General features: G+C 40.3%; 1 protein-coding gene across 1 annotated transcript; it reads left to right on the forward strand.

The window, feature by feature from the left end:
* The first annotated feature begins 20,549 nt into the window (after positions 1-20,549).
* On the forward strand, positions 20,550-41,965 carry pudp (pseudouridine 5'-phosphatase). Its single transcript, XM_023821642.2, has 4 exons — positions 20,550-20,809; positions 21,191-21,409; positions 23,521-23,750; positions 40,354-41,965. Exons 1-4 carry the CDS (start codon positions 20,734-20,736, stop codon positions 40,528-40,530), a joined length of 702 nt encoding a protein of 233 aa, XP_023677410.1. The 5' UTR covers positions 20,550-20,733; the 3' UTR covers positions 40,531-41,965.
* The last annotated feature ends 30,124 nt before the right edge of the window (positions 41,966-72,089 follow it).

Below are 72,089 nucleotides of genomic sequence, written 5' to 3' on the forward strand. Positions count from 1 at the left end.
ACGAAAATGTACATGCATATATAAAAATAGTGTTCTGTGTATAGTTTAACCAATATCGGCCATGACTGTTTGATTGTTGCTTCATTAAGACAGTTGCTTCATTAAGAAGTTTACAATGGAGTAAAACAGTTTACTAATTGAATCATCAAACAAACAAACAAACACAGACAAAGGTGAATGTGGTGGAATGTAATGCAGGAGGACAGGCTCGGGAGATGACGGCAAAGCTTGTGAACCCCACTGAGCACTTAATCCTGGGACCGGTGCCATCAGTGGCTGAAATTCTGCTCTCCAAAACATGGCGGAAAAAATAAACACAATACAATTCTAAAGGATTTGTGTGTGCCTGATAGAGTGTTCCTGGACTTCCATGAACCCTCACTGTGGGATGAAAGTACTACCACAATCAATATTGCTCTGGCAAATGGCATTAGTCTTCACTGACAGGTGTGATGTGACTTGAAAAAGGATTCATTTTAATGTATTTCTGAATGTCGAAAGAGGTGCCTGATTGGGGGTTATCAGCTCAGAAAGACTTTGTGATTAAGGGCTCCTGATAGAAAATCTGCTTATAAAGATTCGGTGCACAGAAAATAGTGCAACTAATGGATGTAATGCATAAGTCCCCTGTGTTGTGCTGCCCCATAATCTCATTCACAGTTTCACACATTAAAAAGCTAATTTAATTAGTGTGATAAAAAAAAATGAATGCACACTTCTATTTTTAACATCTGTTGATTATATGCTAATTTCCTGCAAACATGCATTTTTCCTTATAAAACATTTATTAGTGGAATATTCTGGGATGGCTGTATTGGGTGTACTTTGTGATTTGAATGTTTTCTATTATGTCTGCTTTGCTTGACATATTCTGATCAGAAGAGACCATGGCTGAGCTAAAGATAAAATGTGCAGAGTTTATACAAAATTGTTCCCCTGGTTGTCTCATTTTTTATGTGTGTGTGTTTATTCATTCATTCACCATCTATACTGCTCATGCAGGGTCACAAGGGTCCAGAGTTTATCCCAGAAATAACAGGCGCAAGGCAGAGAATAACCCAGGATGGGGCACCAACCCATCGTTGGACACTCACACTATTGACACACACAGCGTGTGTGTTTGTTGTAAGATTAAATTTAAAATATATTTCTAGACATACAAATTCCCTCAGTCAGCTTCAGTATTTATTACTATATTTATTCAGCGAGCACAGTCCATCTGTGTGCACACTAAAATACTTTAAACAGTGAATTTAATCACAGATGCTACCATGGAGACAAAAAGCATGTTCTGAAAAGGGCAGTTCAGGAACATGGTGTTTGAAAAGAGTAGCAATCAGGCATGGACTGGCCAGCAGGAAATTTGGGAATTTTGTCGGTGACAGCTGACCTTTTTTCCCCAACTCTAAAATTGTATCACCTATATTCAGATATTCCATAGTTTATTTTAGCTGCAGTTACACAGCTGGTGCAATCCATAATAGCAGTTAGTAGTTGCCATCACAAGTGAAAGTATCAAGCACTCAGGCAGTTAGTATCTAGCACTCGTTAAAAGTATCTAGCACTCGTTACCCACACATGGATAGATAGGTTATGTCAGTTTGAATTAGGCTTATCCAATTTGGCCTACTTGCAAGCAAATTCCCAGCCTTCTTGTGACAACGCATTTTGTAATAATGCCGCGTTATGCAATAACTTGACAGAATATAACAAATTGAATAATAAGAGTAATAGTAATAATAGGGGAATATATATATATATATATATATATATATATATATATATATATATATATATATATATATTCCCCTATTATTATTTATAGACTGCATAATAATTATATTATATGTAGTCTATAAATTTGTAACATTTTGTCAAGTGTGTGACAACGCATTATGTAATAACATTGCATTATGATATGAAAATTTGTTACATTTTGTCTAGTTATTACATAATGCAGCATAATTATTATATAATGCATTGTAACACTGCTTTTTGGTGCCAGTCCTCCCCTGGTAGCAATAAGGAAACCGTTCTGAAAAAAATATCCCATTGATAATCCTTGATAAATTCTTTATGTAAAAAGGAGTGATGTGGAATAAGAGTGTGTTATAAATAACATAAGTTCATGCCGCTATTAATCTGAAATACAAAGGATTACTACTGGTGCAATACCAACACTGCCCTACTGCAAACACAACATGGACAGCACTGAGTCATGAGTGTCACATCTTTTTACATGGCAGTGAGTAGGAAGCTTGACAAAATGTAACAAAATAGAGGCATAAACGTGAGGCAAGCTAGAACAATGACAGAGCTTCAGCTTTCAGCAGGACAATGAACTGAAGCAAACTGCCAGTTACACTGCAGTGGCATAACATCGGGAAAGAGAATGACCAATAATAACTTGATTAAAGCCTGTATATGATAATCCTTTGCCTGAAGATAGCTGTCCACCAACGCTGACAGAGCATTTTCTACCAGTCATCCAGTGTGAAGTGTGTGATTAATCTAACTAAGCCATTTTAAATTCTGTTAAGTGTTGTTTTATTTTTTCACCATAAATTGAGTGTTTTTATCTTATAGTGCTCTGCTAACATTGTCTTAAGACGCATATGCCAAAAAATATTCAGTGAGACAATGAGCCACGGAGAAACCAAACAATTTAAGCAGCTGTGCATGATCCATTTGTCCAGACTGAGCTGTTAATGATCTCGCATCAGTTAAATAATAATAATTGATACTTCATTGGTCCCCATGGAGAAATTCTCTTTATGACTTCCCCATCTTGATCTCTGTGGGTGAGACCAAGCTGGCCATGAAGGGCAGTCACCCACAGCAGCTCCCAGGGAGTTGGGGATTATGGGTCTTGCTCAAGGACCCACAAATGAGCCGAGGCCAGGCTTGAACCAGCAACCTCCTAATCACAGGTACAGAGACTTAGCTCAATGAGTCACACACTTCCCGAGCCTAAGGAAACTTAACTGATTCATCCACCCATTTCCTGAAATCACTTGTCCTAATCAGGGTTGCAGGGAGTCCAGAGCCTATGGGCACAAGGCAGGAAACAACCCAGGATGGGGTCCCAACCCATCACATGCTTTTGGACTTGGGGGTGGAAACAGGACCACCCATCAGAAACCCCACAATGACAACATGCAAATTTCACACACTTAGAACCCCGACACATTCTCAAACCCACATCCCAGAGGTGTGAGGCAACAGTGCTAACCACGGGACCACCATGACACCACAGGTGACTCATTAGACTAATATCTAATTTTGACATTCTACAACTGAAAGACAACAATAACTATTACAAAAAGGAAGAGGCCATTGTATACCCGATAATAAAGTTCTGGTAAAATTTTGTTGTGTACTAAACTTGAATGAATGAAGGCTCTATGTGGATGACTATCTGAGGAGGAGAATTTCGAGCTGCACTAGCATGCTCTTTGCTCTGATCAAACATGGTTCCCTTTGAGTTCTCACTTATGCCTTTGTGTTCTTGAATGTATGTATCTGTATGTATATATGTATCTATGTGTGTGTGTGTATCACTCTAGCTCTCCTGTCATAAATACTATAGTTATGTCTTATTATTTATCTTGAATCTTCACTGCAGTAAAAGTGAATATTTTAAACAAATTGCAAGTACATAATTAACATATGTTATGAAATTAGACTAATTCTACCTACTTGACAAAATTAGAATGAGCAGAGCATGCCTGTATGAATTATGGTTTCCTGTATTATGAGCAACTGCATTGGTTTAGGAAACAATGAGGAACATCCATCTTCAGAGGAAATGCCAGGAATAGTGCTTGATTACTGATTCACTTGATGATAAAATAGAATTGAGAATCAACCTGAAGTTTTCTAATCTTGTGATCTAAAATACCAGAATACAAGACATAGCCCAGAGTCCATGTTTTGACTTAAGATTAATTTGAACTTTTAAGCCATTCTAATGCACTTGGTTTATCGAATAATTAACATGACCTTCAGAACAAAATGCTTTGTGTGTTCAATAGAATTTTGCCTCTTGGATTTTACCAGCACTGTATATTATCATTAATTGTCATCTGTATTATGAATCATCAGTCGCTTCATAATGACAGCTTCTAAGATCCATCACAGGCAAAACAGTTCAGATGTCAGCTATACAGAAAGCAAGCAAATACAATATTTGGCAAGACATGTAATTTTTATATTAGCTCAAATAATAGTGTTTTACTTCTGGTATTATCCAATTTATAGTTCATCTGGTTAGGTGTTTAACAAAGACATTTTTCTATACTTGAATATCTTGCAGCACTGTAAAATGAATCCTGTATATACACATAGGCTAAACATTCTGGTTGTGATCACACGGCAACTCAAATTTGGACTGCGACATCTGGACAGTTCTGCAGGTTGCTTGGCAGTGAGAGAGTGCACAGCAAGTTCATCACCTTTTTATGGGCCAGTAAAAGCATTGCCGATATTCACCTCATCTGAAATATAATTATCCTGATGCATGTGTCCAAATATTCTGCCTGTTACCACCTATTATGAATGCTAATATTAAAAGCATATAATGACAGGAGTGCAGATGAAATTACAGGCTGTTCGATGCATAGCAGACATACAGGTTTACGCTTTTTCAGAATACACGCCACACCCATGAATGTGGGTCCTCACAATGTAATATATACATGACCAATCACACATACACAGTTTTCTCAGTGACCTGGAGCAACACATACATCAGTTCATATAATTTTATCCCGGCCATGCCGACTGTCATTGATTTTTTTTGTTTGTTTGTTTGTTGTTTTTTGGACTTGTAGAGTTGGTGTTGCCTTGACCTCTTTCTTGTACCACTCCCACAAATCCTGAAATGAAAACCCTCACTCCTTGTCCCTCTGGAGGGCTTGTGGCTCTGTTCACCTTGGTAACCAGTGTATACTTCATATAAGCCATTTTGCAAAATGACCTACATTGTGTGTAGGATGCTTGAGGAATCAAATGCTGGCTTACACTGCACCAAAAAAAAGACTTTGTCCATTAAAGTGATGCTTTGTCATGATGTCTCATGCATTCTTTGCAGCAGCCTCAACTCTATCCCTTTCCTTGACCTTACACATTTTCTCTTTTTTGTGTTAGCCCTGGTGCTGACACTGAAACAGCTATCTTTTTGTTTTTATTTTACCATGCTGTTTTCCTTTGAATCCATCCCACTTTTATCCTTAAGGTTCCTATTCTTTACCTCCCCTTCCTGCTTCACTTGGTTCTGTTTAGCTTCCCAGCTCAGCTTTCTGGCTTTCAATTCTGTCCTCCTTATGTATCACTCATGAGATCTTCAGAGTGTCCTCACACATTTGATAATCTGATCAAATCATGAACTGCTTTTTAAACACCAGGGTAATTTGTATGAATTCACATAGTTTGTCAGACAGTCCCAAATGAGTTTGCTTGTCATGGCAATCAACAAGAATTTGTCAGCTGTTGTCTTTAGTCATTGACTCTTCTCAATAATAATATCTTTGCAATGATCGTTCAGGGAAAGTGATAGGCCAAGACTCCGAAGGCCAAGAATCATTTTTCTTTTTTAATCTGTATGTCACGTTAACCACCATTTCATTTACCACCACAGATTACCATTTGCTAGTGTAGCAATTGTGAAACTTTACTGTGAGCTATTTTATTTGGATATTATTTGGATGTTAAGACACAATGTAAAAAACAAACTTATCTCATCATAATATGCTTCAGTCTTCCATTCATTTGGCTTTTCTAATCAACACAATCGCCATTTAAGGTTCAGTTATGTCAAACAAAATAATGCTGCTCGTAAAAAAGACAGTGACTGATTCTCTCAATATGGGAAAGCAAATCCTGGAATTACAATCACGTGCTAAAGAAATCAGGTAAAATTGGTTTACTTAATCTTACTCATATATTGTTAATTGATTCATTTTTCACTGCACAACACAATACGTGACTGTGTCAAAATGAGTGAATCCAAGAGTGAATCCACCATACTCCATAAAGGTAATATCAAAATATGAACTTGTACTAGTTACACTTTTATTTTATCTTAGCTTTTACTCATCCATTTTCTGTAACCACTTGTCCTATTCATGGTCACAAGGGGTCCAGAGCCTATGGGCACAAAGCAGCAGTATGGGGCACCAACCCAAAGCAGGGCACACTCACACCCCATTCACAATTTAGTAACTTCAATCAACCTCAGCAGATTTTTCTCCTACAATATTTTATTATTGTTGCTGTTGTTTGTTGCTGTTATTACTGTTATTTTATAAAATAAGAAACTACACCCTGATAGATAATTGATTCATTTTTCTCTGCACAACAAAATACGTGACTGTGTCAAAATGAAAAGCAAGGGCTATTACAGCCGCTCCGGTCACATTCTAAAAAATATTTTTATTTCTAGTGGTAACCACACAGCAGAAAAAAAGCAATTTAGTTAAAATGACTAGGTTCCAGGAAAATTCTAACTCTTGGGATATTTTGAGGTCTGTCTGAATATGTTACTTTCGCTGGCAAAGAAAAGAAATACTTAATTGAAATCCATACATGTTAAATGAAATCGTAGAGAGGCACAGGGTGGTTTCTATTCATGGAAGAAAATAATAAGATATTGGGGACTTAAATACAAAAGAATCATGTTTATATGTGATAGATGTGCTCAATGACAAGCTTGTTCACAGCCAGCCTGCGTAAGAAGCTAAGCGGAGGCTTCGCTGTTTGACACGCACTGCTTACATGTAAGTAAGAGCCCTATATTTGACATGCATAACTGTCACATATGCAGGTAAGCACCGTATGTTTGACTTGCACCACTGACACACGTTAACCTCCATCCTGGGTTTGACTAGCATGGTTGGCACACATATGAACAAGGGCCCTGTTTGCTTTTAACTTCTTGGTAAGAAATTGGAATTGTATGGGAAAATCTCTACATGGAGACATAATTTTCAAAGTGTGGGGTTCATTGAAAATGTGGAGTGCACACAAAGCTTAAAGTACATCTAGAGTCAGTCTTTAAGGCTCCTTTCAGCACATACTCTTTTGATCATTGCTATCACAAGCCAAAAATAACGTCCCTGAATCCCCTCTTCAGCATGTCCTCTAGCTGTGTTTATTCTGAAAGCGTATGCAAGTGAGGTGCATGATCTCCTTTTACTGCTGCTATAACTATGACTTGCCAATGAAATATTCATAAGATGTTATTACTGTGAAGACTGCATGCCATGCAAATATATCACTGATAGGAATAATGAATGATAATAATGATAGATACATTTCCATTATTGTTTTTAAGCTCTTGTAGCAAATTCCGCATTAATGAATTCAATAAAAAAACAGGTGTTTCAAAAAAGCAGAAATAAATGTAGAGATTCATTACAGCAACCAGATTGTGTTTCCTGCAAAGTGCAATAAACAGCTGTAGTACGATTAAATTTTACATAGTTCTCCCAGAAAGGTCAGCCAAACAGTAAAAGAGAAAACAAAAACTTCCATTTATCGTTTAAACAAATCATTTATCAGCTCAATGTGAATAAAGGGGCACATAATATATTCTCTCAGGAATATATGTTTGTGATTATGACCTGAGATGGGAATTGAAGACTTGTAAATGGAAGGCCGTAGAACTAAAATTAATGGGACATGCATTCAAAGCACTTTATATACTTTCATTTTGATAATTGTGACAGGACAGAGAGACCATTTACCAACAAAGACAGTATTCAAGAGAATGAGTATCTAAAAACAGTGTGAGTGGAGTCCACCCCAGGCAGCAAAGGAAGTTGGACAGGATGCTTGTCCATCACAGGGCACATATTCATACTGGAGACACCAATTAACCTAGTTGTTGGTCTTTGGACTGCAGAAGGGAACACAGCACTGGGAGAACATGCAAACAGCACTATACACAGAGTAAAAGAGGGATTTGAGCTCTGGAGGTGTGAGGCACAAGTGCTACCCACTGAGTCACCATATCAAAAATATAAATGGCAAAGAATTTTATGACTTTAAGGCACTATTCCTTAACAGTGTCATCATTCATTGGCCTAACTTTCCTTTGGATTGTGAGAGCAAGCTGGGGAACATGGAGCAAACCTGCACACTCTTTAAAAATAGCCAGTTTGGGTTATTATGCTAATAACTGCATCCTTATTCAGGCAACAGCCAATTCTTGCCATTTTAATTTATTCTGTCTTTTTACTACCTGAAAATCACAGTTTTGTTAGCTCAGTATTTCAAAAATATAAAAAATACATGGTCCTCCTCATCATAGGTCCATGTGTGTGTATATATATATATATAACAATCAATCAAAATCAATCAAAAAGGTCCTAATTCACAATTATCCTACCTTTTCCTTTTAAGATATATTCCTTTGGTTTTGCAGATTATCTTTTAAATTTTCCATAAACATATAATTGTACACCTCAGATCTACATAATATAAAATTTTTGATTTTATTTAAAATAAAATTTATATTTTATTTTTATTTAATGTGCTGCAATTTTCATAATTTGTCCCATGACAAAATGGGAAGAACACACAAACTCCACACAGAGAGAGCTGGGGCCCAGACGCGACCCCCAGTCCTAGAGGTATGAAGCAACCTCCATCCTACCCCTAGAGACAGATATATTGTTCAAAAACACATTTTATTCATTTTTATTTTTAGACACAGAACCACTTATTAATTATCAATACCATGCTTAGCATAGTTTTGTGAAAATCCTTGAGCTGTGTTATATGGACAGGTTATTAATGCTATTAATACTCAATTGATCAACCATTTTACGATCTCTTTTGATGCATTTATTGTAAGACCATGAAAAAGCAATAACATCATTCCTTCACAAAACTTATTTTGGCTAAAATCCAGATTACTCTGCCCTTGCTAACTGTGGTCAAGACTTTAAATTCCGCAGATTACCATTAGCATGGTAATTCTTTTAATCATAGCATTACCTAAAAAGGAAAAACTGTTTGAGGGAATGAGGGAAACAACCTTGAAGTCAAAATTGTCCACAGAATAACAAGACTCACACGATAAAATTTTTTTCCAAAAACACACTAAAAAGATGTCTGATAAGGTGAAGTGAAAGGACTTTCGTTTGAGGTTGATGTTTTCTGAAGTACAAGAAGTTAAAAATAAAAGCTTTATGAAAGCTCAGAAATAACATTTAAGCCCTTTGATTCTTATTAGCGTGGCAAAATCAAAGCATTGACTGATGCAAGTGATTTATATGGATTAACAGGATGTGTGTTTGTTTATAAGCACTGATAGTTTGCATTTTGATCATAATGCACCTCACATTTACCTTCAGTTAAAAAAAATTCTACATCTTCTGCACACTTATCCTGGACAGGATCGCAACGGCATAGGGAGCTTAGTGGACACCGGAATAAGATGCCAGTCCATAAGAGTCTTGACTTGGGTCACTCTTCATCCTGTATAAATATTTCACCTTTTTCCTTGTGGGGGTGGTGTATGGCTCTGTGGACATTGCTATCCTGGGCCACACTGTGCCTGTGATCGGAGGGCTGTTCATTCAAATCAGCAGAGTGATTCCACTATTGGGCCATTAACCCCAATTGTTCCAGGGACTGGCTGACTCTGCTTTCTCAGTTGTATGTTACTTAGGATAAAAGTATATGCGAGATAAATGTAAGTAGCAGTGCATATACAAATACTTCAAGTTACATAGAGCCACAAATTAGCCCATATGAAGAGAACAGCACACTGCAAGAAAAAGATAAAACTGAACAAACATTTAGGCATACGGTGGATTCAAGGCCCCAATGCTGGAGGAATGAAACGGTTCCACCCGCTAGAGCACCTTGCCACCTCACGCGCAACACTTTGTGAATGAGAATAACAAATTACTGCTGTCAACTACCTTTCAGATTGTAGAATGTATGTAAAGAATGGGAACGGCAATGTCATAACGTGTCTGTGAATGTGATTGCATGACTGCATTTGTTACACATAGAGTTCTCTTGGCCTTAACCAGACCTGCACCTTGACACCTGAAGAGGCTCGGAGAAGGAGACCAAAATGATTAACATGGGTACCACATAGAGAGAGAAAAAGACACTCAGATTCATTTGTTCATTCTAGTACTCAGATTCCAATTCTAATTCACAAAATAGAAAGGCTGAAGAACTTAATTGGACTTGCGAAAGGAGCAGAGCAATTATAATGTTCCTGAAGTGTGTTTGAAGCCTGGCAGACCTTTGTCCTCTAAAGTGATTTGGTGAATTCAAATCCTTCTCTCCACTTTTGCTTGGTCAATAGTCTTGTGGACTCTGTTCTGGAATGTTATGCATACGAATGATTACTAATCCTTACTTAAAATTCATGCTTTTCATCGATATACTGTATAGGTTGATAGACAAAATGTGATATTTCAAACCGTTTCAAGCAGTTGGTTGTAAAGAACAGATACAAAAAACCCAATCACCACAATACAGGCACTGTTGTTCATGATATTACATTGTATAATATTATATTGTACAGCACAATGCAGCTAACATCTCAAAAACTGTTATCCACATATACAGAACAAGAACCCCATGAATACATGTTGGCCTTTCAATGGAACCTATGAAAACTCTTTCATTTCCACAAGGCTGTTATTAGTTTTTTTTCCAGGTGGCTCTTCTTGTTGAAGTAAAGAAGACAGAGAACAAAGATTGATTTTTTTTCTTCAATCAGAAAAGGCCTTTGCCACTATTTCTTTGTTCTCTTTGACAATAGGTAGAGATGTAATATGGAATTCAAGACTTAAGCCAGGAGAACAGGTGGTAGTTTGAGATAACTTTGTAAGACTGGGACTGTATCTTTTTTTCAACTAGCTATCTATGAATGAATTGAAAGTATGGATGTTTACGGATCATTTACTACAGAGTAGTCCAGTAAGTAATATTAATTTAAAAGAGGAAAAAACTATGAAAGAACATATTTAGGGCTGTATAATGGTATACTGTCACGACGAATTACATCACAGTCTTTATTACAGCACAATGCCTATGTACAGGGATGGACATAACTGGTACGTAAATACGCATTCACCTTTAAAAACAATACGTGGGTAACACTTTATAATACTGTTCCGTAGTTAACAGGTTTTTGCCATTATTGAAGAAGTCAGTAACGCCACATTCATTACTAATGAGTTACAATTAGTTTTATTTAGGTCATTAGTAAGACTTCATTCCTTATTTAAAATGCATACATTAATTTCTTAATGTGTAGAAAAGATCAACAATATGTGGTGGAGCACATCATGTGGCAAAACAAGAGTCTCTGATTGACCATCCCTTCAGTTGGACTTCAAAGCACAATTTGAAGAACACCGGCACATGGACTGAAGTGAGGTAAATAATTAAAATGTAGGTACTGTATACATATTTTAGGCAGTAATATTTTGTAGAATAAGTTGTATGTCATACAAACAAGTAGGAAGAAACACGCATGTTATTCCAAAAGGAAAAAAATGGCAAAAACCATTGAGAACAGTAGCCTGTAAGTTCCTGTTAGTTAAAAAAAAAGCACTGTTCATTTGATGAGTAATGAACTAGTAGTTATTAGAAATAATCCATAGTTAGTACATAATTCCCAAAGAGACCAGCAATACTCAATAGTTCCTAATGAAGTAATAGCGAACTACTATAATAATTAGTTCACTATTACCTATTGAGTAATTAAGCATAAAGTACCAATTTAGGTGTTAATGAAGCACTACTCCTTTGTTGCTGCTTACTTCTTGCATATTTACCTGTTAACTACAGAACAGTATTATAAAGTGTTACCCAATACGTGCAACAACTGATTGTGGTAACAGTGTAAACGCGTACTTGTTTTCTGTGAATTTGCGCTAATATGAAAACAAAATATAATGCATTTTAATCTTTATATGCTGACTCTACTTCATTTGCGGTATAAAGGTTAAAATGCAAGGTACTTTTTGTCATAGCACGCAAATGCACATAAAACAAGCAATTGATTGTCACATGTATCTTTTGAAAGGCAAATGCATATTGCATGCCAGTTATGTCCATCCCTGTACATAGACATTGTATGTAAGACTTACTCTGGGTGGGAGGGAGAATAAAACATGGGTGACACAAAGTCGTGACAAAAGATTAGGAACACTGAGATGGAAAGGAATCTGGTTTAGCAAAACAGTGAAAGGTCTTTTTGGTGGGAACCACAGATAAGCAAAGGAGAACCAAAATTGTGTTGGGCTGTGGAGAGGACTATAATTATGTGTGGGTTCAAGTATAAGGGTCTGGCTCTGTGAATATGAGAACCAAGGGAACAAAACAGAACCCACTATATAGTTGGAAATAAGGCACAACTGCAGGGCATGAACATCCTTGTCACCTGACCTCACCATAACCTTTGATGTCTATATTTCCTCCCCTTATATCAGTTTCAAGCAAGGAGGCATGGGTGCAAGAGACTACCGCTTGAGGCGCATGGTTTATTACTGAAAATAGAGGGGAAATGCATGAAAGGACAGGTGAGTAAAGAGGCAGAAGTCCCTTCAGGGCGGTCATCCTCCAGGATTCGCACGCAGGGAACTCACATGCATGGCTGACTTGCCCTTTGCTTTACCTCCCTAGCTTCTTCCTGGAGTGCGTTTTAAGCCTTATATGGGAAGGCTGTCCTGCCCCCTCGTTGGGGCAATTATTAGTCACCAGCTGTGTCCCGTTGGTGCTCCGTGAGGACGATGGTAAGGAAACCATGGTTACCATCGGCCTGTGTGGTGCTGATGGGCCCTTGCTGATGTGTGGCAGATTTCTAACGGGCTGTCGTGTCACAGAACAGTACCATATAGCAGATTATACCACATCACAGCACAGTGTCTATTACAGTATCTCACAGAATCTGTGCCATCACCAGACACTCCTTTCATAGTTCCTGATATGCGATTCGAGACGACGGCTTGGGAGCCAACAGGTTAATCTGCATGCCTCTGAAACCTACTAATCATCTTCAGCCCATCCACGCCATTTACACGAGCGCAGTTTGTAATCAAAAATCAGGAGATGCTGCCATTAGGGTCATAATCGCTATTATTATCTTCATCATGCAAATGAGCACACTCTTAACTTCCTTTTTTGGATCTTTCAAGTGATGACAACTATCATACTGTTAATTAGAGCCGTACTAAAGAGAAAAGGCAGTTCAAGCTGCTTAACAGTGTTAACACTTAACAGAGTTATTTTTTCATCCAACACAGTCTTACTCAGCCCCCCTGGAAGCATTAAAATAAATAATTATTGAGTCTATATTCCAAACTAAATTGGTGAATACAGGCCAACATTTCAGTTTAATTGTGAAATCTCACTGACACACACACACATACACAGGTTTGTAATTATATCTTTGTGGGGACTCTACATTCATTTCTGTGGGGAAAACTGTAATCCCAACATGAAGACATTAACTCCCACCCAGCCCTAACCTTAACCATACGTAACCAAACAAAATATGAGACTTTTGCCAGTTTTAGTTTTTTGATTGCTTTCACTGATCTTTGTGGGGACCTGAAAAATATCAAAATATCAAAATAATAGGTTTTTATCATTGTGAGGAACATTTGGTCCACATACACAGTATGGCACAATATATGTACGTTTGTGTGTATGTGTGAGAGTGTGTGTGTGTGTGTATATACATAAACGCAGCCCTGAAAATGAAGAGACCACTCTGTATTTTTAAACAAATCTGCATTTTTAATCCTAGTTTAATCCTGGTTCTGCTGGCAGAAGGCTACACTGAGCAGCAGGTTGCCTCCAGGTTCAAAATTTCTAAGTCAGCAGTACACAAGAATAAGGTGAAGCAGAAGACACTATGAACGGCCAGAAACCAGCCAGGTAAAGGGCGGAAGTGACTTTCTAATGCCAGAGATGACTGTTAACTTATCCGACAGTTTCTCATGAATCGTAGGATGACATTAAGTGACCTTCAAAAGGAATGGGAAACACTAAGCATAGGTGTGAAGTGAAGGACAGTTCATATCAGGCTCTTAGAAGCAGGACTGAAGTCCCATTAAGCAAATAAGAAGCTCTTCATTAATGAGAAACAGAGAACACAAGAAGAAGTCTGAGACACACACACACAGGGGTGTCAGAAGCATTTTGAACGTGGGGGGGACACACTGGTGGAAGGTCTGGGGACCCTCCCCCAGAAATTTTTTTATGAAGTAGATGCCATTTCCTGCAAAACCCGGAGTGGTCTTTCAGTGGTATTTGTATTCTCATATCGATCAAGTGGAATGGATTCTTTCGCAAAGCAATAGAAAGAGTGCTGGGTGAACTAATATTTTATGTTAAATGTGGGGGCGTCCAAACAAATAATTATGAAATGTGTACAGCACAATGCAGCTAACATCTCAAAAACTGTTATCCACATATACAGAACAAGAACCCCATGAATACATGTTGGCCTTTCAATGGAACCTATGAAAACTCTTTCATTTCCACAAGGCTGTTATTAGTTTTTTTCCATGTGGCTCTTCTTGTTGAAGTAAAGACACGTCCCCCTTAGATTTAATGGCAGCGACGCCCATGCACACACACACACACACACACACACACACACGTAGGGTAAACATATCCTTATGGGGACCACTCATTCATTTCAATGGGAAAGATGCTAACGCTAACTATGACAACCTTAACCCCTACCCTGCCCTAACCATAACCATAAGTAACCTAACAAAATACTGTACAAGAGTTTTTGCATTTTTAGTTTTTTCATATCAGTCACCGATTTTTATGAAATAGAGTTTTCCCTTATGGGGACCAGGAAACCGATCCCCATTAGAGAAAAAAAAACGGATATTTATCACGTTATGGGGACATTGTGTCCCCATAAAGATAGGTAAACCCGCTCACACACACACACACACACACACACACACACATGGAGCCCTAAGACTCTGCATAGGCAGGGAAGGATGGATATAGTTATGTTTATTTAATATTTATTTTCATTGTCCATGTCACAATTCAGTTATTTGCCTTGCTAGAACCATAATTAACAGCTCTGCTGGTACAGATGCATATTAATTACCTGTGGCTGTGAAACGAGCATTAGGACCTTCATTCAGGTATGCTTCACCACCTTTAATAGGTTGCAGCCAATGCACCCCAGAAAAAAGTTTATGAAATGCAATTTGGATAGAAAAGAGAAAGTGATGTAATCTACGGGAAAAGCTCTGTCGTGTACTTTTATACCCCCAGAGTGCTGTGCAGGTCATTGCATAGGCAAACAATGACATTTTTACACTCAGAATTTGGTTTATTTAGGAATTAGCTTTTCCAAGCAGCCACTTATTTTTAATACTGTTGTCTAGAACTGATTAAATTGGTTTTAATTAGACTTGCTGGTTGCTGTCAGTGCTATTGAACTGAACGTCCATCCATATATTTGACTTTGGAGGACATGTTCTTTGTCTTAGGACAGAGATCTTTATCTTTAGTTTCCAGCTATTATACATATTCTATTCATTTGCAGAATAAAATATTCAGAAGTGAGCAGTACTTTTTTGAGGTAAGTATTCAGTGCATTAAAGCAGACAGTATTTTTCATAATGACTCATTTTATTTCACTGATCAATTAGTTCCTTGCAAAAGGACTTATTCTTAACTTTAATTTGGACTCCACCGAATAAGTTCAATAAGTTAAATATATCTTCTGTTCAAAGTTCTAATTGCAATAGATTTTCTCTTGTTGGATTTAAAAGCCAAGAGGTTTCTCTGTAAATGTCCTAAAGTTATATATTTTATTGTAAAAGTAGTAGTTATATTTTAAGGTGAACTCCCAATCACCAAATAAAGCGGATTCAGATACATATCGGATTATACCTCTGGCTCCGTTTTTTTCTCTCCAGTTCTCAGCACACTATTACACATTTTACAGAATTCAGAATGTAGAGGGGAGTTTTTTTTTTTTTTTTACAAAATCTGAAATATGAATGCCTCCCTATGATAGTTTTGCCTCCCTGGGCAGTTTTTACCAGGCATTTACACCAAAGAGCTTACAAAGAGCTTGTATGAACCTTGTATGAAAATACATGAAAACATTTGAATATCTTAAACACTTTTTTCATACGTTTTTTTCCAAACACATTTATAATAAGACTCAAAAAGATACATCTCGGTACATGGTCCATATAAAGTCAAATACAAGTTCATATGAATTAGCCTTAGAAAATGGAACTTTAAAGATTTTGGATCAGTCTCGAACTTAGTTATGTCACCAATACCTCAGAATATCCACAATCAAATCGTTAGTGAGATGGGTGGGCCGCAGTGCAGAAGAGCTAGTGGAGAAAATCAAAACTTGCTTATTTGAAGAAACATGCCTTGTGATGTAGAGTCATACTAGGACCACACTGTTAATCAGTACTAAGCTGTTAGCATCTGCTTCCAGAAATTAAGTTAAAGTACGATTCAGAGAAAAGTGCAAAGCCCACTGTCAGAAGATGAAGTTTTTCTCTTCAACCCCCCATAGATAAAACAGAATGGTGATTGTCAAGGAAACCTGCAGAGAACCTATTTTTTAACAATATTTAATATGTAATGGAATTACAGACACATCTTATTAGCTCCAAGACCACCACCAAAGCAGGAGATACATTGTCAGGTAGAATTTCTAAACCAAATCCAAAGTACACGCCGTGAGCTGTGCATTGACTGGCAAAAAAAGAAACTTTGTTAAACTACTCTAACATGATGCTTAGTTTCTCATTTCACAGTCCCATATCAGTTAAGGACTCCAGAATACAAGCATTGTGAGTTTTTCTCTAAAAGGAGAAAAGGGAAAATATAATGAAATTAAAATAAATGCATACACTTTGGAAGATGCTTTAAGCTCATGGTGCTGACTGTTGGCACGACCAATAAACTTTACTGAAGTTCTTTTGCACCTGTATCAGTAGCTATGAACAAGCCATCAACAAGATAAGAAGCATGAAAACACAAGCTGGCTTTTATCTTAATTACTGGTTTTAATCCATAGCAATAGGCCCACTGCACCCCCAGCACCCCTTCTTCCAGAATAAATGCACTGTAAAGTAAGGGGATATATACTGCCTGGCCAAAAAAACCTCGCCATTTGAATTTATATCAGCAAATACCTATGAGCCAATGACTGGATCATTATTACAGCCCTGCAACGTTATGCAGCAGTAAAGTCATCTGAGCACCTGAATCTACTGAATGGCCAGGTTACACCTCCATCCATCATCAATGGATTTTTTTCTTCCCTGTTGGCATGGGCATGTTCCAGGACAAGAATGCCAAGATTCATTGGGTTCGAATTGTCAAAGAGTGGTTCAGGGAGCATGAGGAATCATTTTCACGCATGACTTGGTCACCACAGAGTTGTGACCTTAACCTCATTGAAGGTCTTTGGGATGTGCTGAAGGAGGCTTTATGGAGTGGTTCAACTCACTTGTCAGTATAGGATTTTTGTGAGAAATGAATGCAAGTCTGGATGAAAATAAAGGGTGAGATGTTGCATAAGCCTGTGGAAACAATGCCATGACAAATGTGTTGCCATAATGAAAGCTAACGGCGGTCCAACGAAAAATTCAAATGTATAGTATATTGAGTTTATTGTTATTGAACCAATGAGCTACTGCAGTTAATTATGAAATATATACAGAAGTGACAGCATCCTATGTTGCCTTTGATTAAAAGATATTAAACTAATTAATGTCTACTCACTTCAGGGCCAGTCAATCCTATAGGCAATATAGGCGGCTGTTTACGGTACCAGCTTCTAAGGGGCCAGCAGATTTCACAAGTGTGAATCGTCTTGATCTTGCCCCTAAAAGTGCTTGTGCACTCTCTAGTGCCAGCACTGAACCGCGATGCAGTGTGGTGTGCCAGCTTCTGAGGGGGCGTCGACTTGCCTGCCAGTTTCGCTTGGTCTCAGAGGGGGTGCACTGGTGGTGGTGCTCGCCTAGGGCGTTACATGGGCTAGGACTGACCCTGATCTCCTAGCTTTGTTTTGCTCCTCAACACCATCTCAAGTGCTTCAGTTCTTGCATGCCTCCACTACATACTGTATCTTGCAGTCAACTGCCCATTTCCTGTCAGAGCCTAGTACAGGTAGTCAGAAGCATGGGTGTGTGCACTCTCAGTGTGCCTTGCTGACAATTGGTGCCCTTTTCAGGACTCAGGTAATGCACTGTTGCTATTATGGAGATAATGAAGCAAGAAGAGAATATACAAATGGATTTGTGACATTCATTATACTATGACCCTTGATTTTCTCTTTGCTTTAATTTAACTTAAAAAATGCATATTTTTAAACGAACTAACCTAATTTACATCTTGATATTTCTTCGTTATGCAATCAATGAAAGACAGTTACAGTTCGAACTAATTTCAAAGGCCATCATACAGCTTGTAAATGCATAAGGGCTCCCTTTAAAAGTAACTGTTGTGTTTCATTACCCTTTTTATCGGAGGGCTGTCTGTGTTACTAATGTGTGTTTCGCCACCGATCATCACAGACTGATTTGTATTTGAAGAACCGCTCTGCTCTGTTTTCCTTGCGGCAAAGTCTATTGATCTTTGTGGTTATATTTGCATTCAGTTTAACTTTTGCTAATTTAAAATGCGAGCTCCCGTATTATCTACTATGCATGAATGATTGGGGAATAGCACTGGCGTCTAATGCACATCAGTTATTCAAAATTAAAGAAAACATTTGCAAGACTAATTATATAAATGCAAAACACCCTTCTCTTTGTCAATTTTTTTTTTTTATTAAAAATGTAATTTGAACTAGTGTAAATGGTTGAAACCTGAATACCAGACAACATAAGATCAAACTGTACATGTAATTCACAGCAGCCTTACTTAGTTGTTCCAATGAAGTGGCAAAAGTCATTACTGAACAACTGGAAGTGAGAATTTTATGAAGTTGTATGAAGAGGAACAATACGGGATGAACTTTTGGTGTTTTCAGTAAAGCAACATTTTGTGATGTTTATGAGCTGTGGGCCAAAAAGCATGAAAAACAATTTTGATTAAATATTAATTTGAATAACAAAATCTCAACTGACATTCTCCCAAGTCTATTAAAAAAGAACGAAAAATCTAATAATTAGACTTCCAATGTTTTTTTAATTATTTTTAACATTAATTGGTTGAAAAGGTTTTGGTCTTTTATTTTTCCCAATGGAATATTTGACTTTTCCATTGCGCCTAAAAGCACACATCGCAGTGGTCCAGTGCCAAGAACTGCCAGGAACAGATCTTCAATTCAGACAATTAGACTAAAATCCATACACTTGTTAAATAGACCTGGTAAGTCCCCTGAAACTCTGTTCTTCCTAATGAGACACATGTTATTTATATTGATATTTAATTCAATATTAGGGATTATAGATCAAAGGTCCACTGGTCTGTCTGAAATCTATAATTAATTCTTTCTAAGACAACTGAACAGATGTGCATGTAAACAGAAACTTAGCAGCAATATAAAAGAAAAATTAGAAATGTTTACACCCATGTTAATATTTTAAATCAGTACATATACCTTTAAAGTAGGTACTCTATATCTATATACCTGTGTTATGGATTTAGTTCTCTATATTTCTGTCACATATACAATTTCACAATTAACTATTGTTCATTCGTGGCTTCTAAAATGTTTCTTTTTAAGTTTTGGTTACTACCCATCTAAGGATATGCCTATTAGTCACATAACTAGTTCTCTGTGTAGTGCTTATGGAACTGTTGTAGCTTTGATAGCCCATTATAATCTGTTCTACCAAATATCTGGCCGTGAGGGAGGGATGGTAATCTGGTTTAAACTGGAAGATCAATGACCACCAGAATGTAGGGAAATTATTGACTTTTTATGTTATGATGCTCAGTGACAATTGCAAGGGCACAAGCGCATTAAGCCAAGGAAAAAATTAGTTTCTGCAGCCTGAACTCAGATCTTCATTTTGGTGAAATAATTCTACCACATGCCAAAAGATCCCTGGTTCTCTTACATAAAGTAGGAAACTCCATCCATACATCCTCCACCCGCTTACCCTGGTCAGGGCCATGGTGGGACAGAAGCCTCTTCCAGGCTGCACAGGGCACAAAGGTTAGGGTTCACCCAGTTTAGATAAACTACAAAACCTATAATCTATAACCTATTATTTAAACCTATAATCCGCAGCCAGTGAATGAGGAAATGGTAAACAATTGATGTCGATCTAAGCAGAGGCATTAGTGCAATGACACAATCTAATAGTAATTGTAAGCAGACCAGTCACATATGGGGAAGGTACAACAGATTAACATATAGTAAGTTAGTAACCAATAGTAACCATGCATGTATGGAACGTGGAACGACCAGCACATTAGCATCTCATTCACTTCAAGATTCAGTTTTATTACGTTTGTTTTATTTGTGTTCCTTCTACTAATATACCTTACCGACGTTTTCGGTTGAATGGGTAATTTGTAGATACTCCCAGAATTCAACTACATTTCCCTTCATGCAACGGTTTCTCTTTATTTCCGTGTTGCGATCTCTGTTGTCTCTTTGCGATACGTCTGTTTTCTTTCACAGTTTTAGATAGTGCTGTGTATACTTTTAATTAAAATATATGCATATATATTAATTATACACCCAATTCGTATGCCGGACCGTGTTTTTTTCCGTAGATGCAGTCAGAGAAGATGGAGGCGAGTTTCAAGCCAGTGACACATGCCATTTTCGACATGGACGGACTGCTATTAGGTTCGTAAATGCTTAAAGAAAGCACTTCGCTATCTTAGTACAGCTCCTTTATTAGAAGGAATCATTATGGGGTGTTTAAAAATGCTCTTAAAGTCCACTTTTGGAACAAGGAGAACATCAATAATGGCTATGGGCAGTTAGTATAATTTTGCACTTTGACCTACGCTTCGCTTGATGGGGCATGGCTTGCTGTCTTTGCACTCCTACAACGCCGCCAAGGGAAAAGTTTACATTGTTTAACAAATTATTGGCGGATGATGATGATGATGGTAACGATTTTCGTCAGCAAGATAAGATTTTGCTAAATATGGGATTCAAGTGACATTAATGTATTATTAATAATAATCAGTGGGTTCATTATTGTTGTTGTTTTGATTGCAGATACAGAGAGGCTGTATACAGTTTCTTTCCAACAGATATGTGATCGGTTTGGTAAGAAGTACACTTGGGACGTAAAATCATTAGTAATGGGCAAAAAAGCACTAGATGCAGCATGCATAATCCGGGACAGCCTTGCACTTCCAATGACACCTGAAGATCTACTAGAGGAAAGTAGGAAGATACAGCAGGAACTGTTCCCTACAGCTAAGCTGATGCCAGGTGACTGTCTAGTGAGCGTGTTGTTTTCCGTCTGTCATCTTACCTGATGGGCTGTGGGCTGGTTTATATCTCCTACACCTCAAAAACTGACACCCACTGCGTCTCTCCTGCTTTGTTCTACTGATCACATTTAGTGTCAGCATAAAAGATAGCTGTATGGGTGAGTGCCTCACAATTAGTTTAGTCAAATATGGGCACTAGCAAGACGTGTGTCAACCATTTCAGCGAATCAGCAGAATAAGGTAGCTGCTTTTGGTCATTGTTGATGTAAAACTTAGCACTGTGTGCTCCTTTGAGCTTGGGCATGCAGTGTGCATCGTGTCCCAATGAATTTCACTGCAATTCCACAGGACCTGCAGTTCCAAGTAGAGGTCGACCGATATGGGTTTTTCAATAGCCGATGCTGATATTTAGGAGTCAGGGTCAGCCGATGGCCGATACATGCTGCCGATTTTTTTTGGCCGATAATTGGAAGTTTTCCCCTCTATTTGCATGATAAAATATCACACTAATAATAATAAATGATACACAAAATTTTTCAACTTGGCATTTATTGAATATTGACTTGTGTAAATTTAAATATAAACTTAACAAAAACACAATACAACTTGTAAACAATAACTTAAACTTGGCTTGGTGAAATGCTGCCATACAGGATTAGATTTTTGTTCAGCCATCAGACAGCAATTACTAAAACAGAACAAAAAATGCAAGGTTAGCATTTTTATTATAGTGCCTTTATCTTCAATTTATTCTACATTTCCAGTATTCCATGCACATTAAAACAATTACACTCTAATACATTTTGAAAGAAAAAAAAACACTAGTAACTAAGTGCATCATGGTATGATGAGTAGTGTACAAGGCCCAAAACCTTTCACTAACATGTTTATGTTATTAGCAGACAGATAGCTTACAAGCCAAATTCACAATCAGAATCTAGCGATCGCAGAAAATAAAATAACTTTGTTGTATTACACAGCCTTGTATGCAAGGACAACGTAAGCCCCTGTGACGTTGTCGATGGATAAGCCCATATAAAGGATAGACATGTTTAATGAGGAAACTAACTGCGCAAAGTCGTGCACTTTTTATCTAGACGTCTGACAAATTGATTGAATCTCCGCTCTCAAATGCAAACAAGTTGCACAGAAAGACTATTGTCAGCATCAGCTCAAGTGAATAGTAACCACGCTTTCGAACAAACAGTTTTCTCCACCATGCATTGTTCTTAGCAGCTCTGTGTCTCCGAGAATGGTGCTGTCTGTGATCGGGGCAGAGTAACGCAACTCTAACACACGCTGCAGTGTTGGGGAGAGCTGTCTGCTCCGCTCCACACACACAGAGTGAAACTCTCTGACACAAGAAAAAAAAAACAGAACTGATAACATTGGGCTGATATGGTAATAATTAAAATTTTCTTTTAAAGCAACATTTCATAGCAAACCAGTTAAACAAATGAAAGATCAGAATTTAAGCCTTACCTTTTTCTCCCAGGACTCTTCAAAAACTTCTGGCTGGGGTCCTGCACAAGGCTGCATGGGTCACGTTTTCCCCAGCAACAATAACACTGGGCTACCCGCAGATGTGCCTGTCTGTAAATCGGCGTACTACGCAAGGATATTGGCCGATACATTAAAAAATGCCAAATATCGGCCCGATATATCGGCCGGCCAATATATCGGTCGACCTCTAATCCCAACAATAACCTCAAGCCATCCAGCAACATTTGCCACTAGCTAGTAACCTACAGTTTGATCATAATTACACTTAAGTTGCTCAGAAAGACCATTGTCAGCATCAGCTCAAGTGAATGGCTATTGATTTATCAGTGAGGTTAAATGTACTTGAAATTTAATATCCTATGTGGTTTATTTAGTAATTATAGTCATTAAAAATCTGTATTTGCTATTAAAATTAAATAGTGTTAAATAGTAATGACAGTGCTATAGAGGGACCACAGGTAATAGGTTTATTACATGCAGAGATGACATGCATTCAGAAGAATTTGACACATACTGATGTGTTTTTATTGGAAATTGTGAATTCTGGAAAAAATGTGCGCACTGCTCTTTTGTAACCCCTCACATCCCTGCCATCCTCCCATCCAGGCGTGGAGAAACTTGTCCATCACCTACACAATGAAGGCGTGCCGATGGCTGTCGCCACTAGCTCTGCGCGTCTAACGTTCGACATGAAGACCAGCCAGCACAAGGACTTCTTTGGCCTGTTTCAACATGTGGTGCTGGGCGACGACGAGGACGTGAAGAACGGCAAGCCATACCCCGACCCCTTCCTTGTCTGCGCGAGTAGATTTACCCCGGCACCTTTGCCAGAGAAGGTGAGGCAGTAAATCACCTTGCCCGTCTGAATCTGTGTGTTTCAGTAAATGATTATTCTTATTTCAGTGTTTTTTGGGACAGCATGGTGAGTCAGCGGATGGCACTGTCACTTCCTACCACCAGGGTTGGGTGTTCAAACCCTCTCTGATTGTGATGATCTCCTTCTACTCGCATCCAGACTGTACCCCTTTATGCACTATAGTTTATCGATTTATTGGTTATCGGTATTGTATTGTGATACCAAAAATTTATTTCATTAACAAATTGTGATACAGAGTTTCTCAGATACAAACGGAGAAAGTTGGTAGCACCAGTCCTGCCACTGCAAAAGTTAGTCTGGAACCCCATGTAAGGAATCCGCTGTTGCCCACTGCCTGCCTACAGTTTATAAACAGTCCGGCAGAGTGAAAAATGGCGGTATTTTCGTTTTAAACTGAATGAACAGAGTGAACCTGCAGATCTAACAGCCCCAGTATGTAAACGCTGATACAAAGAGGCAATATGTCTAACCTGGTGAAGCATCGATCTCTCACCCTAACGCTCACCCTGATTTATTTACGACGTTTAAAGATCGTCATGGTAATAGATGACACATAGTGATGTAATTTATGAGTTGTTATGTTTTGTGTTTCTGTTAAAAGTCATGTTTAGCCTACATGCAAGCTCATTCATTTCTCTTTCCCCAGTGATGAAAAAGTAGGCTAAGCTAAATGATGAACAGAACAAACAAATGTAATACTAACGTTAGTGTATTATTGATCATGCTTTGCAACAGCTTAGGCTAAATTAATATCAGAATCTGAGCATTGAATGGAATTGTGCTGATCTATGCCAATTTCATTGTTAATGTTAAAAATGATTATAGGCTGTTGCTGTTGGTTTAATTTCTAATATGCCGGGTTATTTCAAAGCAGTGTAATATTTCAGTGGGAATGTTTTATAGTATTGATTTAGTATCCATTTGTATTGATATGGTGGTACCAAAACTGCCATTGGTGTTGAAGTCAATTTTGCTATTGAGCTTCTACTATGCATAAAGGAATAGGATCCTAGTCTCCCTTGTGACACTGTACTTTGATAAGCAGTTGCAAGTAGGATGGATGATTTTTCTTTGTCAACTCAAATATTACTAAGTTTTTTACTCTCTCTGTTGTAATTGTATTGATTAATCAATAGCTAGAGTTAAGCTTTTTGTCAGTTTTGTATTATGCAATCACTGTACAGGTCAGGTCAGGTCACTGTATCCACACTGGAATGAGTCTAGAAAATAACTTGCTCAGTTTTAATGACTGGATTGATGGTGTGAATCTGCTCTTTTTCTGGCCAAAGTAAAGCTGCTTCAGTGATTTCCAAGCTTTCGCTGTTCCTGGGGTAGGGTCCAGGTTCACCAGGCTCAGACTTAATTTACCCCCTGATTAACATTTTCTTTAAACAGAAAATCCAAAATCACTGCAATATGCATCATGTGTGTTGCTCAGACATGTCTGAGTTGACGCTCTTGTTATGCAGAGCAGCCTTTCTGGGTCCACAGTTCTGTGCTCGCGCATCTCACACTCCAGCTTTGATGTCTTTCTGACTCGGTAACTCGTGAGGCAGCCTCCAGAGGACTTGCCGAAATGTGGCGTGGAATAATAAACGATGGCCGGTTCCCTTGACGTGACGTGCGTTTCCGAAAGAGGGTGGCAGCTCGCGGGTGGCACCATGCGCCGCCGTATGCCGTAATGCATTCAGAATGAGCGCAATCTTCATTAATCGCGGCGAGGACACCTGAAGGGAGAGAGACCCTTCTTCCATCATGGAATCGAGCGCCCTCTCCTCTCTCAATTTCACTCCCTCACAGCATTTGCCTTCCATTAATTGTTCACAAGTAATAATCTGACCCTAATTAATGACGATCTGCTGTTTCATTTCTTCCCCATACCCTGTAAGAATTATTGGGGCTGCCTCTAAAAAAAACAGGTAAAAATGATATCCCCTTTGAAATTGTTGTGTTTTCGTGTTATTGAAGTGATTTGATTTTTTGGGTGTGATTGATAGTATTGATACTGGACAGTGATGTTTGAGTCCTAACGTGTGGAAAGACCACCATCCATTCACCAAGGCAGATGATGGCTTTTTGCAAACATTGCTCCTGCCTAGTTATGCTGTTCCCTGTTGTGTTTATATTGATATAGGTAAGTTAATTGTTTATACATGTAATTGTTTTTGTTTATGATAGTCTATTTGTCCATCCATTATCCAATTGTGTTCAGAATCACCAGGAGCCTGTCCCAGGCAGCATAGGGTGGGATACACATGTACACACAATCAAAAACTATGGGCAGCTTGGAGATTTCAGTCACCCTAACTGCATGTCTTGAGCAATTGTACCGCTATGTTTTATATTTTTATATAAAGCCTGGCTGCAGAGTTATGGGGTTACACGTGGTATAATTTTAACACTCTGTGACTTTCCCAAATGAAGTAGATATCAGGAGACATCTTAACTCTGATTGGAGCGATCAGCTAGAACTCAAATCTTATCATTACCATTCATTTTACCCAGCTTTATGGAGTGCTTTGTCGTATGTGTTAAAAGTCAAGTTACTAGTTTTCAGGAAAGACCACTATAAATCATAGCATGCAATTTTGCAGAGATGAAATCCCTAGTAAACATTTGCAGATTTATTAGCAGAATGTGTGAGGAGTGTGGAATAGGGATTATATTAACAAACATACTGCCTTCTTAAAATGTTATACTTACATCCAGAACTGACCTGTGGTCATCTGAAAACCCCCCACTCAGTGTGTTTTCTACTTTGTATTGGCTAGAATTTGCTAGAATATTCACCCTATAAACCATCAACATTTTTTTCATTTTTAATATCACTACTTACCATGTCTGTTTCTGGCTGTCTTTTGCGTATCTGTATGTTTAGCTTCTTTAATCTTTATGCTATTAGATCTCCTGCATGAACAGAGAAACCACCCCCCGCCCACCCCCGTCCTTTTCAAGTTTGATATTTCTCAGTCTCTTTTGAACGCTTACTGAATACATAGTACTATGAAAATGTAAAATGGGGGTATCTTCCTGGTCCTGTCAATTGTTGAGGTATGATGGTATTATGGTATAGCCCGGTATTTAGAAATCCCAAAGGTATTGTTTTTAATACCATCGAGTATACAGATGCTCTGCCTCTTTCGGTTAACCTGATGTGCAAATGCCACATTGAGGGGATATATTATAGTGCACAGCATTAGTGGTGACTGGAGCTTCACTAAAAAAAACTAAATCAAAGAATAATGCACGTGCGTAAATTAATGCCACAAAATCAAGATACGCTGTGAACACACCGTAAACTGTCGGAGCACGTGCAGGATATGTGAAACCTAGTTCGCATGCAGCCACACATCAGCCAGTGACAGGTGTCAATAGACGAAGGGTGATCTTTTTAACTCCTCAGCAAGGAGCTGCCTCCTCGTTTTCCTAGTGCACAACTCTACACTGATAAGCCTGTTTAAGGCTGTGGCTGATTCTGGAATTTATAGTATGCTATATGATTTTTTTTTTTCCAATTTAAAATATATACCATATACCAGGGTGAAATGTCTGGAAGGTATGACGGTATGAAAAAATAGATATCACCCAAGCCTAGTTTATACATAGACCTAATGGTATGTGAATGTTGGTGGTGTTGGGGTGGGGGCCGAGTTGATTTGTATAAAAAATAACATTACTTTATAGAGTTGTTAAACGTAAACTTGGAGGAACATGGAATCAGCAATAAACTACATCTATTTCGGCAACATTTTATAAAACAGATACTGTGTCTAAAAATATTTAAGCTTCACGACTTCAGGACAGAGAAGCCACTCTCTTTACGTTACGGCCTTTTGGTTGAGGGTGCTATGCTGCCTCCCACTAGGCAGTTGGGAAATCATAATTACAACATGAGGCATGTTCAAGCGATTAAGATGGAGCAAAATGCAGTTGATAAGAAAGCTCATTTTTTTTGCTTTGCTTTCACTCCTCCAATGCCAAACGGCATTCGTAGCTTCAAACTTTTTGTAATCCCTTGCTCAAACAGCAGGTAGCTTCATATTAAATATTAAGACAAAAACTAAATGATTTTATTCTCATGGTACACCATTTAATAACAATCTCCTCAAAATTCAAAACAATTCGGAGTTTTGCAATGATACACTATGTAAAATTTACTACTAATTTGCCTTTCACAGTGGAGCTGTCCATTGCCTCCGCTATGATTGTTGTAATGACACGCCTCCAACTCAGGAATTCGGGGCTTAAATAAAATCCCGAGTTTCCCACTGATAAATATGACCTGCTAGTGGCGTTCATGTGCTCTCATCTTGTATTTACGATCTTTCTGACATGACTTGAAGGCAGGCTTAGATTGGCAGCTGTTATTATCACTAATGGCACATTAGTGCAAACAAAAAGGGCTGCATGCACACCTTACACATTTACCACACTCCTTGCATGAAGGCAGCGGCACATATATAGGCTGATGTAGCAAATATGTTTTATTTTTTAATTTGCTACTATACTAATTATTACGCAAAATCTGTTTATTTTGAATTTGCTGTTGTTAACTGTTTTTATTTGGCAATACAATAAGAGAAAACTTACAGAATAGAAAAACAAACAAATTTTTTATACTCACCCCTCCCACCCAAAAACAAACCCTCTGGTGAACATTTTCTCATTATACAAAAATATGTAGCATGTAGAAACATAGAGAAAACTCATAATAAAAGTTGAAAAAATAAATAAATACATTCATACAGCAAGAATCAGTGGAGGTCAATTAGTTCCTTAACTTTGTCATAAGCAAGTCTCCACCTAGCAATGGTTCTAAGGGTATCTCCATGCATATAAGCTGTTGAAAGCTCCATGGAAATGATGTCCAGCAGACTAAGAGCCCATAAGTGTCTGTACATTGAGTGAGGAGGGTACCGACTAACGACAAACCAATCATTTCTTAGCTGCTGTAAAAGCAGCAAGGAGAAGGCTCTCTTGAAAAGGAGTAAATGTCCAGTTTGAAAAGTCATTAAAAAAAACAGATTGGGAGTTAATAGTACATCCCTCCCTATTAGAAAAGATATGTCAGTAGCTAGCTGGTGCCAGAAAGAAAGGAGGGCTGGGCAATCCCAAAAAAAATGCAAAAAAGACCCTAATATCCCAAGAGTTCAGAAATTACAATTTGGAGATGAGGAAATATTCATGTAAAATCGTTTCAGTGGAGTCAAATAAATTCTATGAACAAGCTTCCAATGTATCATTTGGTGGTTAGGATTCCTAGAAGACACAGAAACTGTCTCCCAAGTGCGATGAGACAGAATATCCTCTGCCTCGCATGCCACACCGCTACGACACAATTTGTTAATTTGCCGTCAGGACACCGCGTCACCTGTTACATGTACTATATAGGGACAAATATTCAACTGAAGCTATCAGGAAAATAAGATGCTTTATTTTTTATAAATAGGCTGTTGTATAATTAGTATATAATTAGTAATTGTATAATTACTCCTGTGCTACTGATATAGTGCAAATCCATATCATAGCACACAATCACACCGGTAATGACTATGACACCGGTGTGCTGCCTCCCCTTATACTCAACCCTGGAAGGGTGAGGCAATAATGTTACCCACTCTGCTACCCTACTATAAAACTAAATTACAAAACAAAGGCAGGCAAAATTATGTATATGTTTTACACATAGACTTCCAGACCTGTTCAAACCACCCACTAACTTAAGTAAAAGGTATGTGCTTGTATACATTCTGTTACATATCAAGTAATATTAATATTTATAGTGATGAAGCTATGATGATTTGCTAACATTGTTTAAGTTACTCTGTCCTCTTTCATAAAACCATGATGCAAAATAAATTGTGATTTAAAGCAATGTGTTTTAAATATGTGTATGATGTATTACTATTACCCACCAAATTAAATTAATGCTAAATTCTATGCGTTATTGTAATAAAAATGCATGGAACAAAATCCGAGTTAAGCTATTACCTCAGGCTGAAAGCATCAGGTATCTCGCCGAGTAGAGGCCTGTACCCAAAGTGTCTCTGTCTTTCACCAGGACTCTTACCTTTGTGATTTATTTCATATCCAAATGGGTGGATATCTGTCACACATATTTTTACTTGTAATTCAATATTGCTTAATTGGCATTAAGCAAGATTTCACCTTTTACAAGAGATGTTTCTGGGGGTGTAATAATCTGTAACATATGTGAATGTCGAATGCATATGTGTGGGTGATAGAGTACTTTCCACATACTCGCAAAGATACTTGGTTTTATTAAACTTCGTTGGTGATGGCAGTCCTGAGCACCAATACATTCAGACCCCAGCTTTCCATATGATTAACTGGACCAAGCTTAACTGCTCTATCACCACCCACAGACTCTTACAGCAGTCAGAGGTGGCTTTCAATATACAGCGCCCTCCACAATTATTGGCACTCCTTCTAAACATTTGTAAAAAGGGTTAGTAAGAATCCACCTTTTGGTGAAGTAGTTTCATATCACACTGAAAAAATGAGAAAAATCCAACCTTTCCTTAAAATAAATTTATTGAAAGAAAAATAAATCCTTCATAAAGAAATTATTATTTTCAACAAAAACACGTGCCACGATTATTGGCAGCCCTGCTTTTAATACTTTGTACAACCTCCCTTTGCCAGTATAACAGCACTTCTCCTTTTCATTTTATAAGGTTGGAGAATACAGAGCAGAGCATCTGAGGCCATTCCTCTTTACAGAATTTCTCCACATCATCCAGGGTCCTAAGCCCTCTCTTGTACACTCTGCTCTTCAGCTCAGCCCACAGGTTTTCAGTGGGGTTCAGGTCAGGGGACTGAGATGGCCACGGCAGAAGCTTGGCAGAGGCAGCCAAATTTTGAATTAAAATGTCCTGGTATTTCATGGAGTCCATAGTGCCATGTAGCCTAACGAGGTTTCCAAGGCCTTTGGAGGAAAAACAGCCCCACAACATCACAGAACCTCCACCATATTTTGCATTTGGGATAAGGTTCATTTCATTATAGCCATCCTTCTTTTTCCGCCAAACCCACCTTATGTTTCATCAGACCATTGAATTTGGTTCCAGTCAAAGTTGTAGTAGTGGTTTGCAAACTTCAGGTCCTTACATTTGTGGTTAACTGATAAAAAAAAAAGCTTTTTCAGGCATACCTTCCAAATAATCTGTTGGCATGAAGGGGGCGTCTGATAGTTTTTTCAGAGACGTGGTAACCTCAAGATTTTACTTGGTCTTGTAATTCACCAACAGTCATCCTTGGGGATTTTTTTGCCTCTCTTATGATCCTCCTCACTGGACGTGGGTGAAAAATAAACCTGGGTCCTCTTCCAGGCAGGTTTGTAACAATTCTAGTTGTCCACTTTTTTACTGTTTCCCCAACAGTAGAAATGGGCATTTTAAGGCAAGTAGCTATTTTTTAATACCCATTCCCTGACTTATGAAGGTCAACACACTTCTCCCTTATTTGGTTTGTATGTTCTCTTATCTTTCCCATGTTGATGGATGACTAAGGGAATTCGGGCTCTGTGTCACTTCATGTTCGTGTCCCTGTTAATCAGGAAGTCATTGATTACAGTTTGAAGGTTCCTATTCACTCCACTCAACTCAAAGATATAAAATTTACAGGGGAAATGTACTTCAGTAACATTGTGTTCATTATAATTTCCAGGAGTGCCAATAATCGTCGCACATGTGTTTTTGATAAAGATAATTATTTCTTGATGAAGGATTTTTTTCTTGGAATAAATTTATCTTAATGAAAGGTTGGATTTTTCTCAATTTTTCAGTGTGACATGAAGCTGCTTCACAAAAAGGTGGATTTTTTCTAACCCTTTTTACAGATCATTACAAGGGGTGCCAATTGTGCTAATTGTGGAGGGTGCTGCATATCAAATATAATAAAAAATTATGCATCAAAGGAAGTTAGAATTCTTGTCTTGCCTTCTGTTCATTGAGAAATACATTAAGTATGGACGGCAGTGAGTATCGATTGATTTCTCTTTTTGTTGGAAGGAACGTGCTTTAAGTATGGGAAATGTAGATCTGAACTTTAGGCTTTCCTAAATATCATCAAAGTGTACTTTATATGGACTATATATATATATATATATATATATATATATATATATATATATATATATATATATATATATATATACATACACTTACACACACACACACATGCTACAGGCCAGAAGTTTGGGCCCACCCTCTGATTTAAAAAATAAATAAAATAGACACTGCTTTTTCAAACTCTTATTACAAGAAAATTTTAGGAATACTTAAAACAAATGTAACTGACTAGTTTTGAAGTGTAATGTGGCAATTTACAATTTGCATTGTAAGGGCAATTTAATGAATGCAAGTACCCAAGTATGAGTTTCATCAAAATAACCACCCCTTGCCTTTATCACAGCAGCACAGATTCAGAATCCTTTACAACAATTTTTAGAAATAACTTGTGTCCAAACCCTCCCAGCACCTTTTCAAGCGTGCAAACAATTCTGTCTCATTTATAGTCGCTCACTTTGAACTTGTTGGTCCAACTCGTCTCACTGATGGACTTTCATCCGTCCATAAGACCTGCTGCCCGTCCTGAATACTCCAGTGTTTATGTTATTTAGCCTATTTTCTCTTTTTCTTATTAACACCATGAAGGAAAGGTTTTCTGGCAGCAACTCGACCTTGCCGTCCAGCTGCTCTCAGTCTTTGCTTGACTGTAATAAGAGAAACAGGTTTCCCTCTGTTCACATTAATCACAACCCTCAGCCCTCTGCAGTCACCTTCTGATTTCTTTTGCACATCACAAGTAAGTGCTTTTGATGTCACGTTCCTTACTCCAGACCGCTTCTGGTCACTGTTGCTTCCTGTTGAACGTTTTCTCTGTAAACAGTAGGTCACTCCATGGTTAGAGATGTTTAACTTTCTGGCTGTTTGGTGATGAGAGAACCCTCCTTTACTCAAAATTTTTATTTGAGCCCTCTGTTCAATTCTGAGCTGTGACTTTTTAACCATTACAAGCAAAAAATAACAAATAAGATATTGCATTAAGCCTCTCACAAACTGATCTGGGACAAGGCAGACAAGTGGTTGTCATATAGTTTATTAAGACACAAAGAGAGGCCAACAGCGAATCAAATTCTGACATTAGTAAATAGAATTCCAACACAAAGTGAATGTCACTGCACTAAAGACAGGCCTGATGTCATCTTCAAAACCAATAGTTTCAGCCTTTGTGGCTAAATAATGTGTTATTACAAGTTATAAAATAGTGAAAACCAGTCATTTACATTTGTTTAAAATATTTCTAATATTTTCTTGTAATAAAAGTTTGACAAAGCAGTGTATCATTTATTTTCAGAAAAATCCGAGGGTTCAGCCATTTCCTCTGAAGACTCACATCCCCATAGATCCTTGGTTCTTGGCTCTGGCTCAGTTTCAGTTTGCAGCTTTTTCCCGTGTTTGCATGGGTTCCTCCCTACAGCACGAAGACCTGCTTTGGTCAAATGTGTCTCTAAATTGCCAGAGTTGTGTGTGAGTGAGTCTGTGTGTTGTGATAGGCCTGCATCTCTTCCAGCGTTTCTCCCTCCTCATGCCCTGTATTTCCTGGCAAAGACTCCAGACTCACACTCACTCTGCACTGGATAAGCAATTTAGAAAATAGATGACTGGATGAATGTACAGAAAGGAAGAAAGTTTCAGTTTTTAAAATTGGGTAAACCGTATACAGTACTGCACAAAAGTCTTAGGCAAAGAATATCAGGTTTAAATGATCTTCATGGTGCTGTAAAACTGTTATATTATTTTGGTTGAACTGTGTTTTCCATTTTGAAACCTCTCCTAAAATCACCCCAGTAATTGCCACTACCATCTGATGCATTCATGTATTTTTTTGACCCGATTAGCCAAACGTGGTGTTCTAGTAATCAATACCTCATTGAGTGTTTAACTAATAAAATGAATGAGCTGGTGGTGACATTTAACAAATCCATGTAATGGCCGGGGTGCCCCTGAGGAGAGCTTTGGGAACTGAAGCGGTGTACTTCTTCCACAAGACAACTGTAACTTTTTGGATAGAGAAATGTCCTTGTGTTATTTTGATATGTTCTAATGTTGTTGAGTTTTTTTCTGAGCAAAGACACACTTACTACCCAGATAAATAGCTTTAAACATTTTCTTTTACTGCCTGAAACTTTTGCAAAGTTCTGTACATCTGGATCAAAATAGTATTGGTGTGAAAACAAACACTAGAGGAAAATAATTCAGTATAAGCCAGAACAGGTAAAAAAAACTTTTTAGTTCTGTGTGAGATCTAACACATTCCATTACACTGGTCTCTTTTTTTCATCCAGACTTCCAGTTGGTTCTTTAAGCCATTTTTAGGTCTGGTAAGGGGGTGACGAAGACAGTTCCAAGTATACCTGAACTAAACTATCAAGAGCAAACCACACAGTCAAGAACATCAAAAACTAATACAGGTGTGTTGGGAGCTGGGAGGGAGAAGAAACTGGGGTCTTTGAGGATCCGGTTCAGAAACTCTGGTAAAAGCCTTGCAGATCTTCATCAGACAGAGAGCTCTCTCCCTGAGCAGTTTCAGCCAAACCCTTGACATGAAGCACGTGGCATCACTCCTCACCTTATGAGCCCTGGTAGCCTATAGAAGTACATTGTCAGACAGTGGTTTCTGACTGACAATGCATGAGAAACCTCAACGTTACAGATGATAAATGTTTTTTGTGCAAATGATTTTTTGCTCAGAGATCTTTGCTTAAAATTGCAGATAAAGGGTACGTTTCTCTTTCAACCAGTTTAGGCTTCAGTGAGCATTAAAAATATATATATATATATATTCAGCATATAATCTATCACTGTCATTGGCCCGGACGGATCTCTCCTTTGCATCTTACTCATAAACCCTATGTTCCGTTGCAGCATCAGTGCTCACGCTCCCTTTGTCTAGTCTGCTCTGTTGATACGGGGCTATGTCAGCGAAATCAGTTTGCTGTCTACGCAGTGTTGAAATTCCTTAATTGATCTGTCAGGAGTAGTGTGTGCAGTTGTGCATTTGTGGGTAACAACGCCTGTCTTAGGAAGGTCTAATGAATGAACAGTGTCACAGTGTTTCCAGTGTTCATCTAGATAGATGTCCTCTGTGCAGGAATTAGCGTGTATGTTTGGGCCGGTGTGGGAGTGACGTGCACAACCCTCTGTCAGGGCAGATCCTGCATTGATGAGCATCCCCAAGACCCCCCCTATCCTGACATGGCTCAGACTGCACCCATTGGGGGCAGTATTAGTTCTGGCAATCAAAGATTGGTGTCTGGATGTCACTGAGCTACTCGTTAGACCGCATTTCAAAAAAGCCTTGCTCGATAACGAGCTGGGGATCGAGGTGTGTACCTTCGTTCAACTTTTACCAGGGTAACCAGTTTTTGTTTAAATTAAAGTAAAATAGAATCAGCCATTTCTAAGATCTGCTTTGTGTCATGGCTGTCGAATGCCATAGATTGTTAACTCAACTGTTTTTATTTTAATTCCTTTTGTCACTCAAAAAGTGCAGTGTTTAAAAGCTTATCTCTTTCATCAAAAGTTGCATTTGTGTGTGTGTGTTTTGACTGGGGGGGGTTCTCTGCTTCTCCCTGGAAATTGTATCAGGTGTCCAAATTTAGTATTCTGTGTGTTTTTCTTTCCCTTCATGCACTAATATTTGTAGCCCCAAACCAGAAGTGCATCTACACACGCATTTCCATGCCTTTCTCCTCCACCAAAAGTGCCCAGACCCTGATGCCACACTCATCCCAGACCTGCAGCCCTGCTCATAACTCCCCATCCTACCTGTCATCTACCTGTTTTGCGATTGTTAACAGGCTTTCCTGTTCACATTTTGTGGATAACAATTTAAACCAGGGATATCAAACTCAGTCACTGAAAGGGTCACATTAACCGCCACCAATAAATTTCCAGGCCAACCAATGTATTTTATTTAGCCAATAATACTATGACCCAAACTTTAGTTATTTTGTTAGATTTCTTTAGTATATGTAAATAACATTTACAAATGTGAATTCCACAGTAAACATTATTCCTGAAAATTCTCTTTTTAAATAAAACTAACCAATGATATAGAAAAGCCTCTCTAAAGATACAGAATTATAACACATGCGAACACGGGGCTGATTAATTATTATTAATCGGGGGAGGGGAGTATTGGGGGCGGACAGGAAGAGGCAAGGTATAGTGTGGGTTCGCACAGGATGATCGCCATTTCCCCGGCAGGGCTGTAACAGGACACATTTTTGCCATGTGCCATTCAGTTTCATCATTTTCAGTTCAGAATGCATAGTGAAACAAATAAATACATTTCTTAACACAAGCAGAACCTGAATTCACACAGAAAGCATTATACTAATTGTGGCTATGAGTTACAGTCATTCAGTCATGGTCAGTTTGGGAACATTTTGATTTCCTGAAAAATCAGACCAGCACTACAGAAAAAGTAGATAAGACCAAGACTGTTTGTCAGCGGTATTATATATACTTGCTGGTAAAGAACATGTTGTTTACTTCGTGTTATTATGCAGTGTTATTTTGGAATTGTTTGTTTGCATGTTTATTTTTACAATGTGCAAATAAGCATCCCTTAGGTTTTGTTATTCAGACACGTTAACATCAGACACATTGCATCTGGTTAACAATTGTTCCTAATTGTATTTGTGTTTGCATTTTTAGTAATAAGCCTACATAATTTCAGAGTTTTTTCGGCTATACCAAAATTGCACCAAACCGTGAAACCAAAACTGAGGTTTGTACCGAACCATGAATTCTGTGTACTGCCACACCCCCATTTCCAGACTATTTCTAACAGAATATCAAAAACCATTTTGCGGGCCCTGAAGAATTGTATTGTGGGCTGTAGGTGATCCACGGGCCTTGAGATTGACAAACGTGGTTTAAACGTAGCTACATTTGTTATGTGGTTTTTAGGTAGTTACAGAACCACAGAGAGGCGAAATTTAAGGTTTGAGGGGACATGTATGTGTAGTATGGGTGTGCAATTTGCAGTTATGTAGGGAACAATTCAATTAATCAGAAATGTTTAATTGCAACCATGAATCAATTGTTTTCACAACCTAAGTTCATTTTAACTTCACTGGAAAAAAAGTCACATATGACTTAATTACACAGTAATGGAATAGAAAGGGAGTAGAATCTCAGAACATTATTTTTTATTGTTGTTATTTAACAAGAAGAACAAGTCTGTGTAATTACTGCAAACTACTGAACTGCATGGGGAGAAATGAAATAAAATAAAGGATGTATTATGTGATTGGCTGCTTTCATCTAGACTAACTGGGTGGGGTGGGGGGTAGGGTTAGGGGGTTGCTCGTGCAGATTGATGTTACATCATTTTTTATTCTGTGGAAAACCGATCTGCAGGCCAGATTTAATAACGAATTACAATCATGTCACTGGCCAGCACTGAGACCTCTTATAAATGGTGAACGAACTGACGGATTCCCTTGTCCTTCACTATGGAAATTAGCTGATCAAAGCAATCCGTACTTGTGTTTTTAACTCTGACTCTGCTAACTTTGAATATCAGTAAATATTGGTTGTAAATGTTGGCCAAGATTGACACAGCAGATATCTTAATTTTGAATAAATATCCGCCAATATTGATATGTTAATATTATGTCTTGCATCTCTAAGGCTTATGTAACTTTTTTACTTAGCTAGCTAGCTACCTCAGAATCTTGATCATTGCCACCAAAAAGCATTGTAGTGCAAAGATAAAAATCTTAACCAGACAGAGTGTTCTGCGCTACAAAACAGGGGTGTAGTGCGAAGATCATAATTGTAGATTCGTAGTAGAGACATCATCATGTAGTATTTCCTTTCAAGTGGTGTAAAACTTCCCCTGGAGTTTTACATTTCGCAAATGTTTGTGCCGCCTAAAATTTTTGTACTGTGAACGCGTGAGTGCGTACCCACAGAAGCACGCATATCATTAAGTAGGATTTTTCCCCCCAAAAATCAGTCATGACCTATTCTGACAAACTTGAATGCCAACTTAATAACATTTTATCATAATACATCTTTACACCACAAATATTTTTAATTCATAATACTGTGAGGCTGAGGGGCTGGTAGATGAAGACTAATTATGTGGCTATTAGGGTGCTGAAGTTAAGATTTCTTCTGAAGATATTTCATCCTATGTGTTTTTTTTGAAAAGGACCCTGTTTACATAAAAAAAATGTAAATTATTGTGTGTTCCATTATAGCAAATTGCAAGTTCTTTTGCTCAAGGGGAATGGGGTGCCTGGAATGCACATGCTAGTCGACATGTTGACTTTGCTGCCTTGCGATAATGCTTTAACCTTGATGGTGAAACTTGCCATTGCTTATTAGCGAAATAGCATTACATTGTGTTTTATTCTTTGGAAAACAAAACATTGTACTCCTGGCCAGATTTACTAATGACTTATAAACGTGTCGCGGATCGTATAATTGAAATATGTGTCCCATTTTGATCACGATCAATTCTGCCAGTAACTAACAGTTAGCAAAAAAAAAAGTTTATCCTCCATTGATTTGGGGTGCTGGTGTAGTTTCGTATGACATTATGGTTATTTATTCTGTCCTGTTGCATGGTGGGAAAGAAACACACAAAAGTGGCCAGGAGCCACAAAAGTTCCCAGTGGAGACAGCCCAGGCATTTGGAACCAGGAACTAGGTTCCTAAACTTGGGTGGAAAAGCGCCTTACGACAGTGAGGAGCAGGCTTACAGGCTAGATTTTACGAGAGTTTTGTTTTCCTCCCCAAGTGTTATACTGATATTTCAAACTTTCTTCTTTAGTTAGATCTATAGTCTTCTTTCAGTTAAATGGAAGTTGTAGCATATAAGTGTATATTGTATCAATTATTGCTGCTGAGCAACCTGTTGTTGTTTCCACTTCTTTCTGTTCCCTGTAAAAGATACATGTATGAGCTGTCTGTTGTCAGCATGTGCATTAAGCTTTACGAATACAGATTGTTGCTTGTTGCGGTTTTATTAATGATATCATCAGCGATTAGCTTATATCAACTCAACTTTTATGACATTATTTTCGGCTTCAAGTAATCTGAGGTTGTGCATCCCCTAGAACCTGCTTTTACACATAAAAACTCCAGATATCCATTTACAATCATGAGCATTTTTCTCCACCTGGGACCGGCCTTTGAATGATGCCAGCAAATCGTCTTTGCAGCTCGAGTCTGTTTGAACACAAGGTTTGTGTGGTTTCTCTGGCAAGCTCTCCACAGTGGCTGGATCAAGTGGTGTACTCTCCACAGCAGCTGGTACACTGCGGTTTTCCACTGTGCCTCTCCTGTGATATCTACCTTCCTTAAAGTGACGTTGAGGCATCAGTCACATTCTTTTTGGACAAATATGCAGCCACATACAGTAAGTATTTACTTAGAACGGCAGGTTTAAGTGGACTGTTTTTTAATAGGCTGAATTTTGTATAGTTGAAACCAATTTCATCAGGCTTTTTAATGAATGAGTATTAAACTGTCGAACATAGTACAGTCATGTTAGTCTGTATGTGGTTTCTTTACGTTCAGGTGGTTTTATTTGAATCTTTCCCTGTACACCTTATATGCTTAGAGAATGATGATTTGATGTTCAAAGTGGGTATCAGTAGCTCAGCTAATATGAGTGTGATGCATTTGTTTTCCATCACAATACAACTATGATAATTATAGGCCATTTGCTTGGCTTCTTGGGTAATTAACAGTTTTAATTGCTCCTAGTTCAAGGGAATTTGTTAAGCCTTTCCATTATGTGCATTACCTTCCGTAGTCATTGTCTATTCTCAGCCAAAGGCTTAGTGACATCACCAAAGTCAATTAGGTCTTTCAGAGAGGGCAAGTCAAGTACATGTCTTTGTTCTGGGAATACATAGAAAGGTTTCTGAAACGGATTGATAAATGCTTCACAAATGACAATTACGCCCATGAACTGAGCCAGAAAGAACCGGAAATCAGCTTTCTCTTTTTTTCCTCCCCTCAAGAAATATACGGAATGCTGGGCATATTGTAAGAAAATTGGAGCAGAGGCTTTTCTTTAGCTCTTTAGCAGCACTTGTTCGAAATATCTCTTATCCTCAAAGAACTGTTTGAACTTCCAGGCAAGATGTGATTTCCATAATAGAGGTCCAGGAACACAGTGATAAAGAATTCAGGATGTAGAACATGCTGAAGGATTAATGGGAGGCAGAGAGACCTTCTGAACATTCTCCTTTTTCCCCAAAGTGGACTTACATGGAGAGGCTTTGATTGAGGCTTGTTCTGATGGTTCAGCTAGAGGAACGGGAAGTTGCTTTGTCCACCTTGGAGTCCTGCCTGTGGCATGGGGTACCTGTCTTTGTTCAGCCATGTTTCTGAAGCAAGGACAGGCTGAACGTTTTTGGCTGAGGAAATGGTCGCTAAATATGTTAACTCAGTGTGCCCCATGGGGCCATGAGCTAATACTGACTGTCAATCCTTTGTCCACAGTGCTTGGTGTTTGAGGACGCACCCAATGGTGTCCTGGCAGGGTTGGCGGCTGGAATGCAGGTGGTGATGGTCCCTGATGCCAACCTGGACCAGAGGCTGACGCGGGATGCCACGCTAACGCTAACCACGCTGGAGGAATTTAGGCCGGAACTCTTCGGCCTTCCAGCCTGCAGCTGAGCCGCCATCAATACACAGAGATTCAACTATCCATGCAATTCATGCTAAATTAAACCTGTAAAACTAGTCACATTCTTCTTGATGACATTGATTTGTTTTGATTTGTTTTATCCACTATTCAGGGAAGTGTCAGTCGAGGTATGTTTTATTACTCTAAATAGTGAGCTCTTTTTTCCTTGTCCGTTTTATGAAGTTATAATGTGGTGTGATGAGCCATGCCAGAACTAGTTGTTAATCATTCAGACTTGGAGCGGTAAGGTTTGTTCACTAGTCTGGAGTTCTTAAGCAGAGATTTAACGGGAAGTTCACACCCCCGGCACGTCCTGGGTTAATGTTCTCGAATGGTACTAGAAAGACGACCCACGCACCTCTGTGTTCTGTATCCAGGGGACAGTTTGCAAGGGGCCTCTACCTACACCAAAAATTGAATTTCACACCACGTTCTTACTACTGCTTTGTCCATTCATCTCAGAATTAGGGTAATCTGACACTTTCTACTCTATTTGATTTCATCATTCATTCTTTGAGTTGTTGCTGGAAGGTTTTGAAGTACATGTAGAAGTAAGAATGTCTACATGTTCAGCAGAATAGACAGGACAAATTGAGGTAAGACTGTGGCTGTCATTCACTTCTCCATTGTTTTCAACTGGAGGCAATAGGAAATTCAGGTAGACAGGTTGGTATGTGGTCTAATAGATTTCTTGGGACAAAAGAAACAACATAAAACATGACAGCCACAGGTGACTATATTCAGGTGCACCAATGGAGATCAGAAAAGAAAATATAACCTCTGAATCAGGATTATACTTGACAATAATGAATGGCATTGTTGGCTAGCTCAACTGAAGCGACCACCCACCTTGTAATGCTCACTCCCTCAAACTCCCGACGACCGTGTTTTGTGCCGTGACTCCATAATTCCGACAGTGAGTTACGGACCAGCAGTAATCTCAAAAATCCAGTTCTGACTTCACTGCTCTTTTAGTGAATGTGGAATATGAGTCCCTTAGCATTCCTTCCCCTGCCGTATCTTTTAGTGGTGTGTAAATTTTTTTTTCCTTTTCATCTTCGAGGAGAGGAGGAATGCAGGAAGCAGATGATATAAAGGGCAGGACAGGAACATTTCATAATGCTTTAAAGACCACCTGGCCTCACGAGTAAGTGTGACTGCCGCGCTGAGCGGCTGTTCCAGATAATCCTGAATGGGGATTAGCATCTCAGAATCCCCAGAAGAAGCTCTCGTCACTGGAGGCAGTGTTTAGCTTTGGCCTTTCTGGATAGTATCACTCCATCAATCTGACCATCGTGTTTTGGTAAATTCTCTATTGCAGTAAAAAGTGTTATTTTTCAGTATGATTTTGGATCTTTATTAATGGTAAAAAACAAACATGGTGTGCTTATAAAACAAATAAAATCCAAGTTATTTCATATTAAACTTTTGTTGATTTTCCTTGTCTGTTTTTTTATGGAAATTATCTAGATATTTAATATTTATTATTAAATATTTATTATAAATATATAATTAATCTGCCATATTCTTGCTCTCCAAGGTAGGCTATACTATAACCTTGTACCTTATGGTTGCTTTGGAAAGACTCCAGGATCCCCTATGACCTGCCCCATTATAAACTGAATGGATGGATGGAAGCGATATCACTTCTCTCAAGTATTATTTTTTTTTTAATTATAACCCTCCACACAGCCTGCATTGCACATATGTGGAACTGAGATTAAAATTTTGGGCAGCAATTAAAAAGAAAATGAACCTGGAAGTAAAATAGTGTATCATGATGACAAGCAATAAATGACTCTAACCAACTGCCAACTATTTTTAAAAATGCTGTTATTGATCCTCAGTGTAATCAGCGTTACCGTATGCCACTGTCTGGGAGTCCCACATCAGCCTGATTGCTTCAACGAGTTTTCACCCCCAAATTGCCGACTGGTGCAGTTTCACTGAAGCCGCTCATTTTAGAATCATTCTTCTTCTGTCACCATAGTCAGATGACATACTTCACCTGAGAGCTGTGGTTTGAGGCTCAGGGAAAGTGCCGGATGAAGGCAGCTTCTAGAATGTTACTGTCAGAGGACATCTGCGGTTGATTTTTAAAAGCTTGCTGCTGTGTCTCCCATAAGCTGACGGAGAAATGACGTTGAGGACCTCTGCAGCGGTAAATGATACACAGAGAGGCCTTGTAAAATCAGTCATCTTGTGTTCCGTCAAATCTACCTTTATACCTGAGTTTTATTTTTCTTTTATTTTTACCGACACATTATTTCTCCCCAGCCACATTTATAGAATAGTTATAATCCAAGCGATAGTGATTTCTCCTTTTTATGAACTGAGTCAATCTTAAATTTTCTAGAGAAGTTATTTCAAGCCTCTTTGTAGTGAGTACTAAAACTGAACAGTTTCCCCATTCATGTTTTATTCAGGAATTTAAATTAAAAATGAAATACATTTAGTTCATTCTTTTTCCTTAGAAATTCAGATTTAAATGACAAAATATCGATATCATAGTGTTCAAGATGAGGTGAAACTGATTAAAAAAAAGGTCCAATTATCATCTGAAAGAGAAAAATGAGAAAAAGTCAATATTTCGTGTTGAAACAGTTAATATTTGCTAATATTGTGACTGAAGGTCATGGCTATAACATGTTATTAAAGAGATTGTTTCTATAGTAACTGTAACAGAAAACCCCAGTAAATCTTCTTTTAAACAGCTTTGAAGGAAACTGCATACAGGTTTATTAAAACTCATTTTTCACTTGCTTTTTTTAAGGGCCGAGTCTTTTTAATGAAATACCGAGAGAGTGATGCACTGCGATGCTGCTGGTCAGCAAGCGGAACGTTTTAAGGGAGGCATACTGAGTAGTGTGGAGCGAAGCCATTAACGAAGACGGAGCTCTCAGGCTAACCCTTAGCAGCGGGCTGGGGACCGTCTCATCCTTCAGTGTCACACTCCCCTAATCCGTCCCGCTCATCGGCCCATTTTTTATTCCATTCTTCATGTATCTTCAGCAGATCAAATGCTGGAAGCAGACGGGTCACACCGAGGTTAAAATGACTCATGGCTTTAAAGTTCCATTATCATTTGCTAAGAATGAAGAATGTTTATTTTCCCATCCTATCTCCAAGCAAGCTGTGGCGTGGATATCTTGGCTCAATACTTCATTGGTGTCATCAGTTCCCAGTCTTTAATGGAAATACCTGTTAAAAATATTACATTTATTCATATCTGTAGAAAAGATATGCGATTAGTCTGGTCAAATGCAAATTGTCCAATGGAGCATGGCAGAGTTTTTGATGGGGTGGAAATAAGTGGAAGAATAGAAAAACAAAGAACACCCCTGCCTCACAAAAATCCACTGAATCAATTAATTTATGCAGTTACAACAGTCAGAAATGCCAAACACTTACAATTGTGCCTCAACTGTGTGTTTGGACACTTGTCTCCCAGAGAACTATCCTCCCATGAGGCACATAACTAAAGTGCAGTAGCAGATATTGATTGATATTTGGCAGGAGTTAATGTTTAGAATGTTTGTGACTAACAAACAAAGGTCACTTCACTGTGCAGTAAGCGTGTTCAGTAATGTTAACCTGGTCAAGTTTTTTTTAAATTCTAGTGCTGAAACAAAGAGCCTGGGTTATAAATCTGCTGCAATCTCACTGGATTTGATCATCCTTTTCACAATATTAATTCAGCTGTAACAGCTGTTATGAGGTTAACACAATTCTATGGAGACAAAATTTCACTCATTTTGGCATTGATTTTCAATTCATAATGGATGATTGGAATTATTTAAATGATATCTGTTAAAAAGGCACACACTGTTTAATGACTAAACCATAGTAACCCTGGAAAGAAAAACATTTAATGTCGTCTTCCCGCAACTGCAATAATGATGTATTAAGTAAGGATCAAACTATGGTTGTTGTTTAACCCTGTAATTGCAGGGATTGACTTTGGTTTATGTTTTTGGAATACTCAAATGTGATAAAAGACCGTGAATACACAAAAAGAAGAGTGGGTTAATATTATTAGTCAAGAAAGAAGAGTAATTAACCTTAAAGAAAATTTCAGGTGGGTGGTGCAGCGGTTGGCACTGTTGCCTTACCCCTCTGGGACCAGGGTTTGAGTCTCTGCCATGGCTCCATGTGTGGGGGGTTTGCATCTTCTCTTTGTGTCATTGTAGGGTTTTCACTGGGTACTCCAGTTTCCCCCAACAGTCCCTCTATTATTGCCTCTATGTGTGAGTGAATGGTTGGGGTTTTTCCCTGCCTTGCACCCATAGCCTCTGGGATGGGCTCCAGACCCCCTGTGACCCTGAATAGGACAAGCAGTTACAGAAAATGGGTGGAAAATTTCAGGCCCTGTCATTTCCACCTCCTGAAGAAGTTGCTTGTCATTCCTGACTTTGGCAGCTTTGTGCTGGGTTGATATAAATGGGTAATAGGCAGTGAAGCTGGGTCATCTACCAGCCTTCCCTACCTACAAAATTCCTATATTGAGAGATTTTAATGTACAGTAATTTCCCAGTGGAATCAGGATGACTGTAGAAACTTCATTTATCAATTTTATTTAAAGTCATTAAGAAAATTCTTACATCTAACATCACACACTGATTAGCATTAGATTCCACTGCAATAAAATGCAGTGCAGAAGTTTTACCTCTGTGTCCATGTGTTTTTTTTATCTACTGAGCATTTTATGTTCATATGTGTACAGTCATAACTAAAATGAATAAATGCTAAAATCTCAAAATACTAAAATTGAGCAACAAAAAAAGTTTTTCTGGATCTTTTCTGAGGTGTGCAAAATTTTGATAAGATGAAAAGTCTTCATTTTTTTGTTACATCACTGGAATTGAGAGAAGTCAATTCAGCATTATGGCCAAAGTGAGTTAATGTAGCTGATGTGATTTTCAACATTCACCTTGAATACGTCAGTGACCAGGAGAAGCAGAAAGACAGAAAAAAAAAAACATTTCAGAAGAACAGTTAGGTAAGGGGACTGATAAGCGTGTTCTGCAAATCTTCTCAGGATGCACACAATAGGAGGCACCTGACTGTCACCATAAGCGAGCTTTCCTGGATTCCTGACAGTTATTATAGGCCGTGATTGATGTGCTTTATTTTCGCCTGCGAAACTTCGGGAGGACACGATCTCCTTAAATGCTTTTCTACAGCTTGACACATTACTGATACAATTATTAGAATGAGGGAATCACCACGGAGGACTTCATTCACAGATGGTTATCTCTTTCTAACAGCTAAGACGGCATCTGTTTATGCTGGATGTAAAAACATCTATAGGCTTGGAGAGGGGGGAAACCTTCTTATGTATCGTATCTTGATATGTCATGCTACATTTGTCTCGAAATCATTAGTGTTTATATATTTAGTATGTATACTAATCATTTGAAGACAAGTATTGATACAGTCAAGATCACTACTGTATCACAATCACAGTGATATAAAATCAGCCTTTACCAAATTAATTATGGTGGAATTACCAACGATATCAATGCAGTTAGGCTAATAGGTGACTCCTAATTGCCTTTAATGTTTGCATGTGTATATATTTCCTTTGAAGGCAGGCATCCCTCTGGCCTGTACTCTTACCTTTGGCAGTCTCCAGACCCCCCAGGACCCTGTCTGAGATAAATTTGGAAATGGTTTTATATCGAGAACATTTAAAATTATAATAAATGATAAGCGGCAGAGCGGCTTCCCATCCAGGATGTGTCATGCCCTGTGCTTCCTGGTATAGATGTCACATGAGGCGACTTCTGAGAAGCTCTTTCTCTCTGCCACATTTTCATTTACTGAAGCAATTCAGTTGATTATGGGTGTTGGGACCTGTAACCTTCAGGTCAAAAGGCCACTTAACTAGTTATGACACAGGTGAAGTCCTGGATAAAGGCTGCATTTCCTCAAACCTATCACGTTCAGATCCCGTCCACTGTCCTTCAGCAACTGCACAATAAACTAGTCTTTGTGTCTTGGGCCAAGTGCTTTATCAGTACCATCACAGCAATTCCGATAACCCCAGATGGAAGATCTGGGTGTAAATAACAGCAGTGACATTTGCAGTAATTCTAGAATGTTTAACCAGTTCTGCTTCACCTGATCTCCTTGGGATTCATTTATGAGTACTCTGTATGATTTCACCAGTCTGTGCTAAAGATGAATTTCACTGATCTGCAACACAGGGATTTAAACCCCCTCCCCCGGAGAGGGAAGATAGGGAGATCCAGTGGTTGCTACTGGAGCCCAGATAATTATGAACTGCTGAAAAATGCACATCACACATTTAATGGAGAATGTAGGTTTTGGCGGTAAAAGGCGCCCATCGTCAAAGGGATGCTGAGTGTGATGGATGGCGAGGCTGAGGAGGGGCCGCCCGCGGAGGCAGTCTGCCCTGGTGAGACACCCCTGTTATGGTGCTGTCTGTCACCCTAGAAAGGCATGAAGAAACAAAGTGGTGTGTTAGAGTATACGGGAGAGCTTAGGCGTCCCTGCGCGTCGCAGAGACCAGCTCATTCTTCAGGAGCAGATGAAGACACAATCCATGTCCTGATGTCCGTTTCGATTTTATTCAAGCAAAACCTCAGCCTCCACAGCACAAAAAAGCATGTTTACAAAGTAATTATTTTAATATAAAATTGTCAATGAGATGCCGGATTATTTTGTAATATTTGAATGTTTTGCATGTTTATTATAGGCTGTGTTACATTGTAGGTCACACTCACGGGGTAACTCCAATTCAGCTTAGCATGTTTTTTGGACCATGGGGGGCACCCCCACAACAACAGAGAGAGAACATGCTGACTTTCCCTATAACACCAGGGCAGAGACTCGAACCCTGGTCCCCAAAGTGTGAGGTGACGATGAGAACCATTGCACCAATATGTTGCAGCTATACACAACCATGCATTAAACAATCACAGCGTGACACTCCTGTCCTTTATTTCCATGATCAGTCCCCTCTAGATAATAAAAACTGCATTTTGGTTAATGCATGGTTAATGGGCTCCTTCCCTATGTACCAGAGATGCTGGATGTCATTTGGGAACCTTCCCAACTGCTGTAATCTCTGACTAGGGTCACATACTGGTGATTGTGTTATCAGAATTGTCTTCAATGAGCTTGACACAGCTTAAGCTGTGATTACTATATTATGTTTATAACCCTTCCTTGGCCGCTCTGTTTGGTAGGAAGTGGGCCACTACCATGCTGGTTACTCATAAAAAGGTAGGAAAACTGCTATGCTTTCAGTATTGTATGGTTGATAGTAAAATGATGTATTGGTGTTAATATTAAAGAACCAAGCATTTAATATTTGTTATAAATAAATAATAAATAAATAAATGCTTATCCATGGGCGGAGCTCTCCTTATGAGTAGGATGGCAGAGCAGCTGACAGACACAGAAGATATCAAGCATTATTTGATCACTTTTGAAAGGCTGGCTGGAATTTACCAATGGCCAAAGGAGGTGTGCGCAGTCCGGCTGATACTGCTGCTGATTGGTTAAGCTTGCAGTGCTTTCATAGCTATGAGGTCTGACCAGGCAAACGACTATGATCTGGTTAAAGAAGCAGTGCTGAAGAAGTACCAGATCAGTGTGGAGACGTATCGGCAGAGGTTTCAGACAATGGATACCCCACTGGATGAATCGCCTCAAGAACTGTATACCCGTTCTGTAAATGGGTGCAGTTTGACGGCAGTAGCAAAGAGGACATAATGGAGACTGTGGTTTTGGAGCAGTATTTGCACGTGCTGTATCCAGAAGTCAGGACTTGGGTGAAGGGGCACGACCCGACTACTGCACCAGAAGCAGCAGCACGCCAGACATCAGGAGCCTACCGCTATGCTGGGCTTACCCAGGCCATCAGAGGTAAGTCTGAGGGGCCAGGGAAAGGCGGTGCTTCAAGCTGCCATACACATTGTCAAGTTAAGACTTTTAGGCCCTTTACCCTGAAGCCTAAGCTGGCTGGTACTCACCCTAAGGAGAAGGCAGAAGTGGTGTATTTTAACTGTGGTGAGTCAGGGCATATTCAACCTCTGCGTGCCCTTAAGAAGCCAAAGAGTCTATGTTATATACCGCACTCCCAGCCAGTAAAGAGAGAGCAGGTGGAGCCAGTTATTACTGTTCTTTTAAATGGAAAACCCCTCTCTGTATTAGTAGATACAGGTTGCTCGCAAACTTCAGTGAAAGAAGTTGACCCCAAAGAAGCATTGAGTGAGCAGGTGGTTGTTACTGTCTTCTGCGCGCATGGGGATATGATAACACTTCCTACTGTAGGAATGTTTATTGAGGTTAACAATCAGGTTTTTTGATGAAGGTTGGAGTGGAAAAGGAACTACCTTATCCCATCTTGTTGGGGACAGACATGCATGTTTTACCTAAGTTGGTGCAGAGTGACGACAAGGTCTCAGGTGATTCAGAGCAGTCAGGAGGTACCCTCCCCTGAATTAGGGCCTGGTCATCTGCCTTTCGCATCAGCGGATATAGATCTGAATGAATCCAGGCCTACAGGGGAGGAAAGGTATCAGACGCAGAGAGCTAGTTGGAGAGCTTGTGTCCAGTTTGAAGCAGGTGGCATTGGAGGTGGCAGCTCCAGAGTTGCCTGACCCTGAGTTTACTTTTTCTCCTGACTTGGCCATGCTACAGGGAGATGATCCCTCTTTAGCTGAGTGTTTTAGGAAGGCAGAGAAGAGTAAGGTTTAGTTCAGGCTTTTTCATTGAGGATCAACTGTTGTACAGGAAGAGGGAAGATGGTGTAGCGTTGCTGTTGCCACAGATGTGTAGACGGGAAGTGATGTGGGTAGGGCATTCTGTTCTGCGGGCTGGACATTTAGCTTTTATGAAAACACTGGCACATATTTCAAAAAGGTTTTATTAGCCAAACATGTACAGGGATGTGAAGGAGTAATGCAAGGTGTGTGCCAAATGTCAATTGACGATAGGCTGGTCCCCAGCACCTGCACCCCTGGCACCTCTGCCCATCATAGATACATCCATTGAGCGTATTGGTGTGGATATTATATGGCCTTTAGAGAGGAACCAGGAGAGGATTAGGCCACTAGATACCCTTTAAAAGATGTCACGGCTAGACAGATAGCTACCGCCACCCTACGGTTTTTCCCTCAGGTTGTTATTCCGAAGGAGGTGTTAACAGGGTCCAAACTTCATGAGACGCGCGTTAAGTCATGTGTACAAACTCTTAAGGATAAAATGGGTAAGAATCACCCCTTACCACCCTCACACTGATGGCTTAGTGGGCACTTTAACCAGATGCTGCGAAAGTTTGTGTCTGATACAGGCAAAGATTGGGACAAGTGGCTACCGTTCCTCCTCTTTGCTTACCGAGAGGCATCCCAGGCATCCACAGAGTTCTCTCCTTTCTCATCTATGATCATCAAGTTCGGGGCCCTTGGATGTCTTGAGGGAGAGTTGGGAAGATATGGATAAGCCAAGAAGAATGAATGTGGTGTCCTACATGTGAAAGATGAGGCAACAGTTGGAGAAGACCACAGCCTTAGTGCGTGAACACCTGAGTAAGTCCCGGGTAAAGCAGAAACGGTGGTATGACAATGCACTTTTGAGCCAGGTGAGGAGGTCTTGTTATTGTTGCCTATCTCTGAGGGTCCGTTCCAAGTCAGAAGGAGGATGGGACCTGTGATGTATGAGGTCTACACGCCAGCAAGGAAGCAGTCTCTTCAGACCTTCCATGTGAATATGCTAAAAAAAATGGCATGCACCACCCAAAACCACAGCATCTCTGGAGGCCACAGTACCAGCTGCCACAGTCATCCAGTCTCTCCTCACTTGAGTGGTCCAGGAAGAGGAGGATGTGGAGGAATAGTTCTTCCCGGGCATCCAGCAAGCGAGGGAGTTGGGGCATTTTTCTGTAGAAAAGAAGCAGCATCTTCGGGAAAACTTACCAGACCAGCTTTTTGTGGATAGGCCAGGACAGACAGAGCTCATCCAACAGTGGAGCATCATACATCACACCGTCACAGCTGTGCAGTCTGCTGTGGTTCGGATGGCATAATTTTGTATTTATATTTCTGTAGAATAACTTTTGATTTAATATTTAATTTGTTTGAGGCACTTTGTTTTTTTTCCAATTATTTATGGTTCTGGGATTTTTTGCACTGCACCGGAAAATTGTGCACGTCATCCCCGCCTGCACCTCCCTCTCTCCCTTCGTTCCGTAAGGCCAACCACTAACAGAGCTATTGTAATAATCATAACCAAAAAAGAAAAATTGTAATTGTTGGAATACAGTTTGTATTCAGTGCAACAACTACATATGTTTCTGCATAATATTGTAAATTGAGTTTAAATGTATACTGAGTCGTCTGTAGATGGGATGTTAATTGAAGTGAAGGTTGTTTAAGTGCGATGAAAATATCCTCTTGGTTTAAAAAAAATACTGTTTGCTGTAAAAAGGTATGGCAGGCTGCAGTCATGTCAAAACTGAGTGCACTTTATTTCTGTACAGTTTTATGAAGATTTTTCCAATAGTGATGCTTCACATTAAATGCACCTTCAAAATGCCTTTCCAGTGCATTCATAGAACATGCATTGCAACTTCATAATGCATTAATTGAACATAAGGTATACTTAAATGCTGTTTAAGATCCTAAAGTATATTAAAGCTGATATGGTACAGTATGTTAAGGTGTTAAGGTATACTTACATGCTGCTCATGAATGTTCTATGAATGCATTATGAAGCTGCACTGAATGTTCTATGAATGAATAATTAATTGCACCTTTGTAATGTATTCATGTAAAGTGTTACTAAAAATTCTGCTACTTTTCTCCCATCAATTAGCTGGAAAACTTTAGTGATAGAGGGTATTGTTTTCAAAGGTGTGACTTTTTTTTAGCCATTTCCCAATTGTTAAAGTTTCAGAGCACAGTTGGCTGAGGGCTCAAGATAAGAATCTGTCATCCTTGGGTAAATCTACATGATGTAATGTTGTACTATACATAATGTAATTGTACATTTATAGAGAAGACTCATCTAAATGACAGCCCTTAAAAGACTATTGAGTCAGGGAAACAAACCATGCTGATATTCTGAAATATTTATAAAAGTGCACAAAAGCAAAGGCAAGCGAGATCCTCTCAGGTGTGTCATGTGGCTGAGGCTTGATTCATAAACCTTAATCACATTAATAGGAAAGGGGACGGCATGGTGGGACAGTGGTCAGCACTGTTCCCTCACATCTCTGGCACCTAGGTTCATGTCTGTGCCCATGTTCCATATGCATGGAATTCTTATACTGTGGACAACTAAATGTAAATACATACATGCATACAATTTGTTGAACTAGACCTGAAATTAATTCAAAATCTAACATATATAAAGCTGACATTTAACCAATTATTATATGAGTTACATTTCATATTGTAGGTCTTTTTTGATATCAGATCTTAATGCCAACTAATGTCTTGCTAACACTTTACTTGAGGGAGCACAAATAATGTAGTAGTACAGTCTCACTTAATGCAGCAACCGCTAACTAACTGGTCATTACGTGCTGATCCCGTGTTTGCTCATCATTAATCAGTCATAAAAGGTTCATGTATTTCACGCAGTTAATGATTTGTTTTTGACTAGCAGTTATTCGTGCCCCTTCAAGTAATGTGTTACCAATGTCTTCTGCACTTTGCGACACAATATTTGGACAGCCAAATTTTGGTGAATGAATATTGAATAAGTAAGGAAAAAGAATAGGATATTAACTCCCGCTGACTCTTATAGCATAACCAACAGCTAGATATGTAACAAGTCCCGAGCACTGCCTTTTACCTGGGATGAGGTAAACTCAGTGAAGTGGGTCAGGCATGTAATGGAAGAGGGTGAAGTTTCCATAACAGAAACTGAACCGCACTTTTATTCCCGGATCCGGAGGAAATCGACTTTTAGAGATGGTGCTACTCACTGGTATTGATCAGAAACAGTGAGGTGCTTTTCACAGACACCTCTCCAGTCAGACATTATTAACAAGGGTTTTCTCGCTGAATTAGATCAAATCCTCTGTACTGTCAAGTTAACGATACCCTGTTAGAACAATCAAGTAGTACCTGGAAAGTTTAATTAGCGTAAAATAAAAGAAAGCAGAATACAGGTCACATGTCACCCTTTTGTTTATGAAATGAATATCATATCTGGTTTCTATACACCTTCAGAGTGCAAACCATACTAGGTCAAGATCCTCGGAAGGGATAACAAGCAAAATCAGATGTGTTAACGTTACTACCAGAAAAACCCAGATCTAACTCTCAGCTATTTAAAAACACAGACCAACAGAATTAGGCGAAAAAGATAGGTGTCTCTTCTACCTAATGGGACATTCACAAAGACTAACAAAATTAGGGGGGGAAATTCTTCTGTCTCTTCTAGCTAATAGTACATATGCTAACTTGCATGCTAGCTGCTCGTGGGAACAGAACAGCACAGTGAGCATTTATGGTACATCAATGCCTGCAAGAGTAAAAAAAAAAGCCCAATTTGTTATGTAGAGGACATCTTTTCCAGGATGGTATTGAATACTGAATAGTTTTTATATACCCCGACTGATCTAGCATACATTAGTTGCAGAGGAATGCTGGCCATGTGATTAATCTCCCACATCATAGACTGGACCTGACTTAATTTGCAGTTTGTTTCAGGTCTATGTACTTGCCATTTTCTTTTTCCATTGGTGAAGGTTGATATTTAGGTACATGATAGAACCGATAAAAAGATGTTTTAGGGGTGTGAGGCTCGGCGAGTCAGGACTATGCACCAGTGATCAGTAGGTCGCTGGTCCGAATCCCAGGGCCAGCAAGCCTAAGTCATCATTGGGCCCCTGAGCAAGGCCCTTAACTGCCAATTACTACTGCTAGGGTGCTGTGTGCTGGCTGACCCTTCACCTCCAAGCTGACCCTTCACCTCCACATTTCACCTGTAAATGTGTCATGGGGAGTAAGATGGGATAGGCAACAAAAAATAATCCTATGGTGATCAATGAGTATCACTGTTCCAGCTCTTCAGGGGTAGTGTTTCTGAACAAATGTAAGTCCAGGAATGCAAATCTACACGGAGCTATCATGGGACGTCCACAGCCCCCACAACCACCCCCCACCACACACACAAAGTAAATAAAACTTGACCCTTGTGGGCCCAGTAAAAATCTGTTCTTGACTGTAGATGCAGAAGACCATACGTGTGCATCTTGAAGCTCCATCTAACAGAATAATGTGTTAGAATTTAGTAGCTGCACTGTTTATTCCCACAGGCATCGACCAAAACTGATTAAAGCACATCTGCAGGATCCTTTTCCAGGATTCTCCCGCAGCCCTTCCAGCTGCCAGTTATTGTTTGAAATCAAATCACCCTAGGCAACATCACCCTAGGCAATGAACATGGGAATACTTAACAGTTTAGTTGAGCTTTCTGCAATATAGATGAACAACAGAGGAAGACCATGGACTACAATTCTCTGTGACAGCACTATCAGCAAGAACCTGTTTCTCAGCTTTTTAGTCATTTTTCACCAAGATGCAGTAGGTACTCTGCTTAATAGAAGCATGATCCCAGGTTCTGCTTCAGCAGTCTTAACCCCTCCCCCCCCCCATTTGTACCTGCTTTTGTTAAAAATGTCCTGGTGCTTGGCTCATAAGAACTGAGGCTGACTTTGTCCCTGGCATGATGCAGTAGGGGCAGCGGCAAAATGGCATATGTTGGATCGCGCTCATGAATTCAAGGGAAGGGAGCAGCAAACAAGATCTGCTCTTACTGGGCAATAAAAAAGGGAAGTTGAGAGCACTGCTACACCATCGCTACTCTGTCAGTTTGGCTCAGCAACCTGCCTCAGGCGACCCTTTTTTAGCTGCTGCTAACAGGTTCCGAACAGAGTTTTGCCTTTACAGCAGAAACTTTTGCAAAATCTTTAAATAGAAAGGTGTCCCTAACCACCTTCTTTATTCCTACACTTTTATGACCTTTTTTCAAGCATTGCAGTCTTAACAAGCAGAATGCTCCCAGGATTGCATAGTCCCACAACCTAAATCTCACTTGAGGTGTTCTGTATGGTGTAAAATGACAGCAAACTCTATAAATATTATGCCTATGTTGGCTATTGGTCGAGGAGGAACTGTAAACTGGGTTTTATTATTTTATTTCAATATTCAGCTGTGCTAAATGTCCTTTCACCCAGGTGGACCTAAAATAATTGTACAGGACTTTTAAAAAGAGGCATCACCGCACTTTTTGTTTGTAAAAAAATAAATGTATAAGATGTGGATTGATGTAAAGTCAGACCTTTGTTCACTCTTCATCAATTTAATGAAAAACAGACTGTAAGTTATTATTAAATGCTAATACTGTATGAGTTTAAGCTGGTAAAATGTGGTATTTATGGTGATGTCTGGCACTGCAGGTTAAGATGCAAACAAGGCCCAAAACCCACGATTGCTCCAGGGACATGAACTGACCACCGGGTCCACACTGCTTTTAACAAAAGAGTCTGCTTAACAAGTAAATGTACAATGGTTCCTTTAGATGAGAATTTCAAGGAATTTTCTGATTACTAGTGTGGACCTACATCTACAGCAAATTACTACATAGATGGGATATATCAATTTTAATATTTAATTTCTTATAGCTGACATTAAATGTAATATCTTTTTAAAAAGAATCAAAATAAACTAGAAAACTAGATTTGCTGTGGAATTTGCAGTGAAACCACTAACGAATATGCAAAATGCTACTGATTTCCTAATGTCCAACCAGCTGATCAGCTAACTGATATAAATGAAAGGCCTAAATTTTATACGAATTGCCTCCCATGGTCCTAACCAAGGCAGTCTTAGTGGTATAACGATAAACATCACCATTAAGCCATTTAATCTTTTAGTCCCTCAGTAAAACTGGTCAAACGTACCTGGTTCATAATCAGATTAGAGCTAAAAATGACTCTTATGGTTGCCATCAGAGGAATGTAAGGAGTCTTGCAGCCAGCTCTGGTGTGGTGGGAGACAGCTGGCTGACACAAGGAATCCGACAGACTTATCTGTACTAATGCCATGGTCACGTTTGCGCATTGGGAAGACCTTTCTGGGGGAAACTTGTGATATATGACACATATTTTTAGCTTCTTTGCTTGATCCTCAGGTTTGCATTCCTGCAGGACTAAATGCCCTTCATTTTTGGGTCTCTACAGCCCCCCCCCCCAGAGTCTGTCTGACACCCAGACCCCTTGCTCTACTTCCTGTGCCTCCACAGAGGATCTCTCTCCCAATGGACCTGGGCAGACGATCCTCGAATAGCATCTTTTTCTGAGATATTTTTTATAGGTTTCCCTACACAAAAAAACTTATGTTACAAAAATTTATGAGGCTAAACATATCACTCATGGGATGGTGAGTGAAACTGATTCTATTAGATGAGCATAGTTGAAGCTAGCAGATTTTGCCATTTTATGCAATTGAATAGAAGCCAAAATAGTTTATAATTATGACTCATACAGTACTGGCCTAAAGTTTGGACATGCCAAGCCGCTTACAAAGGAGAGTGATAGTGTCGCACCTCATTAGCTGGGCCCATGACCCAAACACAGAAGAAATGGTTTGAGAGGAGTTCGATTAGTGAGAGAAAGAAAAGTGACCAATGTGTGTTCTGCATATACGGGAACTCCCTCAGGACAGCTGGAAAAGCATCCCAGGAGGCCACCGCATGAAACTGGCATAGAGGAGAAAGTAGGTTCAGCCAATGCCTGGAGCAATTGGGGCTAAGGGCCTTGCTCAAGGGCCCAATGCTAGGATCACTCTGGCGACCCAGGGATTATAACCTGAAACCTTTTGAGTCCCAACTCACAGAGCTGCCCCTCCCGACAAATTGTAATATTATTTTTTTGTTTAATATTTTTTGGTCAGTGCAAAATTTCATAAATGCTGTATTGTACTTTTGATGTTTTTAATCATTATTATAAAATGTTGAAAATAATTCAAATAAACCTTTCTGTGGGTAGGTGTGACCAAACTTTTGAATGTAACTGTATGTCTTGTATGGTGTACTGCACTAAAATAATTCAAATGATTACACGTGATCTGTACTGGTAATGCTTCATTTACTAATTTTCTTTTTACTACAAACAACACAATTTCAACATCTAGAGATTGGCAAAGAATGGGGAAACCCCTGGATTACACTACTATGCCTATTATAAAGAATGTTCCGGAATATGAAGCCTTCACAGAGACAGCAATGTGGATAATGGTTATATTATTACTATAGTCATTCTGCTGTAGACCTAATTATCAGAGTAAGATATAAATGGGCATTAATTCCTCATGCCTTATCTTTATACCTGCCTCCCCACTTCCAAGTGTACCTCTCATGTCCTTTATGACACATCAATCTGTTTTAGCTGAAAAATTTAAAGGCAGATAAAAATATAGAGTGGAAAACATATTGTAATTATTTCTGATTCAAGGATTAGTGAGCTGGCAGTCATAACTGTCAGATAAATCTGGTTTCGGGCTGAACAGCTCTGAAAAATAGTCGACTGCCTTTTCAAGATTATTCAGGCTTTTTTTTTGTAGGATTTTGTAAGTATGCAGAAAACTCCAGGATGTATATTATCCAGTTTTTATGCTGTCCTGCAGCAAACAAAAGCACAGTGTATTAATACACCAGCAAGTATAGGAATCTTGTGGGTTTAACCCTTTGCTGGCATACTTGGAGGAAGCAGGATTTTGCTGTCTCATTGCACAGCAAAGAGAAAGATATGAATAGAATCATATAATATGGGAAAGGAGGTTTAACAAAGTAGTGGAAAGGAAAAGCTTTGTGCACTTATTTAATTTAATACAATACCAGCACCACTTATTTTATAATTTAGTCCAGGCAAAAGGTGCTCTGCAGTGATATATAAACTTGATGATTGGTGTATGAGGAGGCTAATTTCCATCATAATTTCATGTTTCTGATTATAATTTTTTGTTGATACTGTAAGTGATCGCAGCATGACAAGAAAGGAAGAAAATCAGAACAGCATAATTCTGAAATCACATAAGTGTGAGGTTCTTTTGTACTTGGGATCAAAGTTGTTTAACACAAAAAAGAATTACATGGAACATTGTTACATTTTCTCTTTCATGTGATATTATATTATATTACATTATACACTCACCTAAAGGATTATTAGGAACACCATACTAATACGGTGTTTGACCCCCTTTCACCTTCAGAACTGCCTTAATTCTACAAGGTGCTGAAGGCATTCTTTAGAAATGTTGGCCCATATTGATAGGATAGCATCTTGCAGTTGATGGAGATTTGTGGGATGCACATCCAGGGCACGAAGCTCCCGTTCCAGCACATCCCAGAGATGCTCTATTGGGTTGAGATCTGGTGACTGTGGGGGCCATTTTAGTACAGTGAACTCATTGTCATGCTCAAGAAACCAATTTGAAATGATTTGAGCTTTGTGACATGGTGCATTATCCTGCTGGAAGTAGCCATCAGAGGATGGGTACATGGTGGTCATAAAGGGATGGACATGGTCAGAAACAATGCTCAGGTAGGCTGTGGCATTTAAACGATGCCCAATTGGCACTAAGGGGCCTAAAGTGTGCCAAGAATACATCCCCCACACCATTACACCACCACCAGCAGCCTGCACAGTGATAACAAGGCATGATGGATCCATGTTCTCATTCTGTTTATGCCAAATTCTGACTCTACCATTTGAATGTCTCAACAGAAATTGAGACTCATCAGACCAGGCAACATTTTTCCAGTCTTCAACTGTCCAATTTTGGTGAGCTCATGCAAATTGTAGCCTTTTTTTCCTATTTGTAGTGGAGATGAGTGGTACCCGGTGGGGTCTTCTGCTGTTGTAGCCCATCCGCCATAAGGTTGTGCGTGTTGTGGCTTCACAAATGCTTTGCTGCATACCTCGGTTGTAACGAGTGGTTATTTCAGTCAAAGTTGCTCTTCTATCAGCTTGAATCAGTCGACCCATTCTCCTCTGACCTCTAGCATCAACAAGGCATTTTCGCCCACAGGACTGCCGCATACTGGATGTTTTTCCCTTTGCACACCATTCTTTGTAAACCCTAGAAATGGTTGTGCGTGAAAATCCCAGTAACTGAGCAGATTGTGAAATACTCAGACCAGCCCGTCTGGCACCAACAACCATGCCATGCTCAAAATTGCTTAAATCACCTTTCTTTCCCATTCTGACATTCAGTTTGGAGTTCAGGAGATTGTCTTGACCAGGACCACACCCCTAAATGCATTGAAGCAACTGCCATGTGATTGGTTGATTAGATAATTGCATTAATGAGAAATTGAACAGGTGTTCCTAATAATCCTTTAGGTGAGTGTATGTATAATATATAAAATATTATAGATATTTAGATCATAGGGTAATGCATCATACATATGAGTATGTGGACACCTCTTTTAAGTAGTGCAATTACTGTAATCCACATTTATGTAGCCTCACGCATTGCTGGCACAAGTCCATAATTAAGTAGCGGAACACTTGTTGGTACAGACGTATAGAATAGAACAGAACAGAATGGAATAGAATAAATACCTTTGTTGTCATTACATGCAACAGGTTGAATAAAATGCAGAAGAGGCTAGTGACATTCAGCTTGGTGCTATCTTTCCAACAAGTCAGTTGGCCAAAATTTCTGCCCTGTTAGATCTGCATTGGACGGCTGCAAGCAAAATGATTCTGAAATGGAAATGTTTCTAAGCAAGCAGAAGCTCATAGAAAGGGACCTGGTTACCCATCATCAATGCCAAACCTGAATGGCAGCAAATCCCACCAGCACCGTTCCAGAATCTAATGGACAACCTCTCCAGAAGAGGACAGGCTATTACAGCAATAATAGGCAGAACAACTTCATGTATAACTCCTTGGTTTTGGAATGAGATGCTGGACAAGCTGCTGTCCACATACGTTTAGCCATATACTGTATACAGTATATTGCTGTTTATAAAGTTAAGCTTCCAAATTCATAAAGTAAAATCCAACGTTTATACTCCAGTGCTCTCAATATGAACATATTTTCATCCTTGCAATCTGTGGAACTGTGCTGCAGAGATTTGTATTGGAATTTAATGTAATTCATTTGCACCTGTAGAAAATCTTACACTGTTGGAATGTAAATCAGTAATTTTAAGTAATTTCATGGCTTTTTAAAAGCACTGTTTCGAAATGATTTGTGAATTTTTTACTCATAATTTATAGCAGGAGTCAACCTGGGCTCAGCAGCCCCCAGGGGTCCATAGAAATGTATTACAAAAGTAATAATTAAAAAAAACCAAAATATTAAAATCCCCCCATCCTTAGTTACATATGTGATCTGCATTAGAAATGGGGGTCTCTAATGCTAGTCTGCTTTCATTTGGGGGTCTCCAGTGCTGGTCTGCTTTCATTTGGGGGTCTCCAGTGCTGGTCTTTTTTCATTTGGGGGTCTCCAGTGCTGGTCTGTTTTCATTTGGGGGGTCCCTGGTTTTGAAAGGTCATTCAAATTTAAAACTTTCTGACTCATCTGAAGAGCACTTTTCATTTATTAAATGTATGCAATGCCAAACAAGTGTGATATCATTATTTATTCAACTGTATGATTTATTCATGCTGTCCAGTCCCTCTTAAATGGATGATAGGGGCCTGAAGGTGGTTCGATAAGTAATTTAACCTTTAACCAAATGTCTAAAATGTCTGATATATAAATTGCACTGTTTAAGTTAAACATTTACAAATGTTTAAATTAAGTGAAGAATGTTTTTCAAGAATCTGACTTTCTATGAAGTACAGAGATATTTATATATCATGTCTTAATAACATGGTACTGTTTTAAATAGGGAATTAATAGTACTATTACTACTACTGCTCATATTTCTAGTGACAACAACATTATTGTTATAATTATTATGACAATCATTATAACTATTACAACAGCAACAACAAGCACAGGGCACTAGACGGGCACAAACTGATTAAGATGTGTATCTGTCTGAAACACTAAGATAGTGAATACAGGATCCATGTCCACATCCCCACAGGTATGAGCCTTCATTGCTAACCAGTGAATCATCATGGCTTTTTAAATCATCATCATCATCATCATCATCATCATGCTTGCATAAACATCTGCTCAGTAATACTACATTAGTACTGCATTAGAGAGCGTTTGAGATCATGCCTTCCTGTCAGATCCATATTAGGAACATTTATAAAATATCTGCAAACAGTACAGCTCATATTCTTCATGTAACTAGATAATAGATCTGACCTTCCACATTCCATTAATAGCTGATAAAAATAAAATGTCACTGGGCATTGAATCCAGTGCTAATGTAGGAAAATAACCAGCTTTTCACAAGAAAGCTACACATGAGAACTGGCAGGATTTGTGTATATAATATTCAGTTATATAAAATTGCAGTCCTTGATCAAAAATGATGTATTCTCATTTCTTAATTGAAAACACGTTCAGATAGCTCCATTGTGTTAGTTCCATCTGACTTGTATCTGTGAGAAATATGTAGTATAGGGAAAGCTACTTTTAAACAGTAGCTTTGCAAGCTGGAAGCTACTTATGATTAAAAGTAACTAAATTATGGTCAAGCTACTATTTTAATTTAGTAGTTAGCTACGCTACAAGCTACAAAGAAAAAGTAGCTACATCAAAGCTATTTCATCTGGTAATACTTAATATTTGTGCTGCAGGATACTCTTAAAGCAAATAAGTTTAAAAATATATATAGTGAAACGATGTTAAAACTTGAAATGAAAATCTATATTTTTTAGCAGCATACTGTCAAATGGCAATAAGGATTCAAAAAAGTTTCTGTAATTAGTGTATACCAAAGTATACTCCACAAGCGCTGTCTGAAAATTAGAAGGGTTATAACAAAAAACAGAGAGATTTTGATAAGCTGTCTAAGAACCAAAATGCTACTATGCATTTTAAATATCTAAAATAACTCTTTAACATCGATGCCCAGAGTATTCAAGTAAAAATCACCAATCAGAAGCACCTGTCAGTTTACCCATCTTCGTAAAGAGAGAAAAAGAGTACAGGCTGTCGTAGTCTTACAACCGTGATTGTTTCTGACTGACCTGTTGTAAGTCGGCTTTTTATTTTATATGCAAATATTTATAAATATATAAGTATATCATTTTGGTATTTCTAACCTTTTTATCACCATTTTCTTTGTTCATTATTGTTGTAACCATTTTTATTACCATTTAAGCTGCACACAAACAGATACAAACAAATACTGTACTGTGACCACTGCAAACAGCAGCCTGAGCACGAGATGAATGACTGAGTACTGCCGGGAGTTGGTGCGACAACTGTCATATACTCACGCTGAGCAGCACTCACGCTGCCAGACGTGGTGCAGTCGTGGCTGCATATTTGCAGTCTTGGAATGGTCGTCAATTGATAAGTTATAAGTCGTATAGGTTTTGCCATTTTACCATGCTACTTCATTATTTGTAAAAAAAAATTAAATTGTTATTGGAAAAGCTACAGTGTTTTCAAAGTAGCTACGCTATTGGTAAGCTACTGAAAAAATCACGTAAGTTAGCAGCACCACTCATTTTAGTTACTGTAGCTACTCCTCAACACTGGAAATACGTAGAGATTCAACTGTAACTTCAGGGTGCAAAAGAAGAGTCTTGGACTGGGTACCAACAGAAGAGTAGAGGACAAAATCCCTCACATCATCCATAGGGATAGCTATCAAAACCTTCCAGTCAATAACTCTGGAGGTACAGTAGGAAAGTGTTCACTCATTGTAGAAGCTGAGGTCAAATAGTAGCTGCAAAACAGGTCTTTTTTGTTGTGATTTTTGACAGGCTTGGGTCAGTGTTCAGGGCTTCATAAAGGGCATCCATAATCTCCCAACTAGCAGGTGCCCCTACTCAGAGATGGTTTCAGGAACCTCCGGACTATGAGGGGGTTCAAATTGGCAAGAATGTGCATCAGTCTGGATGTTTTTCCTCCCGGGGAGAACTGTAGAATAGATCGTAGTGAAGAAGAGGGCCCACTAAGTCTGCTGAGGTTTCAGTCTTTTAGGCTCTCAGATATCGTATGATCTGTCAGAACAAGAAAAGGATGATTTGCTTCAAGCTAATGTCTTAACTTGAAATACCATTTGAAGTTTTCTGTTCTACCTGTATATATCATAGTTTCTCTTGAGGGGAGGGTTGTTAGGTGTAGAAATCACAGGGAAAAGGTTTCAACGGTGTTCTGTAATGCTACAACAATCCAGCCCCCACACCCACCACTGAGGTACTCACCTCCATGAAAAAGGCAAGGGTAGAGTGTGGCTGATAGAAATGGGCATGGAAATGAATAGCTGCTTGAATTTCTGAAGTAAGCAAAGTAATCAAACATAATATTTTTCATTAAATAAAGTCAATATGTCATGGACCAGCCTGGAGAAGCTTCATGTACATCGAGAGAGGATTACACTTCATGAGATCCATGCCCCCTGAGATTCCTGTCCACAAAGGCCGCCTAGTCAGGATAGCCTTGCTCCGCATCTTAGAAGCACTGGTGGCACTCATTAGTTGCCATGCTTCTTCCCACCTGTTGCCGGTTCTCTTCAGTTATCTTCTCTATTTTAGTTTATCTGATACGCCTGACAGATGCGAGTTTTCAGACAGTTCTTAACTAAAACTTCATGAAGCCTTGCAAGAGTTGCGGGTCTGACTGCACTGAGTTCAGGCCAGTGGTGAATAGCAGATAATTTACTGTTGTCTTTATAAACTCCCTTTGTTTTAAAGACATAGCGTAGAAATCAATTAGCTTCCAGTGGAACTCATAAATTCTCTGCCTTGGCAAACAGCTTTTTTTCCTCAAAGTCTCTGCTGGACTTGGCTTACATAATGCTGGTGTGTGGCTAGATTAAGGGAGTAAATATGCAGATCATCAGTATGAAAAAAATAGACTGTGTCATGAAAAATCACATGTACTATGTCAGAAAAACACTTGAAAGACTGCAATAGAGTGAGGCATAGCAAGCAGAGATGATATAATCAGACCATAGTCATACTCACGGGTGCACATAAACATAGTTTTCCAGTTATCTCCTTGATTAATTTTGATAAGATTGTGTTCATTTCTAAATGGTGAAGATGGCAGCAGTCTAAACCTGTTCCAAAACCGCAGGAACCAAGGGAAAGTGGATCATGGAGCTTAACAGTGATCCCATTGAGAAGTAGGTTCAAAGTTCTCCACGAAACTTGAAGCAGCATGAGATGCTAATAGCAGGATAATTCCCCCAGATCAGGGAATATACCGGATTATGGCCTTTAGTTCTTGTAAGAATAACAAGTAGGTCTTACCATATGGAGGGGAAGTCCTGGTATGCAGGTCAATGGCACAATTCCATGGGTAATGAGGTAAGAGAGCAGATGCCTTAGTTTTCCTGAAGGCGTCTTTGAAATTCTGGTACTCAGGTCTGTTTGGACAGCACTGGGACTTTTAATAGAAGATACATATCAATAACCACCCAGATCTCCATGCCAATACTTCTTTGTGCTTCCAGAAAATCACCAGATTGTGCATACAGTCAGGGTGCCCTAGAACTAGGGATCCATTGGGAAGGAGAGAACTCCCCATGGGGAAGGACCGCCACCTGCAACAGAATAGGGTCAGTATAATGATTCATGCATCCCATTCCCAGGAGGGCTCTGTTCAATGCATGAAGATCAATGTACATCAAACACTGCATGAGAAAATGTTTGTCCTTATTAGAAGTATACCTTGCTGGGACCGTGATGAACACACCACAAGGTAGTAGGCTGGTACAATCCATGGCATTAGGTCCAGGCAAAGTGGAAAGAGTTGGGAAAAATAAAACTGAGAAAAAAAAAGTACCATCCTAAAGTGGAACGCCTTGATAAGATGATAAATGAGCTTCTGGTCATCTATGAAACTTAATTAGAAGGTTTTTGTGACTCACTCAAAGCAGGATCATGAGGCCATCAATATCTTTGAGGACAATAGCTGCTCTTGGTTAAAGTAGAAGGCAAATTCTGACATGCTCTGCCTTCATGCAACAAAAGAAAGGAACCTCTATAGAGATCCCAATCAAAGAGCAAATTTCCAAAATTCACTCAGTCCTTGAGACAAGCTTTTATAAAAATTTCTGTGGGCTTCGTAAGTATTGGAATTGTAACAAAAGTTGTAGGATTACATGAGGAGTGATTGAGTTATGCTTTCCAATATTGTAACACATGTAACACAAGGTCATTGGTCATCTCATCTAAAAAACAACATAGGAATGGACTTAAGTTTTGGAAATTTGATCTTCAATTAGGCCAAACCCTTAAAAAGTGGAGATGGCATGACAAGAAATGGCACATACCTTAGGATGCAGGAGCAGAACATAAATAAGGAGCTGATGCTGAGGCCAACATTGGGGGCATCAATGCTAAGAGTGCTATTGTGACTTTAGGAGAATGGAGAGGTAGTCAGTAGAGACGCTGAGAGCGTGTTTCATCAGGGTCTTCTAGGGCGAACACAGGCAAATGTCATTTTCCCTTCTTTCCCTTTTCGCTGAACAATCTGAAATAGCATTTACTCACCTCCTCCAAAGTGTTTATGCTTAGGTTACTTCAAAAGGAGTTACTACATGTTTCCTATTGTACTTCCACTCTTTGCAAACTCTAGAATAATTCTTTTTGTACTCTTCCTAAACCTACCGGCACATGCTGTATCATTTTTTGGCACTTTTTTGCCCTACCCACCATCCACTGACTGCTGGGGATGAAATATGCACAATCGCCCCTCAAATGGAGGTACAAATGCGAGAAAGATTCTCAAAGATGAACATACAACAACTTCTTCCCTAAGGCACTGGGAAGGTGAAGCCACTTGGGAGTAACTGGTTTTAGCTCACACTCACTAATTAGTGGGTGTGGCTTAGTCCAGGGTGCTTGATAGTTATGTGATGAAGCTTTAACAGGTGGGTGCTATCCATGGTTCTGAAGGAGTCACGTATAAGTCTGCCGAGGCATTTACATCAGGGTTTCTCAATCCGGTCCTCGGGGTCTACCAGACGGTCCATGTTTTTGCTCTCTCCCAATTCCCTGCCAATTGGGAGAGAGCAAAAACGTGGACCGTCTGGTGGTCCCCGAGGACTGGGTTGAGAAACCTTGATTTACATTAATTTAGACAATGCAAGATGCATCAAGGCTGATAATCCATTACAGGCATACAGCTGTCAAAGAACCAACTAGGTATAACTCTGACTAGTCTGGGCTTCCCATGAATGTCCAGTTATGTGGAAGTAGCACTGGGGCAAAAGCTATACCCAGAGGCACAGATATGGGACAGAAATGGCAAGGCAGGCAATTGCCTGGGCCCCCCAAGCTGGGCGGATTACATAGTATATTGCAATGACAAATCTGCTTTCACGCTAAAATAATGAAAGAAAGAAAAAATTACCATGTGGGGTGGGGTGCATTAGAGGGCCCCATGGAGTTTTTTGCCTAGGACCCCCCAGTGTCCCTAGAATAACCTCGGGCTATAAAGTACTGTATGTACAAACAAAGAAGCTAATGAGAAGGCCATTGAAATTCAAAGGCAGAGTGTATCACAAGAGACCAGCTGAGGAATCATAGAGAAAGACAGTGGTGTAGATATAAGAAAGGTGATCCCAAAACAGATGGGTTTTGAACGTGTGTCCCACTGGTGGTATTGTGATACCAAGAAATGCTAGTTAGCTAGTAGCGCTGAAACTAGTCAGTTAAGAGTTTCCGGTTTAGCTTAATAATGAATTCATATTAATTATATCCTATGGGAGAATATGATCGTATTGTTAATCCTCAATTGGGATAACTAACTCTGCTCATTCTTTTGCATCATTACAGCTTTATGCATTGTGTCCGATTATGTCCAAAGAGGGGAGGAAGAGAAAAGGAGACAGAGTGAAAGAGGGAGCAGGGGAAAGAGGCAGATATGTTTATGGTCTGAAGAAAAACAAACAGAGAGAAAGAGACAGAAAGTGATTCAGAATCAAAACAGGAGCCAAATGATGCAGTAACATAAATTCTAAGAAGAAATGGGCAAAAAAAATTATATACTAAGATGGCAAGAAGCAGGTAAATGCCACACCTCTATTTGAACAATGAAAGTACTTTATGAAAGCATTTTATGAAAGAAAATGCTGACTATTCTATTTTTGTTACCAGCAAATGCATGCTGACTTCCATCAGCAAAAAGCCAGACCTGTTGCATCCCCTTACCTGCCTACCAGCCTTTTATTCTCCATGACAGACTGTTTGGGCCACTGAACGTGAAAGTGATGTGCTTTATTGAGAAGAGGGGCATGTATTGAGAAAAGACGGTGGGAAATATTCAATTATCTCGACACAAGGTTTGTGTATTGCAATTTCTTGATTACCATGAATGCCAATTCCTTCCTGGCGACTCCTAGAGGAGCACCTGCAGAGCTCTTCTCCAATCAGTGGATGAATTTCTGAGGAAATGACAGAGAGCTTTATGAAGCTTGGCAAAGCAGGAAATCCTCTTTCCTGGCTGCATTACACTTTGGAATAATATATGACTAGAAAATTAGTTCCATTTTGGCCCCTCTGTACACAACAGGTGCTCAGTCTGTGTCATAAGAGGTCTTTCGAGCTCTGCTTAACTTAGTGGCGGCTGCTGATGACAATTTTTTGTGGAAAAAAATCTACACTGATTCCCCCATATATCTTCAGATCTGAACCTATATTAGTAATTATTATGACTATTCATTACACTGTAGTCCCAAACATTTTACACTGGTTGTTAATTTCAATGAAATGTGTCCTTCAGTTGTGTAACTATTAACCTGATGAACTGATGTATAGAAAGTGATGCTGACAAAAAATATATAATAATTTTCAACAAGTGCACTCTTTATTGAAATACAAGTAAAATTAATGGTGAGATTTGGTTAAAATATGAGGAGTCTACACAGGTTTAAATATGGCTTTGTTCTGTATTTCCTGTGCGACACAAATACACCAGAAAAAGCTAGAATATTGTCCTAGTGGGAAGCACATCTGTGATCTGTCTTTGTTGTCTAAGTTTTCACCCTTATTGTGTTCCTAAATGCTGGCTCCTGTCGACCCAAAAATGAAGTCACATCAATCAACAGTTTTTGTCATCGGGTTTGGCTAACTGTAGACGCTCGCCTTTGTCAAGCAAACTATCAATCCTTACTAGGGTTGCCAATTTCAATCTGCAGAAATCAGCGAGCCCCCACCTCAGTGAGTTCACATCAATAAAATTTGTGGGCACGGTGGGGATCGATCCCAGAGTCTGAAAATACGGGATAAATCGCATCCCAGATTAGTTCAATACTAGATGCAACATTTTATTTTTTCAATACAGGACAATACACAGAATGAGTGCCAGTCCTCGTATTTCCCTATAGACTGCACTATCATGTTCCATTAGAACAATAAAAAAAATGTAAACAAAAAATATGGATATTCTTCTTTATAGTATATGAACATGAATAGTTATACTTAACCTTCTTATGGTGTTAGGGTCGGCACCGACCCGTTTGTAAGTTTAAAAGGCATAAAAGCACCACATAAATTTGTGTACTGCATCAGGAACCTCTATTTAAACAAAATAAATAAAAAAATGTCACTAGGTGTTACGATCGCGGGCAAGCGAGCAGGAAAGCAGGCGATCGGAGCCAGGAAGTCAGGTACAAACGGGGATTTATTAGGGCAACAGGACCGGGGGAGCACGACAGGCAACATCAATGGTGAGTCTGGTGAAGCCAGACTCAGACGAAGACTAAATACACAAGACATGCCACGGAGAACGAGCCACAAGTGAGAACAATCAGGGCGAAAACAGGAGGTAGTGAGGTGGGCGTGGCACACATCGGGAGTGGACGGAGCGGGGCGTGACATAACCCCCCCCCAAAGGCGCGCACACCGGGCGACGGACGGGACGAGGGAACAGGACCTGAAAGACAAGAACAAAACCCTCAAGAAGACCAGGGAAACACAACCGAGAGACAAAACAGAAAGAGGGACGAGAAGAAGGACAGGACCTGACAGAGGACGGGGAAAACAGACAGACAAAGAGAAAAAGGAGACCCAGCGGGGACACCCACAGGCGACACGAAGGGGCCAGGGGTGCACGGAGGAGGAACAAAGGGACAAGGAGCAGAAACAGGCGGGACCAAAGGAAAGGGAGGAGGAAGCAGGGGAGCCCAAGGGAGCCCAAGCAGGCGACGGGCAGCAGCCGGAGGGGCCGCAGGCGAGAGGAAGGGGGGAGCAGAAGGGGACCACCTAGGGGCCAAGGGAACGGGACGAGGGAGTGACGGAGGGGACCTGGAGGGAGCAGGAGGGAACACCGGTGCAGGCAGGCCAAAGGGGGAAGCCGCTGCAGGCGGAGGCGCAGCCGGAGTCGGCGAAGGCGCCGTCCGACGCGCAGCCGGAGCAGGGGGGCCCGGAGGCGGCCGACAAGGACCCGGAGGCGGGACCGAGGACCGGCACCGAGGATCCAGGGGGGGACCCGGAGGAGACCGCCGACCCCGAGCCGGAGGACCCGCAGGCAGCCACCGAGCCACAGCCAGGGGCCGAACGGGCGAGCCAGGGGGCAGGGAGGGCGGGACCCGGGCCCGACGCCTATGTCCCCGTCCCTTGTGGGACACTGAAAGGCGGGGTCCTGGGGGGCGTCGGCTTTGCCGGGGTAAGGGCGAGGGAGTCAGGGCCGCGGGCGTGGCCGCAGGCGGGGCAGCCAGAGCCGCGGGCGTGGCCGCAGGCAGGGCCGCAGGCAGGACGGGAGAGGCGGCCTCAGGCAGGGCCACGGGCGTGTGTCCAGCAGGGGGTGCCTTGGCAGGCACCTCGGGCGTGCGACCAGCAGGGGGCGCCTCGGCGGGCGCCGCCGTCATGTGGTCAGCAGGGGCCGCCTCGGCGGGCACCTCAGGCAGATCAGGAGCCGGCAAGACAGGCGAGACGGGCAGAACAGGCAAGACGGGCTTGGGTGTGCGGCCCGCAGGAGGTGCCGCAGGCAGAGCAGGCACCTCGGCGAGCGTGGGTGCAGGCGGAGGCGGCACGTGGCCAACAGGGGGCGCCGCAGCAGGCACCACCAGCACGTGGCCAACAGGGGGCACCGCAGCAGGCACCACCAGCACGTGGCCAGCAGGGGGCGCCGCAGCAGGCACCACCAGCACGTGGCCAGCAGGGGGCGGAGCAGCAGGCACCACCAGCACGTGGCCAGCAGGGGGCGCAACCGCAGCCGCCTCAGGCAGTTCAGGCGCCGGCGAGACAGGCAAGACAGGCAGTTCAAGTGCCGGCAGGACAGGCAAGACAGGCAGTTCAGGTGCCGGCAGGACAGGCAGTTCAGGTGCCGGCAGGACAGGCAGTTCAGGTGCCGGCAAGACAGGTAGTTCAGGTGCCAGCAGGATGGGCGCCGCAGTCACGTGGCTAGCAAGGGGTGCCTCAGCGGGCACCTCCGTCGTGCGGCCGACAGGGGGCGCCTCGGCGGGCGCCGCCATCACGCGGCCAGCAGGGGGCGCCTCGGCGGGCGCTGCCATCACGCGGCCAGCAGGGGGCGCCGTCGTGGGCGCCGCCATCACGCGGCCAGTAGGGGGCGCAACCGCGGTCACCTCGGGCAGTTCAGGCGCCAGCAGGGCAGGCGAAACAGGCAGGACAGGCGGGTCAAGCAGGACAGGCGGTGCCGCGGGCAGATCGGCGGCGGCAGCAGGCAGCGCAGCCGCGGGCGGATCGGCGGCGGCAGCAAGCAGCGCAGCCGCGGGCGGATCGGCGGCGGCAGCAAGCAGCGCAGCCGCGGGCGGATCGGCGGCGGCAGCAAGCAGCGCAGCCGCGGGCGGATCGGCGGCGGCAGCGGGCAGCGCGGCAGCGGGCAGCGCAGCCGCGGGCAGATCGGCGGCGGCAGCAAGCAGCGCAGCCGCGGGCAGATCGGCGGCGGCAGCAGCCGGTGCTGCTGACAGGTCCGAAGTAGCCGGATCTGGAGCCAGCAGGTCCGGCATGGATACGCCTGGGTCTATCCCTTCAAGGACGGCATCCGCGACGTCCTCCAAGGTGGGGAGAAGGGAGCACGCTCCCAAGAAGAGCGTCGCCGGGTGGGCTTTCTTCCCTTTTCCACGGCGTCTCTTTTTGGTGTGGGGGAGTGCGGAGCCCTCTGGGACCCAGGGCAGCTCCCCACAGCGGGGAAGCGGAGCGGCCATAGCCGCGTGACGCTCAGGATTGCGCGTTTTATTCCCAGCCCTTTTGGAGATCGGGAAGGTGGCCGGTAGCGAGTGGGGGGGCGGTTCCCGGGCGGCACACCCCAGGTCCACCTGCTCGTGCAGCTGCTCCTCGCCGATGTGGAACCTCCTATTCAGGAGCTTCCAGCAGCTGTCCACCAACCGGCGGGCTACGGGATCCGGGTAGAGCTCCAGCTGGTTCGTCCAGGAGATCACCTCTTCCTCCATGGGGAGAACCTCCCCGGTAGCGCTGAGCGTGTTGTGGAGACTCACCATTCTGTTACGATCGCGGGCAAGCGAGCAGGAAAGCAGGCGATCGGAGCCAGGAAGTCAGGTACAAACGGGGATTTATTAGGGCAACAGGACCGGGGGAGCACGACAGGCAACATCAATGGTGAGTTGACTCAGACGAAGACTAAATACACAAGACATGCCACGGAGAACGAGCCACAGGTGAGAACAATCAGGGCGAAAACAGGAGGTAGTGAGGTGGGCGTGGCACACATCGGGAGTGGACGGAGCGGGGCGTGACACTAGGCAAGGCATGCCCAGACATGTAAGGGAAGATAAGACCAATTCATTTTATTTATGTAATTACTTTTTATTGAAAATGAGAGGTATGCTGTCAAAAGGAAGGTCCAGAAAGCCACACCAAAAATATTAAAACCAACCTTTTCATGGATAATGAAGCTTAACAAGGTAACCAAGAGGTAAGAAAAAAAATTAGATGATAAATTATTGTTTTGAGGGTATTTTATGGCTGATTTAACGGCACCGACCCGTCTAACATAAGAGTTTGGAAAAGAGAACTAACACAGGACAAAGGTATAACAAGACCAGTATTTCTTTCCCTCAATGTATCCAGAAATGAAAAAAGTCTATTGGTGAACAAGTGAGTTTATCTTGCTTGATGACTAAGCTCATGTTCTGTATAATTAAATGCGTGTCGATCTTTGGGTTGAGAACTCACAAGAACGCACAGGAAAGACTAGGTGTGACATGCTTCACCTGGTGGATTTAAAGACGTGTCATGTTCCATAACTATTCAATCAGCTATTAAATAGAAGGTGAGGAGAAATACATTGAAGTCTATTGGCTTACGCTTCACTGGAATTCCTTTTTATCAAGCTAAGGGTGGTGCTGTTTTGCACAATACTTTGTCAGACATTTTTAAACACTGCACTTTTTCAGTTCCACATGGAAGTGGTTGTTGTGATTATATATTATGTGATACGAATGTTGTGTTTTTTTCTTTTCTTTTTTTTTGTGAAGCACTGTT

Source organism: Paramormyrops kingsleyae, chromosome 16 (assembly GCF_048594095.1).
Source record: "Paramormyrops kingsleyae isolate MSU_618 chromosome 16, PKINGS_0.4, whole genome shotgun sequence".
Taxonomy (NCBI): domain Eukaryota; kingdom Metazoa; phylum Chordata; class Actinopteri; order Osteoglossiformes; family Mormyridae; genus Paramormyrops; species Paramormyrops kingsleyae.

Excerpts from the sequence above, each read along its gene's own strand:
- pudp (XM_023821642.2), top strand. The coding sequence starts at position 20,734 with ATGCAGTCAGAGAAGATGGAGGCGAGTTTCAAGCCAGTGACACATGCC. Across the intron at positions 21,410-23,520 it reads TACAGCTAAGCTGATGCCAG|GCGTGGAGAAACTTGTCCAT; the intron begins GTGACTGTCTAG and ends CCTCCCATCCAG. Across the intron at positions 23,751-40,353 it reads CGGCACCTTTGCCAGAGAAG|TGCTTGGTGTTTGAGGACGC; the intron begins GTGAGGCAGTAA and ends CTTTGTCCACAG.